The sequence below is a fragment of the Hemicordylus capensis genome, chromosome 4, assembly GCF_027244095.1.
Source record: "Hemicordylus capensis ecotype Gifberg chromosome 4, rHemCap1.1.pri, whole genome shotgun sequence".
Classification (NCBI taxonomy): domain Eukaryota; kingdom Metazoa; phylum Chordata; class Lepidosauria; order Squamata; family Cordylidae; genus Hemicordylus; species Hemicordylus capensis.
Window position 1 is genome coordinate 45008687 of NC_069660.1, and position 72089 is coordinate 45080775.

The 72089-nt window shown below is 42.7% G+C and overlaps 1 protein-coding gene across 1 annotated transcript; it reads right to left on the reverse strand.

Annotated features, from left to right (window-relative positions):
* Nucleotides 1-22837: 22837 nt before the first annotated feature.
* Nucleotides 22838-42929, reverse strand: ASIP (agouti signaling protein). The gene is made up of 4 exons (XM_053249555.1): nucleotides 42857-42929; nucleotides 36869-37023; nucleotides 26160-26221; nucleotides 22838-23291 (listed from the first exon to the last, which is right to left on the reverse strand). The coding sequence occupies exons 1-4, from the start codon at nucleotides 42895-42897 to the stop codon at nucleotides 23115-23117; spliced, it is 435 nt and encodes a 144-aa protein (XP_053105530.1). The 5' UTR covers nucleotides 42898-42929; the 3' UTR covers nucleotides 22838-23114.
* Nucleotides 42930-72089: the final 29160 nt, after the last annotated feature.

The window sequence follows — 72089 nt, forward strand, 5'->3', positions numbered from 1 at the left end:
TTACCTCTAAAGGAAAATTGTAGCTTCTGTTTCTCCACCCCATACCTATAGGCCTCACCACTCTACCAAAGTTGGTTTTGCGACGGAAGTTGGAAGACATAAGTAAAACTTAAAACAAACATTTTGAAGTAAACATGTCAGCCTCAGTGTTCGATATTCCACTGTTTAAACCGCATTCTTATATTTGAAAATCTCCCCAGTCAAATCAAGAGTTTCAAATATAAGAATGCAGTTTAAACAGTGGAATATCAAACACTGAGGCTGTTGTGTTTACTTCAAAATGTTTGTTTTAAGTTTTACTTATGTTTACTTATATTTTAATTTTATTTTTATGCAATAAAGAAGGTCTGGAGAGGAATATAGTCGCAGATCTATCCTGTGTATTGCATTGCCTGTATACTAGTTAATTCAAAGAAGTTGAAAGGCTGTTGTGGTAGACTCAGCCTAAAGCACAGAAGTCTACTTGGTGCCAGCGGTTAAACCAGTAATTGCTGTGGCTCCTCCGTAGCATGCTTGTATGATCTTCACGTTTGCAAGTCAGTGTTTCGTCGTGTTCACCATGTTTACATATTTTAGCTGTGAATCTAAAAAACCAAAAACAGAATCCAAGTATAAAGTTATCACACAGTAAACTGCAATTCCAGATTAAGTGGATTAACCCATTTATGGTGGTGACCTAAGAATTAAATTATTTCATGGCTTTCAGGAGCACAAAGCAGCAGGCCATGCCCAGATGTATTTTGTGGATAAGGAAGGAAGTGATGGTCATGACAACCCTGCACCAATACTCTGAGGGTAAGGCATAATCCTGTTGCATCTGGTCACTGTAATGGAAATGAAAGTCCTTTGTGGACAAGGGAGAAGAGCAGGGATCCCAAACCACCCTGCCTTGGGAGCAGAACATCCATCTGTAAAAATCTTAATTCTCCCTGTCTATCTTTTGACGTGTAGTGAAATTTCTTAACACCTGCTGACCTATATTTAGTAATTTTTGCTTCTCTCCCCTTGGTGTAAAAGATATTTCTGCTTGCAAGAATATGTCCCTGGAACACTCAGGAACATAGTCCTGCAAGCAGAAAGACCTTTTGCAGTGAGGGGAGAGAAACTAAAATGGATTCCCCTCTATATATGCTCAGCTGTGAGATAAGCCACCAACATAGGTAAGAAGGTTCCCCACAAGCCTGTAGCCCTTTCTCCACCCACCTTTGGCTGTGCAGCATTTGGGCCATTGTGTATTGTATGTAATTTTAAAAGAAATGCTTTACTGCTAATGTTCAGGCACCTCTTTTTGTCTGTTATTTGGTGTCTGTTTTTTGTTGTTGTAACAGCAGTCTGGTCTACCTCCAAAATTTTCTTTGCCTCTTTTATTTCTTTTGCAGTGCAACTAACATCTGCTCAGAAAATTCTTCCTAGAGCCATCTGCTTGAAATCATGCCTAATATGTGATGCTTTAAAAGCAGATGAAGTCTTGCTATACTCTCACTACTTCCCACTTTTCTTGCCCTCAGTTTTTTTGTTTAAAGTGCAATACAGTCAGCTGGAAGGGCTAGAACATCTTGAGAGAGTGAAGATCGAATCCTTACCATTTATGTGGACTAGGTAGCAGTGTTCCCTCTAACAGGGATTCCCAGATGTTGATGACTACAACTCCCAGAATCCCAAGCTGCAATGGCTTTGCTTGGGGATTATGGGAGTTGTAGTCAACACTATCTGGGAATCCCTGTTAGAGGGAACACTGCTAGGTAGCCATTTATTTATAATAATACTAGTATTTTTAAGCCCGTTAAAATAACGGGCGCTAGTAGGCCGGTCCTGCCGCCGCCATTTCTCTCCCTTCCGGGTCAGGTCCAGTCCTGTCGCCGCCGCCTCTTCCTTTCCTGCGGTTGGGCTGGACCTGCCGCCACTGCCTCTCCCTTTCCTGCACCCGGGCCGGTCCTGCTGCTGCCGCCGTTCCCCTCCCCGCGGCTGGTCCGATCCCGCCACCGTCACCTTTCTCTTTCCTGCGGTCGGGCTGGACCCGCCGCCGCCATTTCTCCCCTCCCCGCAGCCAGGCCGGACCCGCCGCCGCTGCCTCGGCTTTCCCCGCGGCAGGGCCGGTCCCGTCAAGGCTGCCTTTTACATTCACAGCAGCTTTGGTGGGTCGAAAAATGACAAAGTGGCATTGTGCAGCATGTTGGCCAGTGTATCCACTTTTTGAACAGCTTGGCAGGATAGTATTGAAAATGATCCCCAGAATCTAAAACTCCTACTATTGGAAAATACAGCTATTTTTCAGCAACAGACTGGCAACATTGTAGCATTATATCGCAAAGATAAAATCCGAAAGAAGGCATCAACGGAAATGTGAATGGCATCTTGCTGTCAGCACAGGGACTGCGGTGTCACAACACAGGACATACGGAAGCACACTTAGGAGATCCTTAGTGACCCTGTTGTAGGGTTTAATCTGGAAACCACCAAGATAAGCCCTGAAGCCTTTAAAACCTGGCAGCTGTGGAAGCAGCTTTGCTGCATTCACAACTCTGGGGATAAATATGGTAACACTGCCTCTACCCCTACTGTGTTTGAAGAGCATCAAGGCTTATCTTGTGACTTTGCTGCAGTCCCATATGGAGCCATAGGGCTCTGTTAGGCACATCTTGTTAGACGTGATGACTATGAACCTGAGTTTGGAAGGAATGAAAGACAGTGAAAGAGAGAAGCGGGAGAAAGAAATGACAAGGCAAGTGTTGATGAGAAGCATGTGCATTGGCCAGAGGCTTTTAGCAGTTGCTGGCAGTCTCAGGACTTGTTGAATAATGGCTTAATCTTAAGTTAAAAGGGTTGGACTGTGTTTAATTTTCAGATCAAACAGTGGTGTTTTCCCACAGTGGCATCAGTGATGAAGTGTAGGTAAGGGTGCAAACCATGCAAACTATTGCCAAAAAAAATCCCTCTGCTGTCTTCTCTAGCAGATCAGCTGCAGCTGGCAAAGGAGAGGATGGTTTCATTTCATTGCTCTTAATGTCCGGGGCAAAATAAAAATATGTTTTATTTGAACCTGAGCAGCTCAACCCAAGGATTCTACATCAAGCCCATCTGCAAAGAGTGTTCATATCTTGGGCCTGTTGCACAGAATAGGTTCAAACAGAACATGCAACCTGAGGTTCTTCCAGCCCGAGTCATGGAAGTTAGCCGTGAGGTGAAGTTAGTCACCTCACGGCTGGATTACTGTAATGCGCTCTACATGGGGCTGCCCTTGAAGAATATATGGAAACTGCAGCTAGTGCAAAATGTGGCAGCTAGGAGTTTATCTGGAGCTGCCTGTTGGAATCACATCACACCCATTTTGAAAGAGCTGCACTGGTTACCAGTTTGTTTCCGGGTCCAATTCAAGGAGCTGTTTTTGACCTTTAAAGCCCTTAATGGTTTGGGCCTGGGGTACCTGAGGGACCGCCTGATCCCAGGGGTTGCTGCCCGCTTGACGAGGTCATCTGAGGGGGCCCTGCTCCGGGTACCAACAATGAGAGAGGCTCGGTTGTCATGCACGTGGGACAGGGCCTTCTCTGTTGCTGTCCCCAACCTCTGGAATGCTTCTCCCTGTGGCTATTCACTCCTCAGTCTCCATCACAGTTTTCAGACAGCATGTTAAATCTTGGCTTTTAGCCTGGCTTTTATATGATTGTCTCTACTGCTGCTTCTTTGTATTTTGTACAGTTCTTATGCTTGTATTTTAAATCATTTTAGTCAGATTTGCTTTATATTTTAGCTTAATATTTTAATTGCATCATTTTTATAGTCTTGTTTTTAATAACCGCCTTGGGATTGTTTTAATGAAAGGCGGTATACAAATTTAACAATAAATTAATTAATTAAATTTAAAAAACCAGAGGTTTGTGAAGAGTGGGTTATACAGACATAATGAACACCTTACTGGGAGCAGCACTTGGTTTGGCAAGCCCACTTCAAATCTTGGTTACACATCTTGGTTCAAGGCCTTGGTGTGGACTTTCACAGTTGCAGACAACTGAGTAACTGAGATCTCGAGCAGGTTTTGCTTGATGTGTAGACTTGCCCATAGGAGGAGGAGCGGACTTGGTCTTTGTTGCTCCTGAGGGCAGAACTAGAACCAGTGAGTTGAAATTACAAGCAAGCAGATTCAGGCTAGATGCTCCTAACTGTAAGAGTTGCTTGACAGTGGAACAGTCTGACTTATGTTGTAGTAGGCTCCATTATGTTGTGGTAGACTTCTGGTTTTCAAATAGAGGCTGGACAGCTGTTTTCCAGGGATAGAAATGGAAGACCTTCCAGCTCTAACGTTCTACAGTTCTCTTCTATTCCTAGCCCTTTGTGATATGGAAAAGAGGCGGCTGCTACCTTTATTTGGATCATAACTAAGATTCTTCTGTCTTCTGGTTTGGACTGTTGTGTACACAAGCTTTTGAGAATTCTCATTTTGGCAGTCCTGGAGATAGGCAAACCAGTCTCTTGCTTTTATTCTTACTTCGAACCAGGCAAGGAGAATAAGGAAAAGTTAAAGAAGGTATCTCTTACCAGTCAAAAATATTGTAACTGTATTTGGCCATATTTGTGTTAACATTCAAATGGTTGCCATGCAAGATGACAGACCACAAGAATGTTTAAATAAAACGTATTGCTTACTAAAAGCAGTCAGGAGCTTTGGTGGAGTGAACTTGACCTTTCAGGGGTCATCACATGGGTTTCAGACTGTCCTATTGAGACATATTGCATAAGTGTGACCTTTCTCCTTATTCAATAAAGTGGGGGGCAGCAGTGGGGGCAGTGTTCAAGGTACTTATGTATATAAGCAAATACATGAATTCATCTACACACAAGTAGAGATAAATTCCAAAAGCAATTTTGCAAAATGAGAAATCACAAAACCATATGTATACAATATTATCATACAGCTATTATACAACAACAATTTATATACTGCTTTCCGACAAAAGTTTCCAAAATGGTTTACATAGACAAATAATAAATAAATAAGATGGATCCCTGTCCCCAAAGGGCTCACAATCAAAAAAGAAGCATAAGATAGATATCAACAAGAGTCACTGGAGGTACTGTGCTGGGGGTGGATAGGTCCAGGTACTTTCCCCCTGCTAAATAAAGAGAATCACTATGATAAAAAGGTGCCTCTTTGCCCAGTTATCAGGGGTTATATGATAGCTTTGCTTGTTCAAGGTAGTGTGTGCCTTGTTAGAAGAACAAAACACCCAGTCTCTCTCTTTAGAAATGTCCCCAAAGTACTCCTGCACAGTTCATACTACAGCTATATGAGGTTTCAAAGAAGAGCCAAGGAAGGCAGATGTGGAATGTGTTCCTCGGCTTGTCCAGCATCTTGAACTGGTGTACAAAATTGGTTGAAGTCCAGTTGCAGCAATAGGAGCAAGTTCATAAAACCAAGAGTTCCAAAGCCTCCCTTTTCCTCTGTCAGATCAGGAGCAACTCTGCTTCTTGTTAGTACAGCAAACGCTACAAGATTCCAAAGACCTTCTGAGCATGCTCCACTACTAATCATGAAAGGGGATCGGAGCTCACCACACCATTTGGTTGCTAGATTCAGGGATCCTCTATTGCTAATCCTCACCATATGTTAGCAGTAACACTGGTAGTACTGGTGGGGGTCACAGAAGCAAGCCAAGCTTATGTAATATGCATAAACTGGGCTTAAGCTGTTAAAAGAAACATGGCCATTGCTTTTGGTCTGGGTACACATGGCAGCTATTTTAGTGGGTATATGTTTAGAAAACCGCTGTAACAGGCCTTCAAGTACTCTAACAGTGGAAGACATATTTTAAAAGCAAATAAAAATAAATTTATTTTTTATTAAACAGCAGGTGAACAAAGCCAGACATTTGACCTACAAAATTTGCCTAGCTTTTGATCCTAAAAGTCAAGACAGGTGCAGAAGTTTCCAAAGCCTTTATTTGCATTTTCAGCCAAGGCAGAAAACCGCCGAAGCTGTGGCCTATTCAAGGCAAACGATTTCCAAATAATCCTGCAAGGCAGGGCAAGCATCCTCTTGAAACAAAAAGGGCTTCACCACTTTGTCATAACAAAGTCAAAGCAGGCCTTGTGGAGTGGTTGAACAGAATGTTAAAAAAATAATAATGCAGAGTTAGTTTACAGCCAGCAATACTGTCAGGTATATTGATGTGCTGCCATAACTCATAAAAAGTTATAACTGCAGCTTTCACAAAGCTATTAAGGCCAGATCTGTGGATGTTAAAAATACCAGTGCTCTGTCAGGTTGGGAAACCATTTGTGGGGATTGTGTTAACAGAAAAGAGGAGGTTCCTTTCATAAAAGGAGATCACATGTAGTATTCTAAAAATAAAGGAGGAAAAAAGCTCATACGGGATGACGGAAGCTACAATCCTTCTTGGGAAAATGAATATTCAGGTCATGACAAAGAGACAAAATGCCTAGATACAAGCTGCAGAACTGGGGCTGATGTGAAAGTTAGCTGCCAAGACTTCAAAATGAGGATGGGATACTCGGAGCAAAAGTGGGGTTGAAATCATCTTTGGTTTTCAGGAGGGTGAAATTTGGGAATGGTCATATCTGAATTTCATTGGGGTTACTGCAGCACTCTTTCTGGTGGCTGCTGGCTAAAAGACTGCCATTAAAAAAATAATAATAAAAGAGCATCTGTCAAAGCATAATGTAGTCAAAGCATCATGTTAAAGCATTCTAGGGGGCTCTGTGGTTTTTTTAAAAAGTGCCCTTCAAAAGGAGCAATGCTGAAGGCAAAGCCTCAATAAGTTTCACTCCACAGCCCAGAAATTGTTGGAGATCAGACCAGCTTCAGATGACATTGACCTTTTGCACCATAACCCTAATGACCACTAGGGGCATTAGGAGTAGAGCTAGTTAGGGTCTCCTTCTCTTTCCTGTTTTTCTCTGCCTCTATGACCCCTCTATGGATAGAATGTGCTCAGGAACTTCCTGGGAGTGACTTCCTCCTCCTCCTCCTCCCCCCTCCTCCCCCTTCCCAGAATGCTTCTAGCTTTCTCTCTTCTATGGGTCTCTCTCCGACCACCATGTAACGAGTGGTTAGATATAGGTCTTTCCTATCGGCATGGACCTCTGAATAAAGTAGATTAGTTTAATCTTACATGAACCTCCATGCTTATCATTTACAAGCTGCTGCCCCTGAGACTCTGTTAACTTCTGCTGTAATGGGAGTGAGTTAGCTCCTGAAATACTCTGCTATATAAGTAATTACCCCCAACAGAAATTCACCAAATGCTCTCTCCATTTTGCTGCATTTCATCTGAGCCCTCTGGAGAACAGTTACCAATGGAACCAACAAGAGGGGAAATGATCCTTGGTTTAATACTGATGGTGTGCAGGACCTAGTTAGAGCTGGTTTTTCTACAGAGTTAGAGATGTAATTGTTTTCAAATGGAAACACTCCTCACATGCCTAGGGGGGATCTGCAACCTTGGACTATGAACAAGTCTAAGATCATGCCAGCATGGTTAAATGGTAACCAGGAAGATTTGCCCAAAGGACAGAAGAAGTAATGTGAGGAGCCAACTGCTAAAGGCTAAGGCATATATATTATGGATACTAGATCACCTTCTGATCTGCAATAGGCCCAGAAAAGATAAATGAAGTACATTTTTGCATGACTGATAGTTCATGGAATTTACTGCCACGGGACACCTCATGCTGAGAACACCAGTTTACATCCATTACCGCTCTCTCTTTAATTTTCCTTTGATAGCTTTCCATTGTTTAGAGTGGATACTCCCTTTAAAAAAATCAGTTTAATGCCATACCTCTCTGGGCAGCAGAAGCAGCACCTCTAGAAATGCTGGAGCTCTTCCCAGCTTCCCCAGATTGCCCCAGCTGTGATGCTACTTAATGATATAGCAGTGCTGCTGGGAAAACTGGTCTGGGTCTGAAAAGGTTTAGTACTTGCCGCCACTGCCTAAAAGGGCATGGCGTAATGACACCCAGTGCCACAGCCACCACCAAATAGAGGTAAGTTGTCCCCTCAATACTTTTCAGAATCTCTCAATCACTCTCAAAATTGCCCTACTATGTTCCTCTGCCCTCAAATGTTTCCAGCATCCTCAAATTTCACTGAACTGCATCTAAGATAATTTTTGTATTGGCTCTAATTTAAAATCAAACTTTCTGTGCAACTTCTAAAGCAGGGGTTCCCAACCTGTAGCATTCCAGATGTTGCTGAACTACAGCTCCCATCATCCCCAGCCACATAAATTGTGGCTGGGAATGATGGGACTATATAGATCAACCATATCTGGAGTACCACAGGATGGGCACCCGTGCTCTAAAGTCATCTTATTCTTTGCACATGCAGCTGTATGGTCCGGTCAGATAGGTGTGCATGTGCGTGCTCCCCCTCCTCCACATTGGGGGATTCCCATGATCTCAGCTGCTGGCTGAGTTACAAGGTCTGCCAAATGGAACAGAGTATCTAAAGCAGAGGACATAATTGCTGCCACTGGCTTGTCTGGTGGCTACTCGGGGACGGGCCTTCTCCATTGCTGCCCCGATGCTTTGGAATGTGCTCCCTGCTGAAATAAGAGCCTCCCCATCTCTGACAATTTAAAAAACAATCTTTAAAGATACATTTGTTCACCCAGGCTTTTAATTAAATACCATTTTAATAGTTTTAACTTTGTTTTAAAATATTGTTTTAAGGTTTTAAATGGTTGTAATGTTTTAACTTTTTGTTATCATTTATTTTAACCAATGTTTTAATTTCTTTGTGGTCATTTATCTGTTTTAACTAATGTTTTAACTTTTCTGTTTTTGTTGTAAACCGCCCAGAGACATAAGTTTGGGGTGATATAAAAATATGTTAAATAATAATAATAAATAAATAATAATGGCTAGAGGGTGTGTTGTCCAGCTGGTTCTATTTACTTATTTCAGGGGTTCTCAAACAGAGGGTCAGGAGGTTGCAAGGAACTTCAAAGAGAATCAGGAGGGAGCTGCCCAGAGGCAGGGGCCTTGCCCAATAGTTTCATGGTACAGGGATGGTCAGGAGCGACATGCTCACCTTCTGACAGGGAACTCTCTTTCAGCTGATTGGCCAAAAGAGGTCCTGCTTCTATGCTTGCTTTTGGCTTTGTGTGTGGTGGAAGAGCTGGGCAATAGTCAGCTTCCATCCCCTTGTTCACCTCCCACTTCCCCTGCACCTTGGAGGCTTATGGAGGCTAACTTGGAGGCCAACTTCCCAACAGCTCCCTCCAGTCTCCCCTTAAAGGCTGTTTGCAGCCCCCACACTCTGAGAACCCACGATTTTAGGGGGTCATGGTATCAAAACATTTGGGAACCTCAGATTTGTTTATTTTAAGAACTGAGGAGCTCACCTGATGAACTCCTTGCCATCATCAACCTGAATTTTTGTCAGGAAAGAAAAACCCAAGTTTTAAGTGCAGCCTTACTTTGCCTACAATCTCTCTCTCTCTTTCTCCCTCCCTCTCTCCTCCCCTTTCTCGCTCCCTCAGTTTCTCTCTTTATAGCTTTCTGTCCCTGCTACACAGTAACCTTTTTTGTAGTATGGTATGCCTTTAAGGCACAGAATTCCACACCTGTTAAAAATTAATAACCAGGTTTTACTGTGTTGTTAATAACATAAATGGCTTGTAGGGATGTGCCTGAAATTGATTTTGTGTTTTGGCCATAGGGAACAATATGGAAACCTGAAACACCCCATTGTTCCCCATGGGTAGCTCCTAGGGACACCAAAGTGGGTTGATTATTAGGGCATGATGGGTGCTACTTACCACCCAACCCATAAAAGAAATGGGCAACAGGTGATTTTAAACAATTTTTAAACTCCCCCCCCAACCCCCATAGGATCTTATGGCACAAGTCAGTCTCTCACACACAATTATTTTTATTTTTTAATTTTTTTTTACATTTATATCCCGTTCTTCCTCCAAGGAGCCCAGAGCAATGTACTACATACTTATGTTTCTCCTCACAACAACCCTGTGAAGTAGGTTAGGCTGAGAGAGAAGTGACTGGCCCAGAGTCACCCAGCTAGTATCATGGCTGAATGGGGATTTGAACTTGGGGCTCCCCGGTCCATTGCAATGGCTGCCACAGCAGCATCCTTAGTAGCAAGCATAGCCATAAACTCAACCAGAACAACCTCCTCCTTTGGTCTCCCCCTCCTTTATACTTCCCCCCAGGCCAATGGGGGTACAGTTGCCCATGACAACACTTGATTGATATGATAACAAGCCAATTAAGAAGCAAGGAGATCACAAACCAATCAGCAGCCAATGCTGGAAAACCAATCAGCAAGGAAATAGGCCTCCAAAAGGGTGCTTGAAACTTCAAAACATTTCAACTTTAAATGGGGTTTTGTTCAGAGCTTGAAACAGGCCATTTATTTAAAAAGTGTTTTTTCAAGCTTGAGAAACTCAAAATGGCCTGTTTCAAGTCAGAACGTTTCGATGTTTTTGCACATCCCTAATGTCTTAGTGTTGGTAATGCTTCGATGTTTTTGCACATCCCTAATGGCTTAGTGTTGGTAATGCTGTATACTAATATCATCTAGTACTATTTACTATAGACAACTAATAAGCCATTAAGCTCAGGCTTTTATATTAAATAAAACAAGAGAAAAATGCTCCCAGATGTCCTACTATTTCCTTATCTTATTGGACTCTTTCCTAACCTTTCTTAACTTATGGTTATACCTCTTCGGAGAAATTGACTGACAGCAGCCTAATGCTGCATCGGTGCTATGGGGGAGGGGCAATTTGCACAATTCTCCCCCTTGTGCCTCCCAAAAATGTCCCTGAGGGTCTCATGACTCTCAGGGCCCTTTGTATCCAAAACCTCATTCGCATGATTCTCAGGGCCATATTTTTGGGAGGTACAATGGGCTCCAAAGGGAAGGGAACATCAATGAAAACCACCCTTCCCCTGTAGCACCAATGCAGTATTAGTCTGGATATCAGTAACTATTTTTCTTCTCAGATAATTAGCCTTCCAAATCTTTATATAATAACTACTATTACTGCTACTATTACTACTACTACTACTACTACTACTACTTTTTAAAGAATCTTTTTTCCTTCCTCCTGTATTTTTCAACCAACATTAATTGAAAATGTGAAGCTTCGAAATTTAGTGATTTTTTTGGTATTCAGAGGCCTATCCTAATGTGAGGTCCTAAGCTGTAGCTTATTTAGCTTGTGCCTAACTTCGGCACTTCATGGTAGGTAGCATCAATGCAACCATAGAAAAAGTTGGAAGCAGCAATAAGCAGGCACAGACCCCAAGTGTTCATATTAAGACATTTGAATAGCTCTAGTATTTGGAGCAGGCAACTTGTTATGCTTTATTGACAACACTGTGTTACGGTTGTTTGCACACTACCAAGCGTTGTGCTTTGCTTTATCATATGTAAATCTCAATGAACTACCTACTGCGATAATAGAATTCCTTGACTAAATGGGGAAATATCAAACCAAAATATGTATATTTTGGAACATGTCAACAGGATACTTAATGACAGTTGAATGGGCATTTTTAAAGCAGATTATTTTCATTTATCATAAACATGTGATAAAAACTGAGTACGTGTGATTCATATGATTGATTTGATTATGTACTGTGAGATGTTTCTCATTTTGTTATTTTAAAGACATTGGCTGGAATCCAAAGATGTGTTGTGTCTTGGCACAAGGAAAAAATCTGAGCATACAGAGTTTCAATTGCAGTTCTCTCTTTATCAGTTCATAAGGTGTCACTTTTTATATTAAAACACAGATTGTTTCTTCAGCAGATGGAATTGCTGCATGGGCGGTGAGGGCCTTTCCAAGTGCAGCTGCATTCATGTTTCAGTCCTGTGCATCACAAGTTTAGATTGTTGTCTTGGTAGGGTGAGGTGGAAGAAGCCATGCTTTATACTGTATGACAGCCACTAGAGGGTGTTGTGTCTTTGTGAAAAAATAATAGCCTTGAAACCATAAAGTGACTGAGAGGTGGATTTTAATGGAAATAGGTAGGATTCCAAGAGATGGAGAGAATTAGGTGTTAGAGGTTTATGGACAGGGTAGCTAACTGGAAGGGAGTGGCTGTTCTCAGATGAAGTGATGTGTTTTTGCACCCCCAAGCCCAAAGAAGACAAGACACGTTCAAGTGGAGTAAACCAGAGTGCAGGTAATCCTCCTCGTGTGAGACCCCCTTCTAAAGAGGGCTGTCTCATACCATGGCCAACGGCAGGGTATTGCTTGTCAGGCACCAAGTCCTGACATCCTCTCACCACGTGGATTCCCATTCAGAGGAGAGGGCTACTTGGCCCACCCCCACCCAAGCCGCACAATTCTGAGTGGTAAGCCAAGCAACTCCGCAAGAGGGGCCATTCCCAATCCTCTGGGCCACAAAACCCCGAAGGGCTGTTCCCCCCTACCTCAATGGCCCTCCGGCCAAACACCATCAGGAATCCTACCTACCCACACCCGCACTCTCCCCTTCAACAGAAGGGGGGCAAACCTCTGTTTTGCCCCCCTTCTACCACCACTAATACCTCATGAAGGCCCTGTTGAAAGTCCCAAAGGAACAAGTCTTTTCCCTCCCACCCATTCAGAGATGTATGCAATCCGCCCTTTACAGCCAAAGGAAAATTTGCTTCCATTAATGCAATCTCCCACACTTTAACTGCCCCCATTCCCGCCCCCCCCCCAGTTTTTGTCAGTTTCCTCTGGATTTTTCCCAGTTCTTTATATTTCTATGTGGGAGGCAGTGAGATACAGTGGTTAAGATTAGCTCCATAATAGTTAATTGGATGTTAATCAGTAATTTAAGGCAATTTGTGAGTGTGTGTGTGTGTGTGTGTGTGTGAGAGAGAGAGAGAGAGAGAGAGAGAGAGAGAGAGATATGTGGGGGGAACTAGCTGCTGGAACTCAGGATTACGGTTTGTGGATTGATTTATGTAATTCAAGGGGGAAAGGAAAACCCCGTCCCTGTGACATTGTCCTTTTGTGTTTGCGCTCTTGTGAGCAAATAAACAGAACCTGTGAGCAAATAAACAGTAATTTGTGAGCAAATAAACAGTGTACTGCCTGTGGTGTTATGCCTCCATTTTAGGTGAAAGATCCTGGGTACGATCAAAAAGGCCAGAATCCCGGGGGTTAGGGTTACTGGGCATCCTTAAGTTTCTCCTTTCCCTTGTCCTTAAACTTGATGGTAACAGCTCAGCCATATGACTCTGTGTGTGTGTGTGTGTGTGTACGTCTTGATTTGTTGTACTAGTGCAACAATAGTCTGGATGACAGCCAGTGAACTCTCTACCAGCATGTAAAGTGACAAGAATGCAATCTTCTCAATGCAAGAAGAACATTTTAAACACAGGGAGAGTGATTTTTAGATACCTACTTTATTGGTTTCTATACCCTGTAACTGATAATGCAACGTGAGCCATTGCTGATAAATTCAATAAGGTGTATGATGGTTTCATAGTGCTGATTCTGTATTATCTGTTTGTGCTGGTATCATTATTATTATTTTACATTTATATCCCACTCTTCCTCCAAGGAGCCCAGAGTGGTGTACTACATACTTGAGTTTCTCTTTCACAACAACCCTGTGAAGTAGGTTAGGCTGAGAGAAAAGTGACTGGCCCAGAGTCACCCCAGCTAGTTTCATGGCTGAATGAGGATTTGAACTCGGGTCTCCCCGGTCCTAGTCCAGCACTCTAACCACTACACCATGCTGGCTCTCTTACACCACAAATAGTAATAGAAAATGTACACAGATATTTCCTAATGAGACAGCATCTTACACATCATTGTCCCTAAATAACTAATATTGTAGCATTAGAAAATTATGAGTGAATGGTGAACAGGCAGAATAATTTCATGACCAGTTTTCATTGTGTAATAAAAGATATTGAAACCACTGAGTTAGAATCCTCATAATGCACTCAGTAAAAATGCATTATTATATTGTATGGCTGTAATGCATTCTTATGGATACAATTACTGACAGCTGGTCACACACAATACACATCAGTTTGTTTGTTTTTTGCACCAGTGTATATAACTGTTTCCATTGCTCTCTGATTCCCAAACATATTTGCTTTGAAGAAAAGAATTTCAAAATCGATAAGAGCAAATTAGCCCAACCCAACCCAAACGATCCATGCTCGTAAGCAGCTTCTTGTGTGCATTGTCAGTACAGAGGTCTTTATCTGGATGCACGCCATCATCTGCATTGCATTGCTCATCCATAGGACTGGGTACTTGTGTTATTTCTGATGCACATTTACATCTGTAGCTATGAGCTATGTGTGGTTAGTTGCCACAGCTGGATCAAGGCTGATGTGGTTAATATTAGAACATTAAATTAGCAGTTGACCCTGTGGGAGATGTTTCCCCAAATGAAAAAAATAGGACATGGCACTCAGTGGTGCCATGCATATTTATTCAGAAAGTACCTACATGTTCAATGGGAAGTGTGCATAGGATTTTATTTATCTATTTATTTGATTTCTATACCGCCCTTCCAAAAATGGCTCAGGGCGGTTTACATTAAAAAAATTTGCAGCTTGCAAATTTTGCAGCTTGCAGCACCTACCTGTCCGTGGAATGGGAGTTAGATACTTAATTTCTACTAGACCTTCTAAACGCCCCCCGCGCCCCCCCCCTGGCTTTTTTTTTTTTTTTGGCCTGGGCTCCAGGTATAATTAAGGCTTTGACAAGAATATAATTAGATCACAAAACAGAATGGCTAGTTGTTTCCTGCAGAATGTTACGAATGGAACTCTGGGTGGGTTGCACGATCGCCAAGTCTGTCAGCCAGAAACCAGAGGCTCCTGGCACATATGTGACCCTGGCAGGCGTGTCGTCCCAAACTGCCAACCGCTGGCTCCCAAGCCCTCTGCCCGACCTTTGCCTGACTTCCTGACGATTTGAAGGTAGGTAGAGAACTGTTGGGCAGAGGGCTTGGGAACCAGCAGTTGGCAGGTTCAGACCCGTTGGGAACCTCTGGTTCTGAGCTTACCAACTTGGCTGTGACTATGTGAATCCACTACTGTTTGTTGTAGTAATGTGACTGCAGGGGGCATTTGTTCTGGAGGATCTATGGATGAGAGGAAGAGGGACTTAACTTTTCTGCTACCCACAAATTCTCCACTGCAAATATGTCCCCCTGGCAGTTCCCCCCTGAGTCAGGTTAATTCCAGTTTTGGAGCCTGGTTGAGGAGAGAAATGAGAGCAGCTGGGAAGAGCATTTGCAGAGGGAGAATAGTGATAAGATCCAGCTTTGCCTTTTGAGGAAATAACCAGGCAGGGAAAGGCTTAAGCATTTTCTCTCCACCCACTGATTCTCTCCTGCAAATGCAAGGGTTGGGGGCATTTGGCTTGTGAGGAAAACATGGGGTTGTTTTCCTCATGTTTCCTTGGTAACATGTGATTCTAAGATGAAACTTGAGATTTCTATGTTCAGGTTGGTACGCTTCCATTTTTCCATTCAGTTATCTCCTGATCTATGATACTATCCAGTCCAGTTAAACAAATTTAAGTTCTGTTGATTTCAATAGGAGAGATAAACACATTCTTAAATCTCTTAGTTGGAACTGGTGGCATTATTAAAAGTTCTCGAGGCAGGAACCCTGTGCCTATTTACCAGATGGGACTTACTTCCATGTAAGCATGCATAGGATCAGGCTGAAATTTTGGCTAGCTTAGGGGTGGCCAACCTGAGGCTCTCCATCTGTTGTTGGACTGCAACTTGCATCGTCCTCAGGAGCTTTTCCACACTGGGCTTTCAGCTCTCCGAATATTTGACAAGCGAAGCCACTTCGAATGAGACTCGCAGCATTAGGGAAGCAACCCCTCCCCTCTCTTCTCTTCTATTTTGTGTATGTTCTTACAGCATGAGTCCGGATTTTCCTTGTGGCCAATGGCCTCCTAGAAGAGGCAGGATGCCACGCCTCCCTTTCCCCCAAGGGTTTTGTAATTAAAATACCCTCTGTAATCTGGCTCTGTTGAAGTCCACACACACATGTTTCTGATTAACTGGTTTGTGGATCGGACATAGGTTGTGGATCGGACATAGGGTTGCCAACCGTCCCGCACTGTGTGGGACGTCCCAACTTTCAGCGGGGAAATGCTCGTCCCATTTGGGACTCCATTTCTCCTGCTTTTTGACACTTAAAAAAAAACAACTGTTAAAGCCGCCGCTGAGCAGCAGCGGAACGGGACGGCGGCGAGAGCAGCTCTCCTGCCTCCCATACAATGAAGGGAATGGCTGCTGCTCTCTGGGGCAGGCAGGGGCCAGGGCTGGCTGGGGCAGGCGGCGTGCTGGTGACAGATGTGCTGCTGCCTAAAGAAAGCCTGGACTTGAGAACTCTCACCGCCATGTCCGCTTGGCCACTCAAAGTTAGACAGTAACTGGAGGAGGAGGGAGGGGAGGAGCCGGGAGGGTGAGCCGGTGAAAGGCTCCCTTTCTCAGCCCTGCCTGCCTCCAAATGAGGCAGACTGATTTCAGGCTTCTGTGCATACACGCCCAGAGAGCAGCGGCCATTCCCTTCATAGTTTGGGTGGGAGGCAGGAGAGCTGCTTTGGCCGCCATCCCACTCTGCCACCACTCAGCGGCTGTTTTAAAAGTTAAAAAAACACACACACACATACACACACAAGCCCCGCCCCTAGGTGACCATGCCCCGCCCCTTCAGAATCCCAGTCCAAATTTCTGCCAATGCAGCATTGGCAACCCTACTTCCTGTTAGCCATCTGCCTTTATTTTTTGGGTGTGTGTATGCATTGAAATCTACCATCCACATTGCATCAAAAGCAGACAAGAGCCAAATACCAACCCTCTGCCCCCTCGCCCCCCCCCCCCCCGCACGTCCCAAGCATGTGTCAGACAAACTTTCAATGAGCAAAGAGGTAGCTATGCTGCCTGAAAACTGTTTTTCTCGGCTCTGCCTCTGGGGCAAAAGCAAGGCAGCTTCCTATTTGCATTTCAGAAGCTTGACTTGTGGTCATTGTGTTAATGTGAAGCCTTTGCATCAGCTGCAGCCCCTCTGGCTTATTCAGAAAACTTGCTAAAATACAGAGGGGTTTTCTTAAAACCCGGACATAAATTGGGTTGAGGTGAAATTCGGAAGGCCCAAATTTTGTGTGAAGTGCTCCCAAATATCTCTCATGGACTTTGGGGTGAATCTGGCTGATGTACGAATGCACACACTCCCTTCTGGCATATATTCAAAGTAAAAGCCCTGTGTGGAAAGGGCCCACTGCAGTTTATTGGGAGTTTTAGTGCAACAATAGCTGGCCTCAAGTTGGCCTATCCCTGGGCTAGCTTGTGCCCATGGACTACATGACCTTTCCTCTAACTCAGTGTTTCTCAAACTTTTTGGAGTCAAGGACCGCTAAATTCTTCGTGCAGAGTTTCAAGGACCGCTACATTCTTCATGCGCAGTTTCCCGGACCAGCAGTTAGTAAAGGGGTTTCAAGTCTGTCTATCTGTCTGTCTGTCTGTCTATCTATCAGACTTCTATACTGCCCAAAACTTGCATCTCTGGGCAGTTTAGAATGAAAATAATATAAGCATTAAAATAATTAAATTTGGAATCTTTTGCAAACATTGAATATTAGGGGTTCTTAACCTTGGGTCCCTCAGTTAAACTCCCATAACCCCCAACAACAATGGCATTTGGCCATTATGGCTCGGGATTATGGGAGTAGAAGTCCACCAAGGTCTGGGTACCCAAGGTTGAGAACCCCTGAATCTAAAAGCCTGGGTGAACAAATTTGTCTCCAGTATGTCTGGAGTGGAGGTGCTTGTGATTACTCAATGGAGAGGGTATGCTGGGCCATTGGAAAAATTCAAAAGCTACATGGGGCCAATGAAAACAACATACAAGCAAGCCCCACTGATGCAAGAGGGAAACAGTGTTCCCTCTCAAGGCGCCTCGACCACAACAGGCAGCTGGGTTTCAATCAACCAACCTTTGGCTGCAAACAATGAGCATGCAAGAACCAGCAGCCCTTCAAGTAGCGCCCACTGCCATAGTTTTTCCTCCATGCCCCCGCATTGCATACAGTTTGAAGCTGTAAAGATAGGGAATAAGATAGCTATAGGAAGATCTCAGCAGCACGTGGAGGCAAGGCACAAGAAGGGTCCCATGCCTCCGTGATACTCTTCCTCTTCCGTGCCATGTGCAAAATTGAGGAAGTGAGTGCCTTGATTTGGGGGGGGGGGTTGACTCCCAGTCAGGGACCGGCACTCAACCCTTCGGGGACCGGCAGCGGTCCAGGGACCGGTGGTTGAGAAACACTGCTCTAACTCACTGTTTATTCTCTTTGGTTTTTATCCTTGGTTTTTTGTTTTGTTTCCCCTTCATCTTAACAAACATTGCCCTCTTCCTTCATTCATTCCTTGGACTTTCCTCACCAATGGTACAGCTGCCTCATTTCCTTATTCATTTTAGTGGAATAACTTTATTACTTCTTTCGGAGAAGCATAAACAGCAGATGGGCCCTCACAGCTGGGCTTTTGTTAAGTTTGCTGGAAGAATGATGTTACCAAGTTCTCTTGCATTGCAATCTCTTCTCATCCCCTTTTGAGTCTTTCTCCATAAGCAAATTAATTACAGATCCTCAACCCTGTAGGCCTGATTAAAAGTAACAGTTATGAGCACTTTAATGGAATCCAGCACTGCAAGATTTATGGCTGCCAATAGATGACACTGAGGGGGAGGAAAGTGCTTTGGGTTTCTGTCTGTCACTTCTTAGGCTCTCTCCTGGGCTCTCTCTCTCTCCTAACTTCATAGAGGGATGGATTGACAGACCTGCCATTTACTTACTGTTAACATCTGGCCTTCGTCTTGAGTACAGCCCTTTGAGGAAGAGAAGAAAAGAAAAAGCATAAAAACCAATATTTCCAGGCCCACTTCACAAAGTACATCTATATTTTCTGAGCCTCTTTGTTTTGTTTGTTCTTAGTGTGAGGATGATTGTCCTTAAAGAAGCCCCAGCAGTCATTAGGACCTTTGCCAAGTTCTTCCCAGGCCCCCAAACATCCTTTGACAATGGGTGTGCTTCCTCACAGCTGTAACAAAAACAGAAAAGCACCTTCCATGCACATGGGAGTTTTGTGTGAAGGGCACTTATGACCTCGGTACATATCGATTGGATCACTAAGAATGCAGTGGTAGATTTCTGGAGTATTCCACTATGCTATGTTAACTCTGATATACTACTTTATGACATATGTAAAGCTAATTAAAAGGAATAGCATTCAAAACATGACTTCTGCTGCAATTTGATATGGTACAGTTCAGAATTCCTCCACCTCAAAGGAATATAAGAAGAGCCCTGCTGAATCAGACCAAAGATTGATTGGATCTGTCATCTGGTTTCCAATGGTGACCAACCAGAAATTTGGCAGGATATTGTGTGTTTACCCCCAGCACCTGCTACTCAGCAGTACAAGTGGGGATCCACAAAAAATTTTGTCCTTTAATTTTTCACCTAACTTTTCTGTCCCCCCTTCTTTTTATTGTAACTTAATTGGACTTACTTTCTATAACTGCATTATTGTATTTTGTAATTTAAAAAAGAATTAAAGACATGTATAGCAGATACAAGAAGGTGCAAAATATTTCTCTATGTTAAAAGCAGCAGATATATTTGTATCCAAGCAATGTATACTGGGAAAAAAATGTCATGTGTGAACTGGTTGTTTGTGTGCATGGTAGAAATGGGTTAATATGGTGTAGGAATTGGATTTGGATTTGGATAACAGGATCTCAAATCCTCACTTATCCGTGCAGATCACTGACTGATGTTGGGCACTATTGTTCACTATTTATCAATCTAATTTCCTTTCCATAGGTGTAGCTATTGTAAGGCTAAAACTAGTGTTGTGCAATATCAGGTCTAGATATGGACCATTCCAGAGGGCATCAGACATAATCTGGATCTGCAGTTGGGAAGCCTGTTTCGATCTGGAATCATCTGAGAGTGTTTGGGGAATTCCGAGGCATTCCAGAGTTCAAAATGGCTGCAGGAGTCTGTATCCGCCCCACCCTATCACGGCTGGGGTGGTGGGGGAAGCCATCTTCTGCCATTTATCTGCCTGCCAGCTTGTCTGCCCATGCATTTTTAGCCAGTTATTTTACTTACAGTTTAAAAAACAAAGCAGTACATTCTCAGATGTTACATCACTTTCCCTGAGATTCTTCGATGTTACATCACTTTTCTTCCATGACTCTCTGTGAGTACAATTTCCTGGTTACTTAAAAAAACTAATTTAAAAACAATGGAAAATCAGATTCACTTGTAATTAAATACACAGAATCTGGCCATCCTTACTTGTGTGCCAACTTTCAGAGCTCCCTTTCTAGCCATTTTTGCCTAACTGAAAAAAACCCTTTCCCCATAGACGTCTATGGGGATTTTTGCCAATTAAAAAATCAGATCCTGAAACTGTTACTGTAATTCTGAAGGCTCCAAAGAACCTGGAACCGATATCTGTAGTTTTGGATTGGATCCGGAATTTGCAATCCTGCACAGCCCAAGATAAAAACCATCATAAACGTAAAGTATTTTGTACACGGAATAGTGCTATATACATAGCAGAGAAAGAGCAAGTAAAAAGACAGGAGAGAGTGAAAATGTAGATTGAGCCTGGGCCAGTTCAGATGAGCAACAACCCTATAGCAGTCCTACATGCCATAATTTTATTTATTTATCTATTTATTCATTCATTCGATTTTTATACCGCCCTTCTGAAATGGCTCAGGGCGGTTTACAATTAAAACAGAAACCATTAAAACCAATAACAATTAAAACAGAACTGATGTTGGGGCTGCTGGCACAAATGCTCCCATCCCATCATCATCAAAGACGTGCTGCAGAGGGATGATTTGGATTATCACAAGCGATTAAAGGATGTGCTGCGATTGCGCCAGCGTGTCCTTAAGTGACTTTGCAGCAGTCTTGATGTTATCACCTGTAGGGCTGCTGCAGGGCCATTGATCATCTGAACTAGCCCCCTCTCATTTTAAAAATAGGGTTTTGATTTTGAGAGGGGTTTAGGGGAGCATGGTATGTTATAAGGATGCCAAGAAAACTCCTAATATACTACAATTCCCAGAGTTCTAAACAGAGAGCTATCATAGACTTGAAACTAGTGTAAATTAGTAGTGTGGACCCGAAAGATAATGAAATTCTTAAAGACCGTCTCTGGATTTGTGCCATTTTGGGAGTTATACTTTTAACTTATGACAAAGGTCTGGGAGGCCCTGAATCTGCCTCTACTGGATCCTGAAACTGTTATATTGCTTCTCCTTTGGCAGTTTGGCAATTTGGCATAAAGTAGATGTTACTGGCATCTTGCACTGTGTCCAGACTAAAGATATTCTCCTGCAGTGGTGATACAGCTTTCCTCCATGCTTTTCTACCACCGGCCATCTGTAGCAAATGCCTCACCCTCACACTAGAGCAGAGGTAGGCATAGCAGCCTTTGGCACTCCAGCTGTTGTTGAACTATCACTTCCATCTTCCCTAGCCACAATTTACTATAGCTGGGATGACAGGAGTTGTGGTTCAGCAACAACTGGAATGCCAAAGATTGCCTATCCCCACACTAGAGAAAGGGGAGAGGCTAGCCTCTATATTAGAAATGGAGAACAGCAGTGGGAAATTATCTTTCCCTCCTATAAAGAGCATGTTTATGCACTGTAGAAAGTAAGCACACAGTCTTTGCTCATACAAAGCACAAAGATGTTCTCACAGGGAGGTTATTGCAAGACTGCATTCTCACAATCACAAAGATCCTGGCTAAAATATTAATCAGGATCAATGAGCACCGCAGAGCCGATTGTGAGAATCCACAGAATTACAACCCTGTAATTCTGCATTCTGGTTAACCAGCATTTAACTAGGATAGAGAACTAGATCTATCCTAATTAAAATACTGGTTGGCCAGTATTATTTGACCAGGATGGCCCTGGAATTCTGTGTTCTCATAATCAGCTTCATGGGGCTCACTGATCCTGATTAATTTTTTAGCCAGGATCCTTGTGATTGTGAGAACACAGCCCAAATAGCATCAGGGAGAAACTTGTGGAACAATGGCACTATCCAGTAGGTTACAACAGCAATGAATGCACCACTGAGAGACCTTAAAGGCCAGGTTGAAGACAGATCATCCTGGAGAGAATCTATCTATGTGGTCGCTAAGAGTCAACACCGACTTGATGGCGTGTAATCAATCATTCAATCAATCAATCAATCAATCAGTCAATCAATCCAATAGGTGCCAATGGCACTACTATGACTATGTTCCCCACACTGAGTGAAATATTGTGGTCATAATTATTGTATTTACCCACATAGAAGATGACTCTGAATTTAAGATGACCCCATAAAAATACAGGTTAAATACAGGCTTCACCTGTATTGAGCCAAAAGGAAGAGGACTCTGAATTTAAGATGACCCCTCAATTCCTAAAATCAAACAACTTGGGGGAAATTAGTCTTGGATTCAGGTAAATATGGCATTTGAGCCAGGAATCACTGTTTTCCAGGACCTTATTGTGCCAGTTGCAATATATTTTATCTCTAACCTGGAAAGAGTGCTAACTCTAAAGTACTGAGCAATAACTTGCCTTCACCTGCATCATATCATGTATTGTCTTTTTGTTGCTACAAATCAACACAGCTACTTCTGTGTAGATCACCCTTTGTAGTCAGTTGGTGGTCCATGTTTCCACTGTCAGTGGCCCATGCAAACATGTAATGTGAGGTGATATGCCATTTTTGAAGGGAAAAATATTTTTTTCACAAGCAGCCTGGTTCCCATCACCTTTCTTGTAAATACCTTTTCAGGCTGTCAGTCTCTCTCTCCCTTCTTCCCACTTTCTGTCATGCTTGTTATGGCAGTGACTGTCTTGTTTATGACAGTGTTAACTCAGTGAGAGATATCCCATAATTCATTCCTTTTTGGAGGGAGCCAAAGCCTGCAGCCAGCTCTCTTCAAAGGCTTTTGGCTTCCTTTGCAACACACATGAGACAAACAGGGTTAAAAGATACACTGAGGAGTCTAATGAAAGACAGAGTTCTTCCAGTGACATTGTTGGTTTTGCTTTAGCAGTTTGGGTTTCCCATTCGACAGTAGCAGACTGTCTGGAAGAGTCGGCAGTGACAGAAGGCACAGAAGTCGCAGCAGGGCTGAGAGGGTGGTTTGCAACTTGCCCAAGTAGCCACGCAGTTAGGAGGAGGTGATGGTCTTGGTCGGGAAGGCTTTCTTTGTTGAGCTTTTTTCTGGGGAGGAAAAAACACACATGATGAAAACTGAACAAATCCTGGGAGTTATTCGCACATGGCTACATGCTGCGGGGTAAATGTTGAGCGAAGCCACTTGGAATTACACTCGTGGCATTGAGGGAAGCAGCCCCTCCCCTCTGCTCTCAGTTTTTGTTTTTGCAAGTTCACATCGCATGCCTCTGTGTTTTCCTTCTAGCCAATGGGGGGAAGAGAGAGAAAGAGAGAGAGAGAGATTACCAAAGAGCTATATCTGCATTTCGAAAGAGGTATCCCTCTTACCATGCTAATGATTCTACATCATTGCCTCTCCTTATTTGCTCCAGCATTTTCAGAAAAAAGTGGCTTAAAACCAGCATTTTAAAAACCCAGGAATACATTGAGATAAGCTAGAATTTACAAGACAAAGCCTGATTTTTGTGTGTAGTGGGTCCAAGGATCTCGAAGGGACTTTGGGGGTAAGTTTGGCTGGTATGTGAATGCACACACTCTCTTCTGAAGGAGATTTGGGGTAGGAGCCCTGTCTGTGAAGCCTCCTGGCCAGGTATAACCATAGCAAGCATACAGTCCCATCAGAGAGGTTTTTTTTGTTTTGTTTTTTAAAAATAAATTTAATGTACATGTCTGTTGGTGAACATTCAGCATTCTTGAAAAAATAGGAAGAAATGGTGATTAGAACATAGAATGTAGGAATCTGCCTTATATTGAACTAGACTGTTGGTCCATCTAGATCAGTATCGTCTACTCTATACTGACTGGCAGCAGCTCTTCAAGGTTTCAGGCAGGAGTCTTTCTCAGCCGTATCTGGAGATGCCAGGGACTGAACCAGGAACCTTCTACATGCAAAGAGGATGCTCTACGGCTCAGCTACAGCCCCATCCCCAAGAGCTCTTGACTAATACATTTACACACCCGTGCTGCTACGCAATTTAAAACGCAGCTCTGACAGCATAGTGAGAGGGCTGCTGCAGAATGACTGTAGACTTCTTTCCATTGTTTCTAATGGAAGGAGTGCTGTACTGTTGCCTGGGACTGGTTTTAAGTCATTCCCAGCAGCCCCATCTCTATGCCTTTTAAGTTGCGAAGCAGCCCTGGTGGGTCCCTAATATCAATGGATAACAACATCAAAACAGTCTTGCTGAATCAGTTCCAAGGCCCATCTAGTCCAGCATTTTGTTTCTCACAGTGGCCAACCAGATGCCTATGAGAAGCCCACAGGCAAGAGATGAAGGCATGCATTCTCTCCTGCTGTTGCTCCCCTGCAACTGGTATTCAGAGGCATCCTGCCTCTCTCAGCCTGAAGGTATCCTATAGTTATCAAGACTAATAGCCACTGATCTATTTGTCATCCATGAATTTGTCTAAGCACCACTCAAAGCCACCCAAGCTGGTTGCCATCACCACATCCCATGTCAGAGAGTTAAATATGTGCTGTGTGAAAATGTGCTTCCTTTTGTGCATCCTAAATTTCTTGACAATCCACTTCATGGGATGACTCCTAGTTCTGGTGTTGTATGTGAGAGAGAAAAGATTCCCTCCACATCATGCATAATTTTATAGACCTCTATCATGTCTCCCCCAATCGCGTTTTTTCTAAACTAAAAAGCCCCAAATATTGTAGCCTTGCCTCATAAGGAAGATGTGCTAGGCCCTGATCATCTTGTTTGTACTCTTCTGTACCCTTTCCAATTCTATAATGTCCTTTTTGAGATACCACCACTAACAGAGATCCAGTTGGTGGGGACTAGAGACAGGACCTGTCATTTTTGGTTGTGGACCCTCAGCTTTGGAACACCCTTCCGGAAGAGCTTTGTCATGCTCCCTCCTTCAGTATTTTTTTAAAAAAATCTTTTTAGAGAGGCTTTTTAATGTTTTATCTACTGCTGGTATCTGGTGGGGTTTTAAAAGTTTTTAAAAACTAATTTAAAAGTTTTTAGTTTTTAGCTTTTTATGAATAACTTTTAATTTGAAACTCCTACATTTTGTAATTTTAAATGTATTTTTAGCTTTTTCTTTTAACTTCTTTAATTTTGTTATTATTTTTACTTTTTATTGTATCTATTTGATTAATGCTGTGAGCCTCCCCAAGCAGTAGTGTACTGGAGGGGTTGGGTATAAATAAAGGGATAGAGTGACCAGAACTGAACACAGTATTCCAAATGTGGCTGCACCATAGATTTGTATAAGGCTGTAGTGGCCAGTGCGGGCACCACCTGGGCGGGGAGTGGCAGCGAGAGGCACCTTTAACGGTAAATTAATTGGTGCTTACCTCCGCTCTCGCCACACCTGAACACTGCTCAGAGCAGCAGTGTGCCACCCAGCACCCCCTGTGGCAGTAGATCGCCTTCGCCACTTACCTGGCTGCGGGTGGAGAATCGGCTCCATGGAAGCGACCACCTGCTGCAGGGGGTGCTGGGTGTCATGCTGCTGCTCCAAGCAGCATTCAGGTGTGGCGAGAGTGGAGGTAAGCACTGATTAATTTACTCTTAAATAAAGCCTCTTATTTGCCTCTCACCGTTGCCCCGGAGTCTCCCACACCGGCCGCTGCTGGTATAAGGGCATTATAATATTAGTTTTCAATCCCCTTAAAAATGAACCCTGCTATGTCAGCTAGCCATTGCTTCTCCCCACAAAAAGCTTGGGGGCTTTGGTTCTGTGAGGTGATGGGTAGGGGAGAATTTTCAGCACCTTCAGCAAAATACATCTTCGAGGATTCTTTGGGGAAGCCCCAACAGTTATATTAGTTTTTGGTATAAAGTTAATACACGCTGGTAGTGTAGATATGTCCTATAAACAGCAGAAGTAAAAAAGTGGGAAGTCCTATAACTCACTGTTGAGCCTTGCTGGCACTTGAGGACAAACTCTCACCTTCATAGATTTCTTTTTCTCAGCCTCTTTCCTGCTTAGCTTCAGAGAGGTTTTGGTCAAATCTTTGAAGGAAAACAAAGAAGAGAAGTCAGAGACATTCCTTTCCATTTTTTTTTTTAAAAATACAGTATGTGCTTTGTTACATGTCGTGGTGTGAAAAGTGTGATTTGCTCCTGATATTAGGGCTTCGCTAATGTTCTGAGAGACATGGAGCTGTTGACACTGTGTGGGCCTGTTCAGACAAATGCTCAACATAAGCAGTGGGCTCTCACACTGAAACTGCATCTGTGCTGATGTCACTGGAGGATGTTTCAACCTGCTGTTGGGGCAGCTCTTAATCAGCGTGTTGGGATGTTCTCCAGTGAAGTCAGGGCAGGCACACTTTCTGCGCGACACTTTTGTGCTCTCATGTTGCAACCAGTGCTTGTCCGAAGTGGCCTGTAGTCTCTTTCATTCTCATCTTTTCTAAGCACCTGCTAAGAAGGGCGATGAACCCTTCCACTTCCTGTGTTGTCCTCCCAGAAACCACTTCCCTGCAACAATTTTAATTCTTGTGGTATTCCAAGTAAACCCCACCAGGAGAAAAATAGCTGCTGGGCTGGGAAGAAGTGTTTTTTAGAGGGAGCAACATGGAGAGGGAAAGAATGCAGCATCCTATTCCTGCTGCCTGCTCATGCTGTGCTTTAAAATCAGATGAAGACCCAGAGAAGGGGGAGCAGGCTGAAACTCCGGTCGACACAACAGAGCCAGAGATGACAGGCTTGCAGGCCCCTCTACCTCCTTCCCTCCTTCTTCCTGATGAAGCCTCCGAGGCCACTGAAGTCTAGGTGCCTGCCTCAGATCCCAGACAGTGACACTTGGCCAGAGTACAGGCTCAGAGGGAGGAACGCCGTAGGTTGGAGAGGCTGGCCAGAAGGAACAGGTGTCCCAGCTCTGGCCCGGCTGCATCTCCCTGACAAGGTGATGGGTGGGGCGCTCGGCACACTGCCTATTTAGAGCAGCCTGAAAGCTGGGTCTGTGCTGGAAACAAAGTCTGTGGTGACCAGCCCTACTGTGAGCAACCTTGACCTAGACATCTGGACCTGTTTGTTATTGTATGACTCCGTTTCGTGTTTACCTCTGATCCTGTGGAATTCCTGTGTAGACTTCTGACAATGTGTATGACTCTCCATTCGTCCGTTCTCTGGTGTTGACTTCTGGCTTTGTCTGACTTTCCGTCCCTGTCTGTCAGCTCTCCCTTCCCCTCTAAAAGAGTGGTTTTAGCAGCTGCTGGGCAGTCAGCCAAGGCAGGTCATTACATCATGTGAAGTGATGGGATCGAGGCCTATCCTGGTGCTGCCTTCCTGGGTGGCCCAGGAATTTTACCTGACCTTTTACCTGGGTTAAAGGGTGCAAGCGGGTTGCATGCAGCCCAAGCAGACATGGAACTGGACGCCTAGAGCGCTCGACTCATGGGGGAATCCCTCAATGCACTGTGCTCATCGCACACGGAGCATTGGCACTTTCCAGATTAGCCGCTCAAAAGCAGCTAAATGCCTCGTTCCAGAAAATCACGTTCAAAACATAAAACCTGTAGGGGGAGCAGTCTCGTGAAAACTTACAACCCAAAAAAACAAATCCTTTTTTATGCTGGATATACGACATCCTAGCTCTATATCGCAGTGATTAAATCCAAAATAAGGCATTGGAAATGCTGTCTGCATAGGGACTGCGGTGTCAAAACACAGGAAGTGTGGAAGCACACTTCCAAGCTCCGCCGTGACCCTGTTGCAGGGTCTAATCTGGAAAGCGCCATTGTGGGATATTTGGAGGCTGGTATGCATTTTTCCGGCCTCCAGAAAGCTGTGTGGCTCGTGGCAGCGCTGGTCATGTGGGCGCACAAGCTGTGTGACTATGATCACCACTGGATTGTCTGTGGGGAAGGTAGGTGCTATCCTGTTTCCCCCCTGCCTTCCCCAGCTCAGCAAAAGGTTGTGTGAATGACTTTAATATGTGGTCCCATGTAACATCCCTTTGTGTTTGAAGGCAGACTAGACAAAGCCTTGTGCTGCTTATTCATCATTTTCTCTGACTGAAGGATATAATTGAAATGGCCTGAAAAAGATACTCTCCATCAGCACTTATTTCTGTACTGCCACTGACATTTGTTCTTGCCTTGCGCCTTTTCATCTTCCTAAATCCATCTAGAACTCCTTTGTTTGGGCCTTTACTGTTGCCATGACTTGCTGCACATTCTTTCTATAATGGAAGATTATCCCCAGGAGAGGGATAACTTTCCCCAAGTAATTCTGACAACCTTTAATCAGTGCTGAAAGAAGGGGAACAATATATTTTTGCAGGCTTTTTCAATTATATCCTCCAATCATTCCCCATTCATTTGCTACTTACTTTGCTTCTAAAAAAAGCAAGCTCACTTATATGCATCTGATCCTTGCCCTAACATGCTATATGGTTATTTATTTGCACTTGAATAAGGGCCATCAGTGGACACAGCAATCTACAGCATGAGAAAGAGAGAAAGGGAGAAAGAAAAGCAGATTCCACTCCCACCTCATCCCACAAGGAATTTATAATCTAAAGTTTGGAAGTAGGCCTGAGCTATAGGAGCATATTGTTCCTCTTTTCACCTTAGTAATATACTTCGTGTTGCAAGTTCAAGGACTAATACATGCTGGGAAATGACAATCAATCAATGTTTATGAAGACATCTGATTTGAGCAACTATCGTCTACTTCTCATTTTTCCAAAGTGAACTTAATGGCCACATCGGAATAGCAGTGGTGGCACTAGGGGGGAAAAACTGACTGGGGGCACATAAGGGGTCAAGAGTATTTCTGGGTGGCCAAGCTGTGTCCCAGATGCTAGATTTCCGAAGCATAAATTGGGAGTGGGGGCCGGGGACAACTCGTCTGAGCCATCCGTGCTGAAGAAGAGGATCAGTTATAGATGGGACTGTGATAACAAATACAATCTGTTAAGCAAGAGACAGGTTACCCCCAGTTAACTTTGCCTGGTAGCCCATCTCTTGTGGATGTTTCTGATGCCTGAGAGGAAGTAGACAGAGGCAGTTCATTGCCTGTACCCCCCGCCCAGCACCAGAGACGAAAGTTTGGGCAGTATATAAGTCAAATAAATAAATAAATATGGCCTCATTGGGGAGCTTTCAACCCATTCCAATACTGTGAAGCCTCAGTCATACAGAGAAGGCAATGGCTGAGATTTATTTAACAACTGGGGTCAGGAGTGGTCCTGTGGAAATGCGCTTTCTCCGAAACCACTAAATATGGCACTTCCAACATTCTATGATTTCTTCCCAAGCATTTAGGAGGCCTGATAATCATCCTTAACTTGGCTAGACTGCATTCTTCTTCTTCTTCTTCTTCTTCTTCTTCTTCTTCTTCTTCTTCTTCTTCTTCTTCTTCTCCTCCTCCTCCTCCTCCTCCTCCTCCTCCTCCTATGTTATTCTGGGTCAGTTATGAAAACCATATTTTGTTTGGATGCTGGGCTTTCCCAAGGCCAAATTTACGAACTCTCAATTTGATTCAAGTAGTTATTTTGTGAACAGATGGCTAATGGCAAATGTGTTTCTATTAATCCCAGGATGCCTATGAAGTGCCTTTATAAAATTAGCCTTGATGTTTCTATTGACTCATCTCATCACTCTGTGATGTGGTGAATCGCATATGGGTTCAGTTTGAGTAGCCCAGGGAAGTTACCCAGTGTCTTTTAATGCTCCCCTTAAAGATGACAGACATGAGTGAGATTGTAATGCTTCGGACTGTCAACACAAAGACAGGTAAGAGGTTTGAACAGATCTACTCAGTCTTCATTATTCTTTTAAAACAATGGTAGGGCTGGATTAAAGATTACAGTATATTAAGTATGCTACAGAACAGTTGCCCAAGTAAACTCAGCAGGAGAGGAGAGCTGGTCTTGTAGTAGCAAGCATGACTTGTCCCCTTAGCTAAGCAGATTCTGCCCTGGTTGCATATGAATGGGAGACTAGAGTGTGCAGAAATGGAAAGACACTAAAATGCCCTCAAAAGAAGACTGGTTGATAAAATTTTTGGAATATGCTGAGATAGCAAAGCTTACAGTGCTTATAAGAGATGAAAATTTGGAATGTTTTAAAGAAGACTGGGAAGCATTTTTGCTTTACTTAAATAATTTATTTTTCTAATATGGACTTTTCAGTAGGGTTTAAAATAGAGTAATAACAGCAGGTTGGATTGGGTAAAATCGAGTAGTATTGTGGAGTATGTATGTTTTGAATTTTTATAGCAATGGTTTATATGTATAGTTATTGTGAACCGTGCAGATAGGCAAGCTGGAAGTCAATATTTACTTATGTATAGGATTAGATAAATGAATGTAATTTCAATGTAAAAGCTATTGTAAAATCCAATAAAATTTAAAATGAGAAGGAGAAGGAGAAGAGTGAGCACTGTAAGATATTCCCCTCAGGGGGTGGAGCCACTCTGGGAAGAGCAGAAGGTTCAAAGTTCAAGTGTGAAAGAAAATTCTCATGCCTTCGACAAGTGAAAAATTACCTGAGGAACTCATGATAAATGACCAGTTAAAGGACTTGGCTATCATGGGTATTGGGGGGAAAATGTCAACATCTTGATTTGAAGAAAGTAATAGACAGATTTGCTTATTGTCCCTTATTTATGGTTTACCTTATTAAGATTTACCTTAATAAGATAAGTAAACCAACATTAATTATCTTTACAAGTATTTAATGTACAGGATAGCAAAATCCTCGCTCCCTTAATAATATTCTTTGCACCCCTTCGTTCCCCCAAACTAGTTGTTCTAGCGTCACCCCTGCTTCAGGAGGGCAGTTGATGTTTTTTCAGGTGAGCTAATGGTTGAGAGACCATTCTGGAAGGGGAAGTCATGAGAGTCTTGTAAGAGGACACACATCCTCCACCTGATGGAAGTGGCTGGAGTATAAGATGACTCATTTTCTCACCATCCTCAGCCAGGCATAAATGTTTGGTCAGTGAAAAGGAACAGTTTTTAGGCAGCTTTTGAGTTGAGACAGATACAGAGAAAGTTTGGGAGTCTGGAATGAAGAAATTTTGAGAGTCTGAATGAAGAAAGTTTGAGAGTCTGGAATGAAGAAATTTAGCAGATGGTTGAAGCACCTTTGAGGAACTGATATAATCTGTTGCTCTTTGCAGGAGTGCTCTACTATTCCATTTCCACCTAATCCTCAGCAAATATGATACATGTACTTCTCCTTTTATCTTTCTAATGGGAATGAACTCACAATATTTTCAGCAGGAGCTGTTTTAATTATAGAAATGCTAGTATTGGTTTTGGTTGGAATAAAATGAATTTTGTCACATTTATATAGTTCATTTACCCTAAGATATTGATTATTTTATTGTTATTTTTATTTATTTTATTTATATATCCTGCTCTTCCTCTAAGGAGCCCAGAACAGTGTACTACATACTTAGGCTCCTCCTCACAACTACCCTGTGAAGTAAGTTAGGCTGAGAGAGAAGTGACTGGCCCAGAGTCACCCAGCTAGTATCATGGCTGAATGGGGATTTGAACTCGGGTCTCCCTGGTCCTAGTCCAGCACTCTAACCACTACACCACGCTGGCTGTGATTTAAAGCCTACATCGAAGAAAGAAACTGAAATATTCACATTATTGCTTTAGTATTGTAGCCAGCCACTGACTTCTCTTCCAGTTTGCTCAAGAATGTATAATGCAATAAAAGGCATACAACCTCATTATGCTCAGAGGGAGTTGTTTATTATTATTATTATTATTATTATTATTATTATTATTAATAATTCAATTTTGTTTTGATTATTAATTTGATTTTTGCTACTGGATTTCATTGACTGCTGCTCCTATGATGGGCAAACTGAGGATGATAATGATTTATTTTTTTACTTATTTTATACCGCCAAAAACTTGCATCTCTGGGCGGTTTACAATTAAAATCATTTAAATCAATTCAACAATTAAAATCATGTAAACTGAAATCTGAAAGAGCTACACTGGCTGCCAGTTTGTTTCCGGGTCCAATTCAAGGTGCTGGTTTTGACCTATAAAGCCCTTAACGGTTTGGGACCGGAATACTTGAGGGACCGCCTGCTCCCAAGGGTTGCTGCCCGCTTGATGGGGCCATCTGTTCTGTTCTGGGTGCCAACAATGAGGGAGGCTAGGTTGTTGTGCACACGGGACAGAGCCTTCTCTGTTGCTGCCCCCAGACTTTGGAATGCTCTCCTGGTGGGTATCCACTCCTCAGTCTCCATCACAGTTTTTAGAAAGCATGTCAAATGGTGGCTTTTTACCCAGGCTTTTATATGATTGTCTCTGCTGCTTCTTCTTGTATTTTGTACTGTTTTTATGCTGTGTTTTAATTTTTTATTTTTTTTAAATCAGATTTGTTTATATATATTTTTTAGCTCAATGTTTTAATGTGTCTTTTTAATAACCTTGTTTTTAAATTTTATTGTGAGCCACCTTGGGATTTTCTTTATGAAAAGGTGGTGGGGGGGTAAATTTAAAAATAAATAAATAAATAAATAAAATAAATAAACATTAAAATCATTAACATTGAAATCATTTAAAACTAACATTAAAAATTAAAACCATAAATCTAATTAAAAGCCTGGGTGAATAAATGTGTCTCCAGTGCCCTTTAAAAAGTTGCCAGAGATGGGGAGGCTCTTATTTCAATGGGGAGCTGTAATGATCAGCCCTCCCCTCCCCTCCCCTAAAGAGTAACCAGAAGTGAACCCTGTCCTGACTGACAGGCTAGGAATCAGCCACTCAGTACATGGTGGGTGGGGCCTTGAGGGCCAACAGGCAGGAAGAGAAGTGTGTCTTTGTTGAGAAGCAGCTAGGCGGGAGATGAGAGAGGATGGGCGGAAGGCTTAGTGAGGAATGGAGTTTTGCTGCGTCATGGTCAACAGCTAGTTGGAGAATTGTCTCATGGAAGGACATCTGCAGATCCTTAAGAGACAGGATTGCAGGAAGCTTGAATTCTCTCCTGGAGTTTGGAGTGAGTTCAAGGGGGAAGAAAGCCAGGGCCTTTTTCTTCTGAAAGTTTAACCTAGGGAACAGTTTGTTAGTCAGTTGGCATTAGACTTCTTATTTTCCTTTTTGTGTGCTTTGTAAATCCTTACAACTGGTCTATTTTTGTTTTATCTGTAATGTAACCAGCTAAGAAACACTACCCTGCACCCAACTGTGCAACTAGGGTGTTGCAAAAGACTCTGCAATCTCTCAAAGGTGCTTTTTACATTTTCTTACATCTTTGTTCTATGCAACTGGGTAACCACAATTTTAGAGTGTGCCTCCCCAATATAATCTCAGGGTGCTTTCTGAAGTATTCTTGCAACAACTCAGTGTTTCTTTTACCTGTAATGAAAAAGCTGAGAAACCATCAGATGGAAACTGTCTGTAGTATTTTGAATAAAGTTCATTTTTCCTTTTTTGGTTCTTTGCAAATCGTAAGCAGCCTTTTAAATGAATTTTTAACTCAAGAAAGTGGGGGGGGGGCCTGGGGAAAGGGTTTACTCTGGGGCAACACATGTCTCAAATTTGATTGCTCAGCAACTCTACCAGGTTTTATCATCATGTGTAGGCTCGCACATGGAGATTTTTGTATATTTTCCAATAGTAAAGAGAAGGAGAGTTCCCTGGAATTTCACCCAAACCAGGGGGGATTAAACTCTGTTAAAAAGTGGGCGTGGTGGCAGTGATTGAGCTACTAAAGGAATGGTTTAAGTTTAAAGGAACAGCCTTTGTGGCAAGCAAGAGAGAGGATGATTCAGCATTTTTCTTCCCCTCACGTGGGCTTGCTTTGAGACCAAGGCTGGGTTAAATCCGCTACAGGAGCACATTCCAGAGTCCCGTCTCTGAGTAGCCGCCAAACAAGTTGGTGGCAACCACAGATGAACCTCTCCAGATGATCTTAACGGGTAGTGGGCTCATGGTGAAGAAGACCCCAGGGATCTGTACTAGGACTGGTGCTTTTTAATTTATTCATACTGATCTTGAAGTAGAAGTAAGCAGCGAAGTGGCCAAATTTTGAGATGATACCAAACTCTTTTGGGTAGTGAAATCCAAAACGGATTGCGAGGAGCTCCAAAAAGATCTCTCCAAACAGGGTGAGTGGGCAACAAAATGGCAAATGCTGTTCAGTGTTGGCAAGTGTAAAGTGATACACATCGGGACAAAAAACTCCAGCTTCAAATATACGTTGATGGGATCTGAGCTTTCTGTGACTGACCAGAAGAGGGATCCTGGGGTCGTGGTGAACAGCTCATTGAAAGTATTGACTCAATGTGCGGCAGCTGTGAAAAAGGCCAATTATGCTAGGGATCATTAGGAAGGGGATTGAAAATAAAATGGCTAATATTATAATGACCTTATACAAAACTATGGTGTGGCCACACCTGGAATACTGTGTACAATTCTGGTCACCATATCTAAAAAAGGACATTATAGATCTGGAAAAGGTGCAGAAGAGGGCCTAGAACATCTTTCTTATGAGACAAGGCTACAACACCTGGGGTTATTTAGTTTAGAAAAAAAGATGACTGCGGGGACACATGATAAAATCATGCATGGTGTGGAGAAAGTGGATAGAGAGAAATTCTTCTCCCTCTCACATAATACTAGAACCAGGGGTCATCCCATGAAATTAATTGCCAGGAAAGCTAAGACCAACAAACGGAGGTACTTTTTCACCCACACATAATCAACTTGTGGAATTCTCTGCCACAAGATGTGGTGACAGCCAACAACCTGGATGGCTTTAAGAGGGGTTTGGATAACTTCATGGAGGAGAGGTCTATCAACGGCTACTAGCTGGAAGGCTATAGGCCACCAGCCTCAAAGGCAGAATACCTCTGAGTGCCACTTGCAGCGGAGTAACAGCAGGAGAGAGGACATGCCCTCAACTCCTGCCTGTAGGCTTCCAGTGGCATCTGGTGGGCCACTGTGTGAAACAGGATGCTAGACTAGATGCGCCTTGGGCTTGATCCAGCAGGGCTGTTCTTATGTTTTTAAGACGTTCTCCTAAATACCCAGGGCTTTATCTGTTTAGGGCTTTATAAGTAATAACCACAACATGTATTTTGCCTGGAAACCTATCAGCAGCCAGTGTAGTTCTTTCAACACAGGAGTCATATGGTCTCTCCTAGATGACCCAGAGACCAACTTGGCTGCCACATTCTGGACCAACTGCAGTTTCCAAACTCTGTACAAAGGCAGCCCCACATAGAGCACATTGCAGTAGTCTAGCCTAGAGGTTACCAGCATATGGACCACCGTTTTGAGGTCGTTCATCTCAAGAAATGCATGCATCTGGCCTATCAGCCAAAGCTGATAAAAAGCACCTCTGGCTACTGACTCAACCTGGGATACTAGGGAGAAGTTTGGACCCAGAAATACCTCCAGACTGTTCCTGTTCCTTCTGGGGGAGCATGACCCCATCCAGAGCTGGCAGATCAAAATCATCTTCTGAGTTCTAACCCTGCACAATAAGTACCTCCGTCTTATCTGGATCCAACTTCAGTTTGTTATCCCTCATCCAGCCCATTACTGCCTCCAGGCAGGCATTTAGGGAGGTTATGCCTTCTCCTGATGATGTTGACATGGAGAAATAGATTTGGGTGTCATCAGCATATTGATAAAACCTTGCACCAAATCTCCTGATGATCTCTCCCAGCGGTTTCATGTAGATGTTAAATAACATCGGAGACAATATGGAGCCTTGAGGGACACCATATGAAAGTTCAGATTTTGAAGAATAACCATCTCCAAGAGGCACCATCTGGAATCTGCTCGTGGGGTAGAAGCGAAACCACTGTGAAGCAGTGCCTCCCAACCCCAATCCCCTCAGACATTCCAGAAGGATACTATGGTCAATAGTATCGAAAGCCACTGAGGGATCCAAAAGGAACAACAGAGTCACACTCCCTCTGTCAATTCCCAATTGGAGATAATCCACCAGGCTGACCATGGCAGTCTCCACCCCAAGGCCCTCCTGAAAGCCAGTTTGAAATGGGTCTAGATAATCAGTTTCTTCCAAGACCACCTGGAGCTTGGAGGCCACCACCTTCCCAATTACCTTGCCCAGCCATGGAAGGTTGGAAACAGGCCTGTAGTTGCTTAACTCTGAGGGATCCAAAGCAGGCTTCTTCAGAAGCAGTCTAATGATTGCCTCATTTAGACAAGGAGGCATCTTGCCCTCCCTCAGAGAAGCATTTATAATCTCTACCAGGCCCTCTACAACAGCCTCCCTGCCATATAGTATAAGCCATGCTGGGCAAGGATCAAGAGGGCAGGTGGTAGGCTGCACCATTCCGAGCCACTTGTCCACATCCTCAGGAGTCACAAACTGAAATTGTTGCAGGGTCATCACATAAGAGGAGCTGCTGGACACCTTGACATCAGACTCTGTAACAATGGTGAAGTTTGAATCTAAGTCATCCCGAATACGAGAGATTTTGTCCACAAAATATAATTTAAAATGTCACAGCAAGTAATTGTTGGTTCCAAGATGATGATGATATTATGCAATATATTTTATTTCATTGCATCACACTGGGGATGGGGGAGAAGGGGAAAGGAGGAGAGAGGAGGAGAGAGGAGGCTTTGGCTTTCAGTGGCAGCCATTTTACTCTCAGTTCTGCCCTTAATATACTAAACAGCAATATTTTACTCACCAACTATAGAGATAGGTGGAAGATCTGGGAGCTTCAGTTTATTGTTGTTTACTACAGCTGTGTCCTGCTTTTCTTCAAATATCATGTATGAATAGCTGGCAGTAACCAAGGTACAGCAGAGAAAGAAGCCAAGGAGAAGATTCCTATATTCCATTCTGGGGGATGGGGTGGGAGTGGAAACCAAAGAAATGAAATACACTTTAACAAATATTTGTATCAGTCCAAGGTGCCTGAGGAAAAGAAGGCAATGCATATGTGTATTATCAAAATATTTTGCAACATGGCCCTGCTAAGTCAAGCAAAGTTGTTTATTTTATTTTATTTTATAAATGTGTATACCTCCTACTACCGAAGTCTCTAGGCGGTTAAGTTGTTGTGAGACTCCACAGGCATAGAAAAAAGCAAAAGCAAGGGAAGGACTTGTCACTTAGATCATCAGTTGCCAGGTCACAATCTAGTAAAGCATTTTGTTTCTTTCAGAGTCCTGCAGCTGCAACTGAGGATGCAGCCACGGTTTCTTCCACTGGGTTTTCACCCGGTTCCATTGCTCAGCCTCCCCTTCCATTTGTAGAAGCAAACAGAACTCTTGTGTTACCTCTGTGATGGAGAACCCCGCTTATGGATATCCTATAATATACAGAGTGACTGAAATACTGCACAAGAGGATGCTAGCCTAGTAACATTGCATTTGTGGAAGTTCGGCAAATTCAACATTTGCACAAATAGTGCTTTACAAGATTAAGCTCATTATTTCCAAGGGGCTTACTTTTCCATAATTCAAATTGCAAAAAAGCAACATTATTGGGCTGACATACTCCTGCACAGCTTGTTAGCTACTATCTATAAATTAAAAACTGACCCCTCAAAGTTGCCATGGAAACATGCTAAGAACATAAGGACATACGAAAAGCACTGCTGGATCTGGCCCAAGGCTGCGCAGTGGCCAACTAGATGTCTCTGGGAAGCTCACAGAGCTGAGGGCACACCCTCTCTCCTGCTGTTACTCCCCTGCAACTGGTAGAGGCATCTTGCCATTGAGGCTGGAGGTGGCCTATAGCCCTCACACTAGTAGCTGTTGATAGACCTGTCCTTCATGGATATATCTAAACCCCTCTTAAAGCCATCCAGGCTGTCAGCTGTCACCACATCTTGTGTCAGAGAATTCTATAGATTAATTATGCATTGTATGAAAAAGTACGTCCTTTTATCGGTCCTAAATTTCTTGGCAATCAGTTGCATGGGATGACCCCCTCATTCTAGTGTTATGCAAGAGGGGCATGCTGGCTCATTCACATATTAGGAAGCAGCAAATGTGCCGAAGAGGACTGTTTCATTACACCTATTGTCTGGGCAATCACAATAGACTTCCTTCCAAATGGAGAAATACCGGACTGTGATTATATTTAAGAAAGATCACCACATAAGCATGCCATGCACAGAATCACTCAGACAACCAATCTGCTATACCCCAAAGTTGACCCAGATGGATTTTTTCAATCCAACCTCCTCCACATCAAAATGATCTTGGCCCTTAGGGATATGTTTTTGCTGGGATTAGATGCAAAGGAGGCTAGCGCTCTTGCACATTTAATAACTGAGTTGTAAGCAACCATTAAAATCCCACCCTTACAACTGATCACCCTAGCTAGAACGAAAAAGGTCAGAGATATTCACAATTTCCCTTCCACACAAAGCTCCTGGATTCATTTCTTGATGAGTTAGGGGTGTGCAATTCAAATTTTCTGTGTTAGGATTTGTAACCGAATCAAAACAGCCCCGATTCAATTTGGATCCAAATCTAACCCATCCGGATCACCCCAGTTCAATTCGGATCTGAATCATGGCTGATTTTATTTGAATCAATTCGGGTTTCGGATCTGTTCTATTAGATTCCCAGCTTTCATTTTTTTAAAAAAGGTAAACTCTAGCCCTTATAGAAGTGGAGTTATGGAGCAAAATGTGTGGTCACTATTTTTCAAGTGTTTGGATTCTTTGGTGTATAATAACTTTCACTCAATGAATCCTTATGAGGATTCATTACACACCTTCATTTCTTCTATTCATTTCGACTGTCTTTTTGACGGCACCAACTGTCAACTGCCATGTGCCAACTACACCCTACTCCCGCCCACAAGGCAGTAGGGTACTACTCAGTTTAAGTTAAGTTCCTAATGGGTAGAGGCTACCATCCAAATTGCAGAGGAATTGGGCAAAAGGCTGGTTTTTGGTGAATTGTTGAAGGTTTAATGTGTGTCTTTGGGGCATATTTGGGGCATAAAGCGAGATCTGGGGTGGAAGAGTGTGGTGAGGTGGTAGTGCTTAATGGGTGGAGCCTACTACCCAAATTGCAGAGGGATTGGGCAAAGGGCTGATTTTTGGTGAATGGTTGAAATTTACACATCTTTAAGGTTTTTCCCTATAAGGTATAATGGAGGTTTCAGCAGCCCCATAAGTACACTTGAGGGGTGCTAGGGTGGCCCAGAGCGAGTGGTGGTATAGTGAACATAGGGTGCCAACCACTCCCATGGGTTGCTAACCCATGGGGTACAGGGTTTTGTTGTTTCTGAGGTGGTCTGAGTGTATATTCTATGGTAGCAAATGAGAGTGGATTCATGGTTTGTATTGAAAATCTCATTTGCTACCAGAGAATCTACACTCAGAACACCTCAGAAACAACAGAACCCTGAACCCTGAACCCCATGGTTTAGAAACCCATGGGGGTGGCTGGCACCCTCTGTTCACTACACCACCACTCACTCTGGGCCACCTCAGCACCCCCCAAGTGCAGTTATGGGGCTGCTGAAACCTACATGATTCCCTATGGAGAAAAACCTTAAAGATGTGTAAACTTCAACAATTCACCAAAAATCTGCCCTTTGCCCAATTCCTCTGCAATTTGGGTGGTAGCCTCTGCCCATTAGGCACTTAACTTAAACTGAGTAGTACCCCACTGCCTTGTGGGTGGGAGTGGGGTGTAGTTGGCACATGGCAGTTGACAATTGGCGCTGTTGAAAAGACAGTCAAAATGAATAGAAGAAATGAAAGTGTGTAATGAATCCTCATAAGGATTCATTGAGTGAAAGTTATTATACACCAACGAATCCAAACACTTGAAAAATAGTGACCATACATTTTACTCCATGACTCCACTTCTATAAGGGCTAGAGCTTAGCTTTTTTTTTTTTTTTAAATGAAAGCTAAGAATCTGGGGAAAATAGGACAGACCCCAAACCTGAATTGATTCGAATCGAATCAGCTGCGATTCGATTTGTACCCGAATCTAGCCAATGGACCACAGGGGTGATTTGTTTTGTCTCCGAATCATCCGAATCAGCTAGATTCGGGTACAAATCGATTTGTATCCAAATCAATTTGCACATCCCTAGAGTTTAACAACATTACACAGAAAGTAATTGAGAGAGGCCAATCTTTTCATGTTCTTTCCTGGTAGTAAACCCAGTCACTCACATAAACATGCAGATCAAAGAACACAAAGACTGTTGGCCCAAACGGGGCAATTAACAATAATGTTCAAACTACAATGCACTCATCTCACTTTCATTTAATATTCCTCAAAAGGCAATCAAATTATTACCACTTGTGATAAAACACTGGGAACATTTCTAAAATCTAGTTCCCACACCCACTAAATTTTCCCTGTCATGAACATTTATACACGTTCATGAATAAAGAGAGAAATATTTGTTTGTTTGTTAGTTACAGTTTTATACCACCTTTCTGCCTTGATAAAGGCACACAAAGTGGTTTACAATATTAAAACAAGGAAATTACATAAGATTAATAACATGTTGTCTCAGGCTGTTGGTATTTCAGTACTCCTGGGAAGGTGAGGAAGGGGCTACCTCAACAGTCATCGCAGGCCAGTGCGGGTCTCTATGGGAGCCAATGTCCCCTGGCCTGGGCGCCTCCCTTAAATAAAGATCAGGTTTCCAGTTTGAGGGGGCAATTAGATCCAGTCTTGCTTATGAACACACAAATGGCATTGGTAATCTGGAGAGCTTTCGCCAGTTTTGCTGGATGAGTCAGCTGCATCCCCTTCTGTAAAGAGATGATCTTGCCACAGTTATCCATACTTTGGTAACATCGAGGTATGTTTACTGCGGTGAGCTAAGTTGGGACAACTTCTGAAAAGTGCTCACCAGCTAATCCAGAATATGGCAGCCAGTTTATTAACAGGGATGCACTGTGGTGAACATTTCTTCTTAAATTCTTCACAGGGTCACACAATGCAAAATGCTGGATTTAGCACACGCAGGCTGGGACTGGAATACCTAAAGGACTATGTTCACCCACATGAATATGCTCATCAGATGAGATCTTCAGTCTGTCCCCCCACAGGTTCATGTATTGGCAAGATGACACACCAGGTGGGGAGATGTGTGCATGTAATATTTCTGCTGAGGTGAGATACAATGCTCAGAGGATTATATTGTACTATATTATTGCCTCTGAAGAACAGCTCTCTCAAGCTTGAAATGTATTAGGCAAGACAAGAAGTTTCATTGTTTGAATAAATAATTGTTCATTATTAATACTTAAGAATTTATACTTAAGAAAGGTGGTATAAAATTTGAACAATAAACTGAGGGGGGAAAACATCTTGGGGATTTCCCATGTGATTTGGCAGGGTAGCTGGTTGTATTGTTCAATCCTGCCCACAGTCAAGTATGCTAAGCGAGTTGAAATCAATTTAACTCAGTTTTGTACTGTAGCCACGGGAACTGAATACCTATTTATGGCCTTACTTTAATTGCACCTTTATTTATTTATTTATTTATTTATTTATTTATTTATTTATTTATTTAACATTTTATATCATTAGAAGAAAAAATCACAGAGTTGAGCAAATTGTGACAGCTATGATTAAATGATGATAGACAGTATAGGAAAAGCAGTGTTTAGTCTTGTTTAATTTTTTCTTGAATGCTTGTCTTCTTTGGCGTGTGGGGGGAGCTATGGTTGGTTACATCTTCAGAACACACTCAAGCCAACTTTCTCACCATAAAACCCCAGTGAAGACAAGGTTCAAAGATATATTACTTTGTTGTCCTAATGTGCCAAGAGTGCAGGAAACAGTAAATTTTCCTAAATTCAATAAATAACTTATTTACACCACTGACCAAAAGCAAACCAATAAACCCATTCTTAAGATTTTGGTTGCATCCTCTATAATATCAAATGTTGGGACATGTTAGGTTATGGCTTACAGAATGATCTGTAGAAATTTTGCAATCAAATAACTCTGGAACACATCTGAGGTCTGGCATGCATCAGCTGAAATCTCTTGCTCATGTTTTGTGGAATATTTTATGGTCGTAAAAGAATCCCTCCCCCCACCCCCCACAAGAAAATAACCAGCAGACTTGAAAGAAAGTCCCAAGAATAACTGCTCCATTTAATGCCACTTAGCTAAGTAAAACAGGAGATCCACAGTGGCTTGTTAGATGGGAAATAATACTTTTCAGGAAATATGCTTCTTTTTATTTATCTGTTTATCACTTATGAATCACTTGTGAATTTTAAAATCACACCATACTAAATAGAATATACTACTCCATATAACACTTTTTAAAAAATCCAATTTAAGCTCAAAGAAATATTCAACTACATCTAATTGATCTATTTGTTTCTTGCTAGCCCTGCATACAGTGCAGAATTCCAGATCCATTCCTACATATTGTAGTTCATCTGCATTAAATGGGTCATAATCTGGAATTAAGGGTACAGAAGCCCATTGATGGCAATGGATCTATGTGCACATAACTCTGTTTTGCACTTTGGCTATCAGTTTGTTCTAAGAACACAATGCCAAATGAGTTAAAAATATAAAACTGTTTGTGTTTGTAAAATATAAAGTGTATTTTTCAAGCATATTAACAGAAGAAAACCAGATTATTACTGACTGTTCCTACTATGCAGTGCCTCCAGCTGGTCTCGATAGCTCAAAACAAATGATTTAATAGTTACCTTCTTTGCAGCTGTGAAGTCTTTTTGAATGGGTCCACCATTCCGATGCATTTGTAAAGAGCAACAATGTCCCAATTGTTCTTGGTATTCAACGTTAATCTTAAAACTGGTTGGCAAAATGAAACTGCAGAGCGAAGCTTCAGCACAAGGGAGATGCACCGGGCATCTGTTTTCCAGCCGCTTTCCTAACTCTTTCTGTTTCAGTGTAGAACTTTAGGTGCTGCTTTTATGTATTCTGGAAAACTCCCTGGCAAAATGCCACAACTTGCAACTAAATTTGCTTTAACGAGATTCGTTTACATTAGGGCAAATCTCTAGGTCCACCGATAACGAAGTTCTTGCTGAAATCAGTTTAGCTACAACCATAAAAGGTGTCCTGTTCAGCTCAAAGTTAGACCAATAGGTTGAAGCACTGAGTTTAAGGCAGACTTGCTGGCTGGCAAAGCTAAAGCTTAACTGTCCAGGCTTGTTCTGTTGCTATAGGAGAAAGGTGTATGTGCTGAAAGCTTACATGAAAGCATTGGAATAACTTGTCCCCTTAGCTAAGCAGTGTCTGCCCTGGTTGCATATGAATGGGAGACTTGATGTGTGAGCACTGGAAGATATTCCCTTCAGGGGATGAAGCCACACTGGGAAGAGCAGAAGGGTCCAAGTTCCCTCCTTGGCTTCTCCAAGACAGAGCTGAGAGAGATTCCTGCCTGCAACCTTGGAGAAGCCTCTGCCAGTCTGTGCAGACAATACTGAACTAGATGGACTAAGGGTCTCACTCCATATTTTCCCTATGAATCTATGAGTCTAGTACAGTGCTACATTATCCACTGGACAACTGGAACACTGGAAATGGTGCCAGGTAGGCACTTCCCACATGCTTCCTAGCCATGGCTAGGCTCGGGGATGAGGTCAAAATTTTGAAAAGGGGATGTTCAAATAGAATGTCAGGGTTCATCCAAGGAGAAACCGAAATCTGAAGAGAATTTCAAGGATCCTTCCAAGGAGAAACTTCTGACAATTTTCTCAGATGTCTTCCCTCATCTGTCTCCTTGCATTGCCCTCTGCTATTCTGGCAGGATTTTTTTCCCCTTGAGCAATTGATTAAGGGTTTTTTTAAAATTGCAAACTACCCAGAGATGTGATGGTTTGGAACTGATGGTCTTTACCTCTCAGCCTGCACAAGGGTATTGTAAAGGCTTTGTTCTATATAGGAATATAGGAACACAGGAAGCTGCCATATATTGAGTCAGACCCTTGGTCAATCTAGCTCAGTATTGTCTTCACAGACTGGCAGTGGCTTCTCCAAGGTTGCAGGCAGGAATCTCTCTCAGCCCTATCTTGGAGAAGCCAGAGAGGAAACTTGGTCCTTCTGCTCTTCCCAGAGTGGCTCCATCCCCTAAGGGGAATATATTACAGTGCTCATACTTCTAGTCTCCCTTTCATATGCAACCAGGGCAGACCCTGCTTAGCTAAGGGGACAAGTCATGCTTGCTACCACAATACCAGCTCTCCTCTCCTATATATACTACGGATATAGAAATGATATTGGATATAGAACTGAAGCTGTCTCAGACTGAGTAAGATCCATCTAGCTCAGTTGTCTGCACTGACTGGTAGTGACTTCCTAGAGTTTTGGATATGGGTCTTTTCCAGTCCTGCCTGGAGATGCCAGAGATTGGAGCTAAGATCTTTGGGGTTCAAAGTATGCATTGTTTAATGTTTATACCACCTTTTATTGAAACAATCTCAAGGTGGTTTGCAAAACCTTTAAAACAAAATAAGACTATGAAACAGTCACACAATTAAAATATTAAATTTGAACATAAAATACAAATCTAATTAAAAGTTTTAAAAACATACACAATAGGGGCATAAAATACAGAGCAGCAGAAACAAAAACAACACTCATAATTTTTCTATTGTTAAATTTTCATACTGTCTTACATAAAAACAAAGTGTGTTCTCTACCGCTAAGATATAGTCCATCCCTCTATCTGATAAAAAGTAGCACCTATCATTTTTAAGGGGGCAGTCACCTCAGCTATTGCAATGGAAATGCTATTGTGTTGGATCAAGACAAGAGATTTCTTAGGCCTGGTTCACAAGTCCCATTCAGATGTTTCTCGCACCCTGCTCACAGCTCACAGTTACAGCTCTGAAAGCAGGTAGGGAGACCTGCCCCAAAGCTGTCACTCACCCCCTCTCTCCAGCCTTTCATGGTTACAGTGACAGAGGGTCTGCAGAGGGACCCGCTGTTACTGTAAGAGAAGGCACTTCCATGAGTTAATGGAACTATTCTGGAATGCTGGCGGAATGTACTGAGACTACTTCTGGGCTTGTGTGGGGAATTAGTAGGACTAGAGTGATTGGTCCATTACAGGATCAATTTGTGCAAAGCTTTGGTCTGGAAATAAAGGCTTGAGATAGGAATAGGGTACAATCAGATTTATTCAAGGATTATGGGGGTACAGGAAATGAAAGATAGTTAGCAATAAAACTTTAACTAGCAATGCGAATCAGAGACTCACAAAGAGGCGTTTTTAGCGTAAAGGTCCAAATTGCAATGAAGTCAGCTTAAGGCTTTCCAGAGAGTGAGGACCTGGAGTGCAGAGTTCAGATTTAGGAGGAAGGGTGGGGAGAGTGAGGGAGAGATTATTAGTAATACCTTCTTTCAATTCCATCAGGGTGTCTGCCACCCTTGGAGGATGGGGAACATTGGGATTCTCCTTCCCAAGGGCCAAGCAGAAGGACAGGAAGAGGCAAGTGTGCCACTTGCAAACCAGGGAACCAGGAAAGTGGCTAGTTCCAGGGAAAATCCGGGGAGGTCGGTTCTCTAAGGCAGCCAAGTGTGGAGTGCAGTTTGGTTCAAGAGCTACGTCCAAACCAGGAGCTGGTCAGTTGCATGTCATACTTGATCTGGGGTAAAGTTGTCCCATGCTCCTTGTGCTAAGTGACTAACTGAGAGTTTGCCAAATATGGGCATGTGGAGGGCTCATGGTCCTGTGAGCCAGATAGACAAATAGAGACTGTGAACCTGCAGTTCCAAACCATATAGAGGGGTGCTGCGTGTAGCCCCCACTGTTCTTGTAACACATGACTGGCAGCCAAAGGAGACCCAGGCTGCCAATCACAGAACTGCCTTCCCTCATGGTTACAGCAGGTCTCTATGCAGATGACAGCTGCTGATGTCACGCACAAAGGGTGTGTGGCCTCAAGCTCAAGAGAGCCTGAGCGAGTTCCCCTCTGTCATTTCAGGTAGCGCTTGCTTTTGCAGAGCCCAAGCCACGCTCCGTGCATGTGACATCATGCGCACAGGGCATTGCTAGAGGGGCCACCGGGTGCTGCTGGACCCAGGCCGCCGTTTGGCTGGCTCAGCGCCTGGATGAACTAGTGCTATAAACAGAAGCAGTGTCCATCTGGATGCTTGCCAGCTACAAGCTCAGCTTATATATTTGTAAATAAAACAGATATTATGTGATAAAACTCCAGATTTCAGAATTCCTCCTTACAAAGCTCCTGTAAAAAGCTCAGCTGCGGCACCGGGGGGGGGGGGAGGAATTAAGAAAGGGGCAAAGTGCAATTCTGGTATGTGTGTATGGGAGGGGTGAATCCTGTCTCGCATATTTATTTCTGAAAGAAAAATAATGATATAATTCAGATAAATGCTCCCATCCTAAACATAAAAGGAAGTGATCCCAGGGGGAACAGCGTTTTCTATACATTGATGCTTTTTTGGGTAGATTGATCAATGAAAATAAAGAAAAGCACTCTGAGTACACAAAAAGTGCCTTTCCTTCAAGTTACCAACAAGAACACAGCAATGGGAGTGGACTAGGGAAACTACCATGGAGAGTCAAATGAAGAAATTAAAGAACTGCATTTTTTTTGAATGAGAGCCTATAGCCAGATGTTCAAGCTTTTATTTGTTTCTAGTCATTTGGGTCTTATTCTCTTAATCTGAGGTTTCACCCTACAACTGGATGTAACATTCTGTCAATCTAACCACATACATAGTCACTTCAATGCCATTTTATGGCATTGCAGCGCTATATTTATTTTTATTTATTTTATTTAATACACTTCTGTACCACCCAACACTCACGTCTCTGGATGGTTTACAACAAAAACCCAAAAAACTAAAACATTAGTTAAAACAAAATAAATGACATAGTAAAAGTTAAAACATTACAATTTATTTTTTTAAAACAACATTTTAAAACAATGCTAAAACTGTTAAAACAATATTTAATTACAATCCTGGGTGAATAGGTGCATCTTTAAAGTCTTATTAGAAGTTGTCAGAGATGGGGCAGCTCTTAGTTCAGCAAGGAGAGTGTTCCAAAGCTCTGGGGAGTAGCGTAGAAAGCAGCGGAGAAGGACATCATGAGCCATTACTCATGAAAGCATGACCGTTGCTTCAGCATGTGTGCTTTGTTAGCTTGTGTGCTTCAGTGGTTTCCTATCTGTGTGAATCCAAGATATAAACAGGTCCTCAAAGGCTACCATCTAGTGCTGCAAAGAGATAGTGCCTGTAAAATGGGATGTAAGGTCTGCTATCAACATAGCCAGGCAGGGCTATGCCTTGGGCTATTGTATGGATCCAAGTTAAACCACTGTCATATTAAAATCAAACACAATGAGACCATTCTCACGACCTGGCAGGAGGGTGGGCGGGGGCTTGGGTGGTGGGAGCGCACTCCAACATGACCAGCCCTGCTCCTTGCAGCGTGGATTGATCTGAGGCTGGGACTTCTTGTCCCAGCTTCCATGAATCCCACAATGCAGCGTACAACATATGTGCTGTATTGGGAGATACTGCAAGAGACGAGTTCTCTAGACGCCAGTCTGTGTGTGCGGCCAGGCTGGAACTGCAGCCCGTGCACACACACGAGCAAAAAGCTGGGGGTAAGGGAGTGTTCTCTTAACCTCAGCTAACAGTGAGGGTAAATATCAGGGCTAGGCAGTGCTGCCCCACCAGGATTGGGCCCCATTCTGGCGGTTCGTATGCACAACCTAACCAGGGCTAGGCTGTGTGTGAGAGCAGCATCAATATAACCCCGTGTGGATTTGCTTCAGATGTATATTTACGTGGGATGTATTATGTTGTGCTGGTAGCACTTATTGTAAATGTGACTTTTAATGGAACTGGGATGAAGTAGGGGTTCTGAAGGACACAGCCTAGCTGTTGTATAAGACCTATTGGCTCTCAGAAGGTTGGTAAAGAGACCAGGGCCGGACTGGGGGCACTGAGAGGATGGTGGAATGTATGTTGGCAGGGCACTGGGTTATGAGCAGAATGGGATATTAAGGGTGGGAGTCAGGGCTCAGGTGTGCCCTGTTAATATGGCCTGTTGCCCTGTGGGCCAGTCCAAGCCTGAAAGGGACTATCAAAAGATGTTAATGTCGAAGTGAAGAAGTTTTCTGCAGAGGAAAGTCAGTGTGGCAATATGACAGGCAGTTCTCCATCATTGTTAGCAACCCGCCAAGGCTGCCACGCAACTCAAGAGGCAGCCGTGATGGTCGGTGGTCCCTGTAACGTGGATTCTCAAACATCTCAGGGTGCCGCTGTGCTACCTTGACAGCACAATCCTTCTGTCTTCGCGTGGGGACTGACAGAGAATGATGCCACTCAATATAAACAACTAAGGATTTATTCTTGTTTGAAAATACATACAATTGTCTCCTTACACAGAGCTACCAAAAAGCATGACTTCCATCCAGAAACAGTTACACTCTACCTCTAACTGACTTAAACTGACCTAAATTGCCACAGACTGCATACGGAATCCCCACTGCCCAATCACCACAGTGCTTTTACTACCTCTATTCCATTCAGAACCTCCAGTATAACGTTATACCATACTTCGAACATAAATAAAAACAAATATTATCTAATGATAACTCTAAAACAAACAAAGCCCATTTCATCACTCAGCACTCCTATGGTTCCTTCCAGAACTCCTCCTTCCATAGAAGTCCTTCCTATGGAGTCCCTCCAATGGAAGGAGTGCTGTGCAGCTGCCTGCGAGTGGTTTTAAGTCATTCCACAGCAGCCCCATCACGACTGCCTTTCAGGTTGTGCAGCAGCCCACACAGGTCCCTAAGGCTGATGGACTGTCTTCCATGCTGGTCATTGGTTTTTCTGTGCAAACTGAGTTTTTTCCTGGTAAGGAGCTGCAGCCATCACCATGATGTGGGCCTCTGTTTCCCAGCATTGTAAAGCAAATGTAAGAGAGGTATATTTTGTTCCTGCCTCCCAAAAGTTTCTTTCCTCTCCCTTCCAAAAATGTGAGGAATTGCTCCTCAAGCATCCCCTCTGTCTGCACCCCTGACATCAAATATAGTAGCTTGATTTTGTAGGCCCTCTTGTGGCACACTAACATGGCCTGGCCCAAGGTTTGGGACATTCTGAAATAAGCAAATCCCCGCTTGTTTGGCTTATGGCTGTAAATAAAATGATTAATTGAGCAAATTCCCGGGCACTGTGAATAGAGCACAGAAACCAAAGTGTAATGAAAACTAAAGGAGTTGCATAAATTCATTTTATTTTATTTTTTATTTATTTTTACATTTCTAAATTCATGAATTTGTATCAGTGTTGGGGGAAAAAGAGATAATATAAAATAATAATAATAATAATACCAAACATCTAAAACATCAAGTAAAATCAACCATACGCTCTACATGGATGATCTGAAGTTGCATGGAAAGTCCCAGTCAGAAATTGAATCACTGCTAAACACTGTCCGCATATTCAGTAGCGGTATAGCAATGGAGTTTGGACTAGACAAGTGTGCTGCATTAATAATGAACAGAGGGAAAATAAGAAAAACAGAAGGAATAGAACTGCCCAATGGAAGCAAGATCAAGAACCTGGAAAAGAAAGAACCTTACAAATACTTGGGCATTCTCCAGGCTGATAACATCGCACACACTGAAGTTAAAAGAAAAATTGGAAGTGAATATATCAGGAGAGTTAGAAAAATCCTCAAGTCCAAACTCAATGGCGGGAACACCATACAAGCCATAAACACCTGGGCTATACCTGTTATCAGATACACTGCAGGAATAATAGACTGGACCCAGGCAGAGCTAGAGACGCTAGATCGTAAGACCAGGAAAATCATGACCATCAATCATGCTCTGCACCCCCGCAGTGATGTAGATAGGCTCTACATCCCTCGCAGCTCAGGTGGAAGACGACTGCTGCAAGTCCATCAAACAGTAGAGGAGGAGAAAAGAGGCCTTGAAGAATATATCAAGGACAGTGAAGAAGATGCACTTCAAATGGTCAATAACGAGAAACTATTCAACACCAATGAAACAAAGCAGGCCTACAAGAAAGAACAAGTCAAGAACCGAGCAGGAAAATGGAGAAATAAGCCCCTGCATGGTCAATACTTGCACAATATAAGTGGAAAATCAGACATCAGCAAGACCTGGCAATGGCTTAAGAATGGCAACTTGAAGAAAGAAACAGAGGGTTTAATACTGGCTGCACAAGAACAGGCACTAAGAACAAATGCAATAAGCGCAAAAGAAGAAAAGTCAACAACAAACAGCAAGTGCCGCCTTTGTAAAGAAGCAGATGAAACCGTGGACCACCTAATCAGCTGTTGAAAAAAGATCGCACAGACTGACTACAAACAAAGGCATGACAAAGTAGCAGGGATGATACACTGGAACATCTGCAAAAAATACAAGCTACCTGTAGCCAAAAATTGGTGGGACCATCAAATTGAAAAAGTTGAAGAAAATGAAGATGTAAAAATATTATGGGACATCCGACTACAAACAGACAAACATCTGCCACACAATACACCAGATATAACTGTAGTCAAGAAGAAAGAAAAACAAGTCAAAATAATCGACATAGCAATACCAGGGGATAGCAGAATAGAAGAAAAAGAAATAGAAAAAATCACCAAATACAAAGATCTACAAATTGAAATTGAAAGGCTGTGGCAGAATAAGACCAAAATAATCCCAGTGGTAATTGGTGCCCTGGGTGCAGTTCCAAAAGCCCTTGAAGAGCACCTCAACACCATAGGGGCCACAGAAATCACCATCAGCCAGTTACAAAAAGCAGCTTCACTGGGAACAGCCTATATTCTGCGACGATATCTATAACAACTGACAATAAAATCCTGGCATTCCAGATCCTTGGGAAGGACTCGATGTCTGGATAAAACAAACCAGTCAATAACACCTGTCTGACTCTGTAAACAAGAAATAATAATACCTCCCTCGCAGCTCAGATGGAAGAGGACTGCTGCAAGTCCATCAAACAGTAGAGGAGAAAAGAGGCCTTGAAGAATATATCAAGGACAGTGAAGAAGATGCACTTCAAATGGTCAATAACGAGAAACTATTCAACACCAATGAAACAAAGCAGGCCTACAAGAAAGAACAAGTCAAGAACCAAGCAGGAAAATGGAGAAATAAGCCCCTGCATGGTCAATATTTGCACAATATAAGTGGAAAATCAGACATCAGCAAGACCTGGCAATGGCTTAAGAATGGCAACTTGAAGAAAGAAACAGAGGGTTTAATACTGGCTGCACAAGAACAGGCACTAAGAACAAATGCAATAAGAGCAAAAGAAGAAAAGTCAACAACAAACAGCAAGTGCCGCCTTTGTAAAGAAGCAGATGAAACCGTGGACCACCTAATCAGCTGTTGTAAAAAGATCGCACAGACTGACTACAAACAAAGGCATGACAAGGTAGCAGGGATGATACACTGGAACATCTGCAGAAAACACAAGCTACCTGTAGCCAAAAATTGGTGGGACCATAAAATTGAAAAGGTTGTAGAAAATGAAGATGCAAAAATATTATGGGATTTCTGACTACAAACAGACAAACATCTGCCACACAATACAACAGGTATAACTGTGGTCGAGAAGAAAGAAAAACAAGTCAAAATAATCGACATAGCAGTACCACGGGATAGCAGAATAGAAGAAAAAGAAACGGAAAAAATCACCAAATACAAAGATCTACAAATGGAAATTGAAAGGCTGTGGCAGAAAAAGACCAAAATAATCCCAGTGGTAATTGGCACCCTAGGTGCAATTCCAAAACAACTTGAAGAGCACCTCAACACCATAGGGGCCAAAGAAATCACCACCAGCCAATTACAAAATGCAACTTTACTGAGAACAGCCTATATTCTGTGGCAATATCTATAATAATAACAGCAACAACATTGATAATACAATTCAGCCATCCCAGGTCCTTGGGAAGGACTCGATATCTGTATAAAAACAAACCAGACAATAACACCTGTCTGACTGTGTAAACATGAAATAATAATAAATCATTCACTTCAAATGTTCAAAGACCATTGGTCTGCAATGTTTCCCCCCCTCAGGGTAATGATATACAGCAATATGCCTGAGCAGCATGCGGATAGCCCAGAGGCAGGATTGGTCAACTGGAAAGATGAGGGAGTAGTGGAAATTCCTCATTCACCCTCTTGACAAGCTCACAAGCCTGTGCTGTTGCTAATTTTCTGGCCAGGGTTGCGCATGTGCAACCTCAGACACTGAACTGGCAAAGGAATAATGTTTTGAACGAAATTGATTATCTAGACCCATTTCAAACTGTCTTTAGAGCCTTGGTTGGCCTGATGGATGACCTTTACCAGGGAATTGACAGAGGGAGTGTGACTCTGCTGGTTCTTTTGGATCTCTCGGCAGCGTTTGATACCAACGACCATGGTATCCTTCTGGATCGCCTGGGGGAGTTGGGGATAGGGGGCATTGCTTTGCAATGGTTCCACTCCTATCTCTTAGGTAGGAGCTTCGTGACAGCTGCTTTGCAATGGTTCCACTCCTATCTCTTAGGTAGGAGCTTGGTGACAGCTGCTCCTCAAAACAGGAGCTGTTCTATGGAGTCCTTCAGGGCTCCATTCTGTCACCAATGCTTTTTAATATTTACTTGAAACAGCTGGGTGAGGTCATCAGGAGGTTTGGTGCTGGGTGTTATCACTATGCTGATGACACCCAAATCTACTTCTTCTTTTCATCTTCATCATCTGGAAATGGCACTTGTTCTCTAAATGCTTGCCTATAGGCAGTAATGGGCTGGTTGAGGGATAACAAATTGAAGCTGAATCCAAGCAAGACAGAGGTGCTCATAGTAGGGGCTCAGAATCTGAAGGATGAGTTATTGCTTCCTGTGCTTGATGGGATTACACTTCCCCAGAAGCAGCAGGTGTGCCACTTGGGAGTACTCCTGGACCCAGGCCTCACCCTGGTATCTCAGGTGGAGGCCATGGCCAGGAGTGCTTTCTATCAGCTTTGGCTGATTCGAGAGCTGCACCCATTCCTTGAAGACGATGACCTCAAAACAGTGGTCCATCAGCTGGTAACCTCCAGGCTTGACTATTGCAATGCACTCTACATGTGGCTGCCTTTGTATGTAGTCCGGAAACTTCAGTTAGTTCAGAATGCGGCAGCCAGATTGGTCTCTGGGGCAACCCAGAGAGACCATATTATGCCTGTTTTGAAACAGTTACACTGGCTGCCAATATGTTTCCGGGCAAAATACAACGTGCTAGTTATTACCTTTAAAGCCCTGAATGACTTAGGTCTGAGTTATCTTAGAGAGTGCCTTCTTCTGTATGATCCCCACCACATGTTAAGGTCATCTGAGGAGGTCTGTCTCCAGTTACCACTGGTTCATCGACTCAGAGGAGGGCCTTCTCTATAGTTGCCCCAGGGCTGTGGAATGCCCTCTCAGTAGAAATCTGTAACCTGAATTCATTGCTGGCCTTTAGGAAAGCCCTTAAAACCTATCTGTTTGGCCTGGCCTTCCAGAGTTTTTAGTTTGTTTTAAATAGTTTTAACTGTTGTAAATGTTCAGCCTGGTTCTCTAGGGTTTTTAAATGTTTTAATCATTAATTTGTCTTATGCTGTTTTTATAGTTTTGTTTTAAATTGTTAATTGATTTTAATTGTTTTATTTTGATGTGAGCCCTGAGCCATTTTTGGAAGGGCGGTATATAAATCTAACAAACAAACAAACAAATGTGTGAAGCACCTGTGTGTGTGGTTCCTTATCTAGCAAGAGAGAAATGTGTAGAAGCTGCCTCTGCTGGTGTTCAGACTAAGTGGGACTATTTAATTTCATTAGGACTTCTATCAAGTAATTTAGTTAGTATGCCAGCCACAGTCCAGAAACTGCTAGTGCAGAATGTAGCAGCTAGATTGCTGACTGGGATCAGGTGTCTCTGGAACATTTTATTCCTTTGTTACATGAATTACATTGGTTACTGATCTCTTTCGGGGCACACAGTGTTGATTATTATCTTTGAAGCTCTGTGGTGCTTAGGAACTGGATAGCTGAAGATGTTGGATGATTTCTTTTGCTGGTGCTCTCTTTCTTTTTAGGAACTGAATGGTGCTGTGATTTTTATTTTTGTTTGCTTTCGAATTATCTTTGGAATATGGTTTTAAGTCTGGGTTTATGTTAGCTGCCTCAAGTGGTTAAATGTTTGGACAAAATGTGGGGGATACACACACACACAACCCTCTCCTTAGGACAGGAGAGCTGGTCTTGTGGTAGCAAGCATGACTTGTCCCCTTAGCTAAGCAGGGTCCACCCTGGTTGTATATGAATGGGAGACTTGATGTGTGAACACTGGAAGATATTCCCTTCAGGGGATGGAGCCTCTCTGGCAAGAGCAGAAGGTTCCAAATTCCCTCTCTGGCATCTCCAAGATAGGGCTGAGAGAGATTCCTGCCTGCAACCTTGGAGAAGCAGCTGCCAGTCTGTGGAGACAATACTGAGCTAGATGGACCAATGGTCTGACTCAGCATATGGCAGCTTCCTATGTTCCTATGTTCCTATCAACACACACACACACAAATACACACACACACACACACACACACACACACACACACACAAATAAATAAATAAATGGAAGCCTGCTTCTGTGCACACATATTCCTTAGCTGGATTGGGGTGCCAACTTTGTGTCTGGATAACAAAAACACCCCACAGAGGACAATCTTAATGCAACTTGCATTCATTTGTACAGATTTATGTGTAGACATCTGTGTACAAATATAGCAATGAGGCAAGCTCAGTTGTAGAATATGATAGCTGGTATCTGACAGATTGCTTCTAAGAAAGCGGAGAATAAAAACACATTCCAGACAACCCATAAATCTTCTTGCTTGTAATTTATCAAACTTTCAAAACATGGACATACCGTACAGGATCATGGGCATCCTTATGATGGGGGTGGGAAGAGGTTGCCCCCCTCACCCCAGTTTCATTCCCAGAGTATTGTGGATCAGCAGTTATTTATATGTACTGCAGATATTTTGCCACATCCCTGGAAAATTTCCTGTGAATGTCCATGCACAGAATTCTTGTAAATGACCACAGTATTATTCAGTAGGAGAGTCTATCCCAAATCACTATAGTATTACCACACTGTCTGTGTTTAGGGAGGAGAAATTCTCCAATTAACCTTCCCACCCTCTCACGTTGAATTACAGGCACGGGCATTGTCTCAGAGTTGGGGAGGAGGGAAGTATATTCACTCCTCTCCTTCATCTATTAGCTGGAGCAAAGGTCCGTGCTCTCTCTGGGAGTCCACCGGACCAACAAATCCCATCCCTCCTGATAATCTCATCTTTGACAGCCCCTGCCTTAAATAAAGCCCTACATTTAGGAGACTCCTCCCCATTTCCATCTTGTTCCTTCTCCCCCGGCCAGGCAAGTGGATTGGGTAGGGAAGCCCAACACACATTCCAGTATTACAATTTTCAGAATATACAATCCAAGCTCAACAATTGTACCTGGAAACAAATGGGATGCCTACACAGAGATATAACAATGTGGATTTAAAGTCCACAGGAATGTATGTGTTGTATCTCTTTGCACTCTGTCACGTCTTTGCTGGTTCATTCCCTAGCATCAAAGCAAACACAAGAGCAGCTGCATGAAAAGGTGATTTATTTGCAATGTATTTTGATGGGCAATCTTTCTTAAGGGAATTATGTAAACAATAAAATATACCCGATATAATACACACACTCATATATGTATATTAAGAAGTCTATAAAGGAACAATACCATAAATAAAATACTTCCATGTAGTAAAACACTACATATTCAGACATAAAACTTGAACATCCAACCAATTAGTTACTAAATTATCACACACACAGACACAAATACAAGAAAATAAAAGCTCATACTTAAAATATCACACTAACAAAGGTGTAAAATATTCCATCCTTACTTTTACTAGACTGCTTGGAAAAGATGCTTTCTTCATAAACTCCTAAGAAGACTGATGAATGTATGAATGAAATACCTGAAAAGGTATTTATTAGTTCACCACTTGTCTGGCTGGCTCTTAAGTCTCTTTATCATTTAACTCCAATCCTTAAAGTAAACTAGAAAATGTATAATACCAATAATCAGAGGAGTGTTCAATTGCCTTGGGGTTTTGTGGGTGGTAGGCACCCCTGGGTGCCTACCACCCACCCCACCTTTGTGCCCCTAGGTGCTCCACAATAGGGGATAATGGGCTGGTTCGAGTCCCATTATACCCTATGGGAGAAAAATAAAAATAATTTTCAAAAAATCATAAAAAATCATACGAGTGTCCGATTGCTTTGGGGTTTGGGTGGTAGGTACCCATGGGTACCAGCTACCACCCCACCCACTTTGGGAGGTTTGAATCAGTTCAAATCAAACCACCCCCAGTTTGGTTCGAATTCGAACCTGCAGCTCAGTCCTTATGGCTGGTTTGGTTCGAATTTGAACCATTGACCCACCCTGGTTTGAATATGAACTGGTTTGAGTTCGAACCAGTTCACACATCCCTATCTATAAGAAGATATTTAACAGATTGGATCCATTAGGAAAGGAAATAACAAGTCTCAAGGCCAATAGGAATATGATGCTAGAACTTATGGAAGCAGGTATACTTACAGTTAACCCCACTACTAAGACCTTTAATAATGACTTAAATAACTTCCCTTTGAACCCTGAACATGTACATGCTAGCAGTCCAACCATTAACCTACAGATACCAAGCGGACAATTACATGAAATCATATTAGACTGGGAGATGCTTAGAATCAGCATAAGCCAATAGCTAAGGTATATAGTTTCAAGGGATTCCATAAATAGTGTAGATCTGAAATTTTCAGACCCTAACCTGATTACAATAAATGAGTGGCATGAATCCTCCCTAGACGAGAATAATAAAACAGACTCTATGATAAGAATGGTAGAGGAAGGAGAACAAGAAGAGGAATCCTTTAAGGAGGAGTTAACACAAAGTTATGAAGATCAGGAGCCTGAAATAGGAGGAAATTGACCCTCCAGTGGGCTCTCTCCTTTGTGTTTCAATGTTTAATTGGCCACTGAAAAGGCTAAATGGCTCAAGGAGAACCAGAACTGAAGTTCAGAAAGACTATTGGCCAAGATCGGGGAAACTCGGGATGATAAAGGAAATCTGAATTGTTCCTGTTTATATCCTGTTTATATCCTGCTAATTCCAGGAAATCTAGGGGTATTTTAGAGCTGTGTCCCCCCAATATAAACCACAAACATGCCTTTTGGAGTCTTACATCAGTTCAATGATAAAAGTATATGTTTTAAATGGAGAAATCCCCAGAATATCTAGAAATTGAATTCAACTTGAGTATGTCACTTGACATACTCAAATCTTGTAAACAGAAAAAATAAGTATATAAATAAAGACATGCTAACTTGGCAAAGAGGCACTTTTTAATGTGGTGATTCTCTTTTATTTAGCAGGGGGAGAGTAACTGGCCCTACCCAACCGCAGCATAGTACCTCCAATGACTGTTGCTGGTGTCTATCTTATGTTTCTTTTTAGATTGTGAGCCCTTTGGGGACAGGGATCCATCTTATTTATTATTTCTCTGTGTAAACCACCCTGAGCCATTTTTCGAAGGGCAGTATAGAAATTTATTATTATTTATTTATTTATTACATTTGTACACCGCCCCAAACTTTTGTCTCTGGGTGGTTAACAATAGTATAAAACAAGTTAAAATACATACAAAAACCTAAAACAACTCAACAATTTAAAAATCAACCATGAATTAAAACCTTAAAATTTAAAGAACAGAAAAAGCTTGGGTGAAGAGGTGGGTTTTCAAATGCTTTCTAAAAATTGTCAGAGATGGGGAGGATCATATCTCAGCAGGGAGTGCATTCCACAGTCTCGGGGCAGCAACCAAGAAAGCCCGTCCCCGTGTGGCCCCCAGCTGAGCTGGCGGCAACTGGAGACGGACCTCTCTGGACGACCTCAATGGGCAGTGGGGATCATAATGAAGAAGATGTTCTCTTAGATGCCCAGGGCCAGGGGCGTAGCTATAATTGAGCGAAAGGGTTCAAAGAACACAGGCCCCCAGCTCCTGAGGGCCTTCCAGCTCTACCCCTCCCTATTTTCTGCATTACCTCCCTCACACTGGGGGGCCGCCAGAGAGAGTGCTGAACACAGGCCTCCTCTCCCCTAGCTACGCCCCTGCCCAGGGCCTAAGCCATTTAAGGCTTTATAAGTTATGACAAGCACTTTGTATTTTGCCCGGAAACCTATCGGCTGCCAGTGTAACTCTATCAACAAAGGAGTGATGTGGTCTCTCCGAGATGACCCAGAGACCAACCTGGCCACCGCATTCTGTACCAACTGAAGCTTCCGGACTACGTACAAAGGCAGCCCCACATAGAGCGCATTGCAAAAGTCAAGTCTGGAGGTTACCAACATATGTACCACTGTTTTGAGGTCATTCATCTCAAGAAATGGATGCAGCTGGCGTATCAGCCGAAGCTGAGAGAAAGCACCCCTGGTCACCGCCTCAACCTGAGAAACCAGGGAGAGGTGTGGATCCAGAAGTACTTCCAGACTGCGAACCTGTTCCTTTTGGGGAAGTGTGACCCCATCCAGAACAGGGAGATCAAAATCGTCTCTAGAGTTCTGACCTCGCACAATAAGTACCTCCATCTTATCTGGATTCAGTTTCAGTTTATTCTCCCTCATCCAGCCCATTACTGCTTCCAGGCAAGCATTTAGGGAAGTTATGCCATCTCCTGAAGAAGTTGACATGGAGAAGGAGATTTGGGTGTCATCAGCATACTGATAACACCCCGCTCCAAATCCCCTGATGATCTCTCCCAGCGGTTTCCTGTAGATGTTAAAAAGCACTGGAGAAAGTACGGAGCCTTGAGGGACACCATACTTAAGCTCAGATTTCAAAGAGCAACAGTCTCCAATCGACACCATCTGGAATCTATCCGAGAGGTAGGAGCACAACCACAGTAAAACAGTGCCCCCCACCCCCAGCACCCTCAGACGTTCCAGAAGGATACTATGGTCTATAGTATCGAAAGCCGCCGAGAGACCCAAAAGGACCAACAGAGTCACACTTCCTCTGTCAATTCCCAATTGGAGATCATCCATCAGGTCGACCAAGGCAGTCTCCACCCCATAGCCCGCCTGAAAACCAGTTTGAAATGGGTCTAGATAATCAGTTTCCTCCAAGACTGCCTGGAGCTGAGAGGCCACCACCTTCGCAATTACCTTGCCCAGCCGTGGGAGGTTGGAAACAGGCCTATAGTTGCTCAACTCTGAGGGATCTAATGCAGGCTTCTTAAGAAGAGGTCTAATAATTGCCTCCTTAAGACAAGGAGGCATCCTGCCCTCCCTCAGAGAAGCATTTATGATTTCTACCAGGCCTCCTACAACAGCCTCCCTGCTAGATAGAACAAGTCATGTTGGACAAGGGTCAAGAGAACAAGTGGTAGGCCTCACTGCTCCAAACAGCTTGTCCACGTCCTCAGGAGTCATAAACTGAAACCAATCCAGTCGAACTACATAAGAGGAGTTGTCAGACACCTCCAATTCAGACATCGAATTAATTTTGGAGTTTCCGTCTAAGTCGGCCCGAATCTGAGAGATTTTATCTCCAAAAAACTCTTTAAACACATTGCAGCAGGTAACTGATGGCTCCAAATTCTGATTCAAGGAAGGGGGGCACTTACTAGCCCCCTCACAACCCTGAACAACTCTGCTGGACGTGAACTCGCAGATGCAATACGGGCAGAAAAGAACTGCTTCTTTGCCACACGTATCGCCCGAGTATAGATCTTTAAATGTGCTCTATGTCTTAATCTGTTGGATTCGAGTCGAGTCTTTCTCCACTTGCGCTCCATTCACCTACTTTGCTGCTTCTGCACCTGTAGATCTTCCATATACCAAGGGGCCTGTTTTAAAGCGGGTTGGAGGGGACGCTTAGGAGCAATCGTGTCTACTGCCCTGGTGAGCATGTTATTCCAGTTTTGCACCAGGGCATCAACAGGATCACCGGCAGAGCCAACATTAAATCCCTCCAAGGCTTTTTGGAATCTTAGTGGATCCAATAACCTCTTTGGGCGGACCATTCTAATAGGCCCCTCGCCCCTACAGAGATGGAAAGTGGTTGTAAGCCTAACCTTAACCAGATGGTGGTCTGTCCATGACAATGGGGAAATCACAGGAGTCCCCACCCACGGAACACCACCCTGATCAGAGTAAAAGACCAAATCAAGCGTGTGACCTGCAATGTGCGTCAGTCCGGAAACTACTTGGGATAGGCCCATAGTTGTCATGGCCACTATGAACTCCTGAGCTGCCCTGGACAAATTGGTCCCGAAGTGAACATTGAAGTCCCCCAGCACCAAAAGTCTGTGAGACTCCAATGCAAGTTCCGCGACCAAGTCCGTGAGCTCAGTAAGGGATTCCGTTGGGTGGTGGGGTGATCGGTACACCAACAGAAGTCCCCAAACTTAGTTATACACATTCAATATGGTCAGATACCTCAACAGGGACCCCAGTAAGGTAGATGTTATCCTTATAGACAACAGCCACTCCACCTCCCTGCCCATGTCCTCTCACCTGCTCCTCTACAGAATACCTTGGAGGAAGAAGCTGGGACCAGACTGGGCCACCAGCCTCCCCCAACCAAGTCTTGGTGATACATACCAGGTCAGCCCCTTCATCCATAATTAAATCATGGATGAGCTTGGGTTTATTTTGGACTGACCTGGCATTGCAGAGGAGCAAGGTAAGGTTATGTGGGTTGTTGGCAGTGCTCCCTGAGGTCATAGAGCTGGCAGGACAGCCGGAAGGGGAGACAGCTATTAGATTTCTGACTACCCCTCCCCTGGGATGGCCATCTGACCTTCTAACGTTACTTCTTCTATTCCCCACCACCACCGGGTTGGATGGTATGTTAAGGACTGTAAAAATACTAAGAAACTGCTAGCACAACTTACCAGAAGGGTTAGACTTTCCAAATCTGAAATATGATTAAGTACATTGGCTGCTCAACGAACTCCATATAAGAACCTTCTTAGAAAGAAAAAAATCATCTTTATAATTGTACAATGGAAGGAGTTGGGACTTGCAGTTATAGAAAAGAGAGAAGCTAAATTCTGGGAAATAATTTCTACAGGACGAAAGGGAAGGAAGCCCAATCCCTGGAAGACCAAATCCCTGCCAGTACTTGGCATGGCTATTTTGCTAACATTTTAATTTATTTTATTCACTATTTATTTATTACATTTATATACCGCCAAATCCAAATGGCTCTGGGTGGTGCACAGCAACAAAAACAAAACCCATGAAATGACCATTTAAAAAACAATACAAAATATTTTAAAACCATTTTTAAACCAATATTTTTAAACCAATATTTTTAAAACCATTAACAAAACATTTAAAACAGTTTAAAAAACCCTGGAAGGCCAGGCTAAACAGAAAGGTTTTTTGGAAATACCCCCAGCATTACAAATAATTATGATATTTGTATCATGTCCATTATGGTCTCCTGTGACAGTACAGGAAGTATGTAGAATAATTTCCTCCTTAACGATACATAAAGCACCAGAAGAAGATACGTTGCCCCCTGAAGTTTTTAAAATCAATTCTGACTGGTGGGCACCCCTGTTGACCACATTATTTACTTACATTAGTGAGAATAGTATAATTCCAGAGGGCTGGAAACTGAGCATAATTTTTCCAGTATATAAGAAGGGAGATAGGTCAAATATTTCTAATTATAGAACTATGAGTTTATTGGATGTTTGCTCTAAAATCTATAGTTGTTTTCTGCTCCAGAAGTTAGTAGAGTGGGAAGAAGAAACAGGCTGGGTGTAGAAAAGGACACAGCACAATAGACCAGATTGTTGTGTTACACCACTTGATACAGAAGTATACAAAGAGGCCTCCCCAAAAATTGTATGCAGCTCTTATAGCTCTGTCCTTGGCTTTCAATCTGATAGACAGACATAGTCTTTGGGACAAACATGCCCAAACTAATATAGGCAAGAGATTACTCCTGTTAATATGGGAACTATATACTAGGGATGTGCAAACAGGTTCGGGGGCTTGCAGTTTGGGTTCGGGGGTTTGATGGTTCAACTCCTGGACCAAATACCCCCTGGTTTGGTTCTGCCTAGAACCAAACCATCCCGATGATTCAGGGGTCTTCATGAACTTTTTCAAGTTAATTTTTTTTAACATTAAAAGTGATCGCTGAGGCGGGAGGAGTGTGCGCGGAGGACCCCGCTCCCCCCCACTGGCCTTCAAAATGCCCCCTCAGGCCTTTTAGGCCTGTTTTTCAGACCATTCAGGCCTTCCTAAAGTGGCACGGTGGCCAAAATGGCAGCCACCGCGCATGTGCAAATGGCCTCTGCGAGGCCTGGCATGGCTCACAGCCTCACATTTGTGTATGCATGGCAGCCATTATTTATTTTATTTTATTTTTTAAAAAATGGCTGCCAAAACAAAAATGGCCATTTACACATGTGCGGCGGCCACCATTTTGGCCACTGCACCATTTTAGGAAGGCCTGAACGGGCCAAAAAAGAGGCCTAAAAGGCCCAAGGGGGGCATTTTGAAGGCTGGTGGGGGGGGGAAACCTCCGCGCACCCCCCCACTGCCTCGACAATTAAGGTAAAAACAATTTTTTAAAAAACTTGAAAAAGTTCACGAAGCCCCCTGGACCGAACCAAACCAGGGAGGGGGTTCAAAGGGTGCTGGACCAAACTGGACCGGTTGGTTTGAGGCCGGTTTGGCCTCAAACCAAACCGGGGCAGCCGGTTTTGTGCACACCCCTACTATATACTGACACTAAAATAAGAATCAGAGTTGGTCATGAGAGGGCACTCTCAGAAGAAATACAGACAGATCGAGAAGTTAAATAAAGCTGTTTGCTAGGCCCATTTTTATTGAATTTCTATATAAACAATTTGTCACCGAATTGACCTATTTGGGATTTCCCTCTGTCTGTGCAGAATAGAAAGATTGCTGTTTTAATGTATGCTGATGATATGGTGTTGTTATCTCTGACAAAGGTTGGGCTGAAGAGAATGCTGAATAAATTTTGATGTATATTATCAAAATGAACTTCTCAACGTTAACTATTATTAAAAAAGGTGATGGTATTTAGCAAATGTCCAGTCAGATAGAAATGGAATATAGGTGTACATAAAATAGATCAAACATCTTATTTTAAATAGCTGGGTATCTATTTAGATGAGACAAGCACATGGAAAATACATTTACAAAATATAAAATCGACAGCTCTAGCGATGACTAGAGCTATTTTGAAGTTCTATTATTCTAGGAGAGGCAAATTAGTGGCCTCAGCTCTAAACGTCTTTGTTGGGAAAGTTATTACCCAAATTCTATATGGGATTGAAATCTGGGGGCAAAAATCAAATATTTTGAAAGACCTGGATATTTGTCAAAATAAGTTCCTGTTTTAATGTATTATAAAAGACTCTTGGAAATCCCTGAATGTTGTTTCCCCTAGCTCCATTTTAGTGAGCAAGGGAAGAAAGCTGGTTGGGCTAAATTTGGATTGGATTTGTTACATTCCAAAGGTCTGTCGCAAGAGTGTTTTCATAATCCTGGATATAGAAACAAGTGTGTTTCTATATCCAGAAACACAAGAGTGTTTCTATATCCAGAAATAACAAGAGTGTTTTCATAATCCTGGATATAGAAACCTTTATGGGCTGGATACCCAACAGGATATGGAATTGATTAAGACCTCAAAATACTCTTATTGCTATTCTTTATTTAAGATCGATCATGAATGTGCTCACTATTTACAGAGTCTTTCACTTGCCCCATTGAGAATTGCATTTACAGAATGTCAGTTTCAAACCATGCCCTCTGCCTTTTTAGATGGAAAATTGAGACAAATCCCTAAGGAACTAAGGTTTTGTCTTAGTGGCGCTTATGAAGTTGAGGATATAGAGCATTATGTATTGTATTGGTCTCTCTGTCATGACCCCAGAGAGAGAGAGACAGAGACAGAGACACACAGAGAGAGATTTTTAGGACATATTTTACCTTCAGTTTGTGATAAAGCTGCTAAGGAGAAAATTGGCTGGTTGTTGGCTGATGTTGATCCACATATTACATACCATACTACTTTGTTTGCAAAAGCAGCTAAATCTATTCGTATTGCATTTTTTGGAAAATATTGCTGTAAATTATAAAGGAGACCTTTTAACCTGAGAAAATTTTAGTTCATTTTATTTTCTGAAGATTTAGCTGCTATTTTTAAATTGCTTTGTAAAATATGATAAATAAATAAAATAAAGGCTTATAGTCATTTACAATAAATTGGATTGGTTGGAATAGGGCTCTAATCTTTCTGTGGCAAAAAGCACTGTAGAGAAATGTCAGAGCTCTCCCACTCATAGGAACATAAGAACAGTCCTGCTGGATTAGGCCCAAGGCCTACCTAGTCCAGCATTCTGTTTCACATATGGCCCACCAGATGCCTCTGGGGAACCCACAAGCAAGAGGTATGTGCATGCCCTCTCTCCTGCTATTGCTCCCTTAAAACTGTTATTGAGAGGCATTGTGCCTCTGAGGCTGGAGGTGGCTCATAGCCACTAGATTAGTAGCCATTGATAGACGTGTCTCCCATGAATTTGTCTAAGCTCCTTTTAAAGCTATCCAAGCTGGTGGCCATCACCACAACTCATAGCAAATAATTCCATAGATTAATTATGCACTATGTGAAAAAGTACTTCCTCTTGTTGGTCCTAAATTTCCCAACCTTCAGTTTCATGGGATAATCCCTGGTTCTAGTGCTGTCTCTGTGTGTGTGTGTGTGTGTGAGTGAGTGAGTGAGAGAGAGAAATTTCTCTTTAACCACCCTCTCCACTCCATGCATAATTTTATACACCTTGATCATGTCTCCTCTTAGTTGTCTCTTTTCCAAGATAAAGAGCCCCAGATGCTGTAGCTTAGTCTCATAAGGAAGGTGCTCCAGGCCCCCAATCATCTTGGTGGCCCTCTTCTGCACCTTTTCGAGTTCCACAATATCCTTCTTAAGATAAGGTGACCAAAGCTGTACACAGTACTCCAGATGTGGCTGTATCATAGATTTGTATAAAGGCATTATAATATTTGCGTTTTTGTTTTAAATATCCTTCCTAATGGCTCCTAGCATGGAATTAGCCTTTTTCACAACTGCTGCACACTGAGTTGACACTTTCAATGAGTTGTCATCCTTGCTTCCTTCTCAATGCATACTCCTTTCCTTTGCTACAGTCAGTCCTATGCAGGCTATCATAGATGCATGTGAGCAGTCCTGAGTTGGAATATCGAGACATCTGGGCTCTGAACTGCTGGCCAGCTGGTTATCTCTCTTTTCCCCACCAGTCATGTCATGGCAGCGCAGGAAGGAGACACAGGAACAGCACTGCCATTGTAAGAGGAGAGAAGCAAGTACTGACTGGTTGGTTCAATGGTGACCAGGAAGACAAAGGCCAGATGGCGGTATACTGTGGCAGCACATAACATGGAAGTGATAGGTAGTCTGTTAAGAATATATACCATGTTTCAGCAAAGGTTTCTTCAAATGATTTACACAGAACAAGTAGCAATAATGAAATATATATGAAATATATTGCTTTGCCACTCCAACCTGATGCACCCCTTTAGCACTACTCCTGGGCAGATGCCCCCTTTTCATATCCCCTCGTCCTGGCATCCCTCATCCACATTACTCTCTCTGGAGAGAGTAATGTATTTTGGGAATACAGCCATTAAAATATCCTGCAGGAACTGAAACATGATTCCAGGGGTGTAGCAAGGCTGGATTGGGCCCAGAGACGAGATTTTAAAATGCCCCCCCCAAGTCCAGGGCCTCCACACACCCCAGGTCCCCAAGGATTTAAGTCTGATATTTCAAAATAAGTATGCTGCCTGGAAATACATTTCACTGAATACACACACACACACACACACACTTCACAATATATAGTGATCTACACTGAATACTACAGGTGAAACTCGAAAAATTAGAATATTGTGCAAAAGTTCATTAATTTCAGTAATGCAAATTAAAAGGTGAAACTGATATATGAGATAGACGCATTACATGCAAAGCGAGATAAGTCAAGCCTTAATTTGTTATAATTGTGACGATCATGGCGTACAGCTCATGAGAACCCCAAATCCACAATCCCAGAAAATTAGAATATTGTGAAAAGATTCAACAGTCTAGGCTCCAGGTGTCCCACTCCAATCAGCTAATCAATCCATAACACCTGCAAAGGGTTCCTGAGCCTTTAAATGGTCTCTCAGTCTGGTTCATTAGGAATCACAATCATGGGAAAGACTGCTGACTTGACAGTTGTGCAGAAAACCATCATTGACACCCTCCATAAGGAGGGAAAGCCTCAAAAGGTAATTGCAAAAGAAGTTGGATGTTCCCAAAGTGCTGTATCAAAGCACATTAATAGAAAGTTATGTGGAAGGGGAAAGTGTGGAAGAAAAAGGTGCACAAGCAGCAGGGATGACCGCAGCCTGGAGAGGATTGTCAGGAAAAGGCCATTCAAAAGTGTTGGGGACTTTCACAAGGAGTGGACTGAAGCTGGAGTTAGTGCATCAAGAGCCACCACACACAGACGGATCCTGGACACGGGCTTCAAATGTCGTATTCCTCTTGTCAAGCCGCTCCTGAACAACAAACAACGTCAGAAGCGTCTTACCTGGGCTCAAGAAAAAAAGAACTGGTCTGTTGCTCAGTGGTCCAAAGTCCTCTTTTCTGATGAGAGCAACTTTTGCATCTCATTTGGAAACCAAGGACCCAGAGTCTGGAGGAAGAATGGAGAGGCACACAATGGAAGATGCTTGAAGCCCAGTGTGAAGTTTCCACAGTCTGTGTTGATTTGGGGAGCCATGTCATCTGCTGGTGTTGGTCCACTGTGCTTCATTAAGTCCAGGGTCAACGCAGCCATCTATCAGGAGATTTTGGAGCACTTCATGCTTCCTTCCGCAGACGAGCTGTATGGGGATGCTGACTTCATTTTCCAGCAGGACTTGGCACCTGCCCACACTGCCAAAAGTACCAAAACCTGGTTCAATGACCATGGGATTACTGTGCTTGATTGGCCAGCAAAGTCGCCTGACCTGAACCCCATAGAGAATCTATGGGGCATTGCCAAGAGAAGGATGAGAGACATGAGACCAAACAATGCAGAAGAGCTGAAGGCCGCTAGTGAAGCATCCTGGTCTTCCATAACACCTCAGTAGTGCCACAGGCTGATAGCATTCATGCCACGCCGCATTGAGGCAGTAATTGCTGCAAAAGGGGCCCAAACCAAGTACTGAATACATATGCATGCTTATACTTTTCAGATATTGTTCTATTTACAATCCTTGTTTTATTGGTTTCATGTAATATTCTAATTTTCTGGGATTGTGGATTTGGGGTTCTCATGAGCTGTACACCATGATCATCACAATTATAACAAATTAAGGCTTGACTTATCTCGCTTTGCATGTAATGCGTCTATCTCATATATCAGTTTCACCTATTAATTTGCATTACTGAAATTAATGAACTTTTGCACGATATTCTAATTTTTCGAGTTTCACCTGTATATATTTGTGATACTTTTAATGCCTAGAACACACTAGAGACACTAATTATTACAATGGGCCCCTCGTTGCAGATTAGCAAGGGAGACTTTTAACCGTGCAGTGTGAGCCTATGTATGTTTTCTCAGAATTCTGAACAAATTCAGTAAAGTTTGATTCCAGGAGGTTTTTCACATGGGGCTTTTAAAGCCCTTTAACACACATCTCCTCTGGTATGGAGGTGCTGCATTCACATGTTGGCCAGATTTACCCTGATGTCCCTACGAGATATTGGGGAGAAGTTCACATGCAATTCAAGTTTTTCACTGCTCATTAGAGTGTAGCCTGATTTATATCCAGAGGTGTTCTTTAAAAAAAAAAAATCCACTATTTTGCATTGGTTCTTTGGGACAACTTCAATTTCGCAGTAAAGCCTCTCAGTAAACTTGCAGTAAAGCCTGCTGTGTGTAAAAGTCCCAGATAGGTGTGTGGAGAATTGCAGCCTGAGCCAGCAAATCTAACCACATTTAGCTGGAAGTATATTTCATTGAAACCGAAAGGACTTACTAGCAAGGAAAGCATGTCTACTTAAAAATAAAACCCATTGCATTTAACTGCCTGAGATCCTTCCCTGGTAAATGCATATAGGATTGCACATGCTCAGGGATGTAAACCAAACCAAACTAATTTGTGCTCCCAGCATATTTTGCTCCCTATAGGAGACCAGTAAGTCCCACTGAAGCAAGGAAGATAGGTGGGGAGAAACAGAGAAAAGAGCAAGAATTAGCACCATTCCTCAGGAGAAAAAGAGGGGGGAGGAGAGAGAGAATGAGGAATCTGCCTCTTCTTGGTAAAACTTCAAGATAGATGAGTCATGCCAGGGCTCAAGTAGGTCCTGAAGTTATGCCTTCTGTCCTAAAAGTCATTCTCCCTGCTCCCCAATGTGGAAGTAGGGCTGGTTGTGGTCTCTCGCTGTTCTGAGATTAAAAACACTCCTTGCAGGTGCTCAGAAGCAGGTTCATCCCTAGTGGGGTGCAGGGCTGGGGGGCAAATCAGCATGTGCAGGGCCTGCTTAACATTTCATATCATTACAGAATCATACTGACATACAGTGTAAATAGTGTGAGTGAGGTTTTTGGACATGTCCAACCAGCTTGGCATTTCTAAAGAAAAATAAAATAAAATAAAATAAAATAAAATAAAATAAAAGCACAACACATGCGTCACAGTTCTCACTCAGAACTCAGTTCTCAGTTCTCACTCAGAGATGATGTCAGAGCAGTTTGCTCAGTGTAGTGAGTCGCTCTGTCATTATGTTTCTGAGGTGCCCAAATCTGAAAAGGTGCTGCCATTCCAGTCATGAAGGAGGAGTGTCCATATAGCTGCTGCCACCCACCATTTCCCATTAAGCGGTCTCTCAGCCCTGGTAAGTAACAGTGGGCAGCAACCGTAGTGTTTAGAAGCCCAGTTTGTGTTTTTGTCGTAGTTGTATGTTTTTGTTGTAGTTCTATGTGGGTAATCCAGGCCAGTTTTGCAAGAGATCAAGAAGAAGAGAACTAGGCTTCTGTAGCCCGGCTTTGTGTGAATCAAAATAAAGCTATTTCTTCCAACAGTTCTTCATATTTTCTTCAGACTCCAGGAAAAAAGCTTGATAACTCACAGCAAGGACAGTGGATGCACCTCCTCACTTTTAGGGCTGTCGCCCATGGTTGGAAAGGTGGCATTGGAAAGGTGGTACCATTTTACATTTCCCAGATGCCCTGCCCCCTATCCCTGCTCCAACCAACTGATTGGCCACCATTATGGGCCACAACAGAGAGTCTGGACCGGAGGTGTTTGCTGCAGCTGTAGGGACATATAGGGACACCTCAAAGGCATAGTTTGAACATTTGAGGTGCAAGTGGGCTAACCTGTGAACTGCCTAACCGGTTTGGACCTTTACTTTGTGTTGCTCACCTTTGTGCTGGGAAGCAACATAAATAAAAACTATCTTTATTTTTTATTTTATATTTCAGGAAATCTATGTATTTTATTGTCCAATAGTGAACTCCTGCCGCCGCCGCCACCACCACCACCAATATATATGCAATGTATATATATTAAAGACTACCAGCCTTTCCTGGAAGGAAGAATAGGAAAAACAGTCATCATATGGTATGGTAAGATGTGGTCATCAGGCGTTTGCTTTGTTTTTACAAATGCTGATTAAAGACTGAGCCAGCTGGGCATAGAGCAAAGCATCTATACTGTTATAAACCATGACCAAACTTTGAATAACCTTGCATGAATGCCTGGGGCAAGTTAATCTCTCCCCATTTATTTTTTCTACCATCTCTGAATAATTTAATAGTGATCTGTCTTCATGTACTAAATATGAAATCTTTAACAAAGGATATTGGCTGACATACTGAGTAAAATTACTGAAAGTAGTCCCATTGACAGTAAAAGGATGTTAGGCACTGCCTAAGTTGTACTTTTAATTTTAATGGGACTTGAGTAATTTTCCTTAGTTCGTCAGCCACTTGGTCCAAAGAGGGTTGACCCCCAGTAATTCTGTTGACAAAGATACATCATTATAAAATATAGTTGTTAAAGGTGAAAATTCTGGGCAAAGCTGCATTTTATATTTACAAAAAACTGGTGGCTGAGACCCTGATGGTGCACATTGGTTTCTAACAAAAGCACATATACAATGCTAGCAATGTGCTTCTGTAGCTCAGGTGCTCTTGCAAAACCATGACTATTCCTGATACAGTCTGGGAATGGATTTATCTGCTACATTGCCTTTTTGTTCCAGAATAATTATTTTCACCCCCTTGAGAGATGCCTTGCCATTGCCTATGCCTATGCCTGCCTTGTTGCCAGCCTGAGCCCAGCCTGCAGATTCTCTGGTTGCATATGAGATTTTCGACGACAAACCATGAATCCACTCTCATATGTTACTCGAGAATCTGCACTCAAAACATCTCAGAAACAACAGAACCCAGTACTCCATGGGTTAGCAACCCATGGGGGTGGTTGGCAGTCTATGTGCTCTACATCACCACTTGCTCTGGACCACCCCAGTGCCCCCCAAGTGCAGTTATGGGGCTGCTGAAACCTCCATCATTCCCTATGGGGAAGAACCTTAAATACATGTAAACTACATTAAATCTTTAAAAATCAGCCCTCTGCCCAGTTCCTTTGAAATAATTCTGGCAGTTTCCTTGCCCCCACTGGGCAATACGACCCACCCTACTCTGCTCTGGACCACCCCCTTTCACCTCGACGTGAAGCTATACTTTTGCTGAAACCTCCCTTATTCCCTATGGGGAAAATCTTAAAATTCTAAAATTCACAAAAAATCAGCCCTTTGCCCAATTCCTCTGAAATTTGGGTGGTAGCTTTCACCCATTGGGCACTACCATCCCCACCCACTAGTTTTGTCCCTGGGGCAATTTTTTAAAAATCCAAAATGTTTCAGATTCGGAATTTGCAATTTTGAACAAAGAACAAAATTGGGGTGTTTCAGATTTGTGCCAAAACCATGAAAAAACCAAACACACAGCCCTAGTCAGAATGTCAGCTGATGAGTTTACTAAATTACAATTTTCAACTTAGACCTCCCTATTTTTGTTAGACCATAATAAACTATGTTATGGTAAACCCAACATAAATTTATCCAAATTTAAGCAATCAGAAATGGAAGCTATGTATACAGTATCTATTATAAACAAATACTGCAAGGACCAATTCCAGCAGTTTATATGATGAGGAAAATTATTCAAAATAGTACCACTGAAGTTAACTAACTTGCCTAATTTGCTCTTTAATTTCAATGGGACTACTTTGAGTAATTTTCCTCAAGTAAGCCACCATTTTTAAGATACTTGTAATTACGTTTTATTAATGTAGCTTTAATAGAATGATTTTAAATTACAACCTATTTATTTTCTTTTGCTTTTCCACATAGAACAATTGCATCCGCATTACTGAACAAACTGTACACCATTATTGAGCAAACTGCTCTCCCAGCCTTCAAAACTGCTTTAGTATATTCATTGGGATGAACAATATATTTTCCCATGGGCAAAAGTTAAGTTTTTTTCTTATTGATTTTAAACAATGTGTATAAAGTAAAATATTTTTTCTTTGTATGTATAGTTTAGCATTGCTCTTACGTATCTGAAACTTTCTTTTATCCTTTCTTCAAAGAACAGGAGAAAAAATTGCCTGAAACTAGGTACTATTACAAATGTTTAGCATAACATTGTTAGAAATATTATTTTACTCTTCTAAATTCCGAACAAGAAATAATCCTAGTT

What these genes read in the sequence shown, in the direction of transcription:
- ASIP (XM_053249555.1), bottom strand. Translation starts at nt 42,897, where the DNA reads ATGGTGGACCCATTCAAAAAGACTTCACAGCTGCAAAGAAG. An exon ending in ACTTCACAGCTGCAAAGAAG is followed by an intron (nt 37,024 to 42,856) that starts GTAACTATTAAA and finishes CCCATCCCCCAG; the next exon opens with AATGGAATATAGGAATCTTC. An exon ending in TCCACCTATCTCTATAGTTG is followed by an intron (nt 26,222 to 36,868) that starts GTGAGTAAAATA and finishes TTTCCTTCAAAG; the next exon opens with ATTTGACCAAAACCTCTCTG.